The 58,330-nt window shown below is 51.2% G+C and overlaps 1 protein-coding gene across 2 annotated transcripts; it reads left to right on the forward strand.

Annotated features, from left to right (window-relative positions):
• Positions 1-9,029: 9,029 nt before the first annotated feature.
• On the forward strand, positions 9,030-53,617 carry LOC144733385 (uncharacterized). 2 transcript variants are annotated; one of them, XM_078615280.1, is made up of 19 exons: positions 9,030-9,257; positions 18,999-19,087; positions 19,699-21,483; positions 22,695-23,221; positions 27,313-27,412; positions 30,797-31,027; positions 32,217-32,407; positions 35,573-35,798; positions 36,474-36,620; positions 37,513-37,668; positions 38,391-38,615; positions 39,386-39,468; positions 40,266-40,370; positions 41,072-41,222; positions 41,501-41,581; positions 42,483-42,645; positions 43,285-43,390; positions 44,381-44,587; positions 45,387-53,617. In XM_078615280.1, exons 2-19 carry the CDS (start codon positions 19,018-19,020, stop codon positions 45,552-45,554), a joined length of 4,722 nt encoding a protein of 1,573 aa, XP_078471406.1. In that variant the 5' UTR covers positions 9,030-9,257; positions 18,999-19,017; the 3' UTR covers positions 45,555-53,617. The 2 variants fall into 2 exon arrangements, with proteins under 2 accessions (XP_078471406.1, XP_078471407.1); XM_078615281.1 differs by having other exon boundaries at positions 30,800-31,027.
• The last annotated feature ends 4,713 nt before the right edge of the window (positions 53,618-58,330 follow it).

The following is a 58,330-nucleotide window of genomic DNA, read 5'->3' on the forward strand; positions in this document are numbered from 1 at the left end:
CGCAGTTGTAGCAGCGCGGGAGCGCTGGTGACGACGACGGATGATGGTCGATGGCGCAGATCTCCTCCGCCGGGAGGGTGGCTGCGGCCACGGTACGCCCGCTCGCCGCCTTGCTGGCCTTGCGTCGTTGCGCGAGCAGGTTTGCGTGGAGGAGTCGTGCTGCTTGGAGGGAGCACATCTCCGCGTCATCCTGTGCGACGATGACGATCTCCAAGTCGTCCGCCAGCAGGAGTATCTTCTCTGTAACCATGGCGTCGACACCTTCGTTGTCCATCCGTGGAAAGGCCGCCTTTGCCAGTGCCAGGAGGCTTGTGCGGTACGCCAGAGGCGACTCTTTTGCCCCCCGCTGGCGATCGTAGAAGAGTTGGCGACAGTCTGACGGCGGACCGTAAACTGCAGCCAGCACCTGCATCTGCAGCGTAGAGCGCCTCTCCTTCGGTGCCGATGTTAAAGTGGCGAGGGCGTCGCTGTTGAGGAGTGCTGGCAGCGCGCGGAGAGCCTCGGCGTCCGTCCACTTCGCCATCTCCTGGTGAGCGAGGAAGCGCCGCTGGAAGCCGCCCCAGTCGCCTTCCTCGCCCACAAATTCTTTGAGTGGAGGCAGTCGCTGATGTAGCGCAGCGGCTGCCGCAGAAGGTCGCCCTTCCTCGTCCCCCTCACCCGGCTCTGCTTCGGCGCGCACGACCAATGGCATCGCCGGTCGCACCCGTGGTGACGTCCCGTCCGTTGGCGATGACGCGGCAGGTACTGTATGCCCGCCGTTGGACGCGATGCTCAGGCCGGCCACGCCCTCAACTGCAGCTGCGGTGATGGCGGGATTTTCAAATTGGTGTTCCGCCGAAATGGCGGGAAGGCGCTGTGGTCGTCGGCTTTCGTCGCCCCGTGGCGGTCCAGCAGCCCCCAGCTGAGTGATGTGGTCCAGCATGCTGGCAGCGGCGTGCAGCAGCTCCATCAGCTTGGCGTGCGCCTGCCTCAGCCCCTCTGCCGACACCTCTCCACCCTCCTGTTGCTGCGGCGTAGCCGTATCTGGCCCCGACTGCTCCGTGCTCTCTTCACCCGTCCCGGGCTCTCCGACTGCAGCGGTGTCCTCCGCCCCCGGTATCCTGACCCGAGCTGACCGGCGCGTGTCCATGTTCATAGATTTTTACTTCTGACACCAGATGTAATACCGTTGAGGACTCTTGGACACCCGGGGTTGAGGCACACGTATTTATTCCGCAACAGTTGTCACAACCGCGGACATACAATACTGGAGGGGGTCGGCCCCCTCACCCGGCTAGCTGGGAATACACTGCTAGCTATCTCTGACCTACCTCCTAGTCCTCCACTAACGGGCTAGGGGAGGCTGTCTGGCCCGACACTGGTAAGTCGCGCTACGGTACCCGGAGTCCCAGAGCACTAGCTCTGGTTCTCGGAACCACGCCGCTGGCTCGGTCCTGCGCGGCCCTGACAAGGGCGGCGTCCCAGGGGAGTCCAGGGCTCTAGCTAGACGATCTTCGGTCTTCACTGGTTTAGCTTTAACATTCTGCCCCGAGCCCTCTGACACATCCCCCTTTATACTCAACCCCCGCTGAGGGGTGGGGCCCCGGGCTGCCTGGTGCGGACGTCGTTGAGAGCACCCCCCCCGTGCACTCACGTAGCCCCGTCCACTGTGTTTGTTTCCCATAAGCTGCCATGCATAACGGCTCTCTCTCTAACACCCCTACAACAGCAACAACAACCACAACAACAAAAAAACAAAACAAAGAGCCCGAAGGCCTCATCCGCCGGATAGCGCCGAACGGGCGCCAGGGGCTGGGCCCGCTGAACGGCCATCAGGGCCGTCACCGGAGCCGCATCCCCCTCGAGCGGGTATGCGCTGCTGGCCCGCTCCCCCGTACGGTGTCCGCCACCCGTGCAGGTGGCCCGTCAGCGGGCAACAGGCCCACCGCCGTGGCCTCCGGTGACCGGGGGGTCGCGATGCAATTTGGCCGATGTGCCAACGGGGACCTGGGGACAATGCAGCCACGCTTTTTGACCCGCTACCCACGGGAGGCCAGCTGCCTGGTGTTTGGGCAGCCGCTCATTAGCCGCCTGCCGGCTTGCGGAATTCTCGTCAGCGGCCTGTCGCGCCTCGCGCAGCCGGTCAAGCGCGACCTTCAAAGGGGTCGGCACCGCCGACCCCTTCTTGGAGGAGCCAACGTCCATCTGGACGTGCACAGGGGGCTCCGGTTCCCTACCGTACATCAAATAAAAAGGCGAAAATCCCGTGGAGGCATGAGGGGCCAACCGATACGCCGCCAAGACCCCCGGGACGAACAGGTCCCAGTCTGACTGGGACGTGTTCACCTGGTGGCACAGCATGGACGTAAGGGTGCGGTTCAAGCGCTCTACCATCCCGTCTGACTGGGGGTGGTAGGGCGAGGTGTGGATTTTCTTGGTGCCAAGGAGGTCACACACCTCCTTGAGCAACCTAGACGAGAAATTCCGCCCCTGGTCAGTCTACAATTGTTCCGGCACGCCCTTGTCAAACACGTACCCCTGGACGAAGGCCTCGGTGATAGAAGAGGCCAACTGATCGACCAAAGGCCATGCCATGAGCCAACGTGTGAGGTACTCAACGCCCACCAAGAGGTATTTGTGGCCCCGTTGGGATGCAGGGAATGGCCCCAAAATGTCGAGCGCCACGAGCTCATTAACGCGAGAAACCCGGATGGACTGCAGCGGGGCCCAGTCCCGGACAACTGGGGCCTTCCTCCGCGCGCAGTCGTGGCAACCCTTCAAAATCAGTGCCACGTCACCCTCAACACCCGGCCAGTAATAGTCCCACTTAAGGGTTAATAAGGTCTTGTGGTAGCCAAGGTGCATAAGCTTCTCGTGAATGGCTCGGGTTAATTTACCACGCAGGCTAGTGGGCACAACCACACAATAGCGTTCCAATTGGGCATCCCAACGCATGAGTAGTCCGTCATGCACGGCGATCGCCGGGGCAGCCGACGAAGCTGAGCTCCGGGCCTTATGTCCGACACGGCGCCGTAGCTTCAGCAGAGAGGAATCCTCCATCTGCAAGCCGGACCATACCTCCCGGGGAAGTCCAAGGCCGAAATCCGCGGGCGACGCCGCACCTGGAGGGGTGTCCGTCTCGGCCGACGCGACCAACTGGGCCGCGGCGTCCCCTGGGGCCTTGCAACGGCTAGAGCCCAGGGCGCAAGCACACCCGCCGCCTGCCGGCAATCGGGATAAACCGTCCGCATTTCCATGCTGTGTCCCCTTCCTGTGGATTACATCAAAGGGGTAACCCTGGAGCACTTCGAGCCAGCGAGACAGCTGACCCGAGGGCTGACTAATCTTCAGCGAATATTCTAGAGCCGCGTGGTCGGTTCGGACCGTAAACAGCCTACCGTACAAATATGGTCTATACAACTGAACAAAATAAACTATGGCCAAAAGCTCCCTCCGGGTCACACAATATCGCTGTTCCGTCGAGGACAGAACGCGACTGCCATAGGCTACCACCCTCTCAACCCCGTCGACCACCTGGGCCAGGACAGCCCCAATTCCCGTGTCGCTGGCATCGGTATCGAGCAGGAAGGGTTTCGTAAAATCCGGGTACCCCAAGGGCGGCGCATCCGCCAAGGCCGTGCGAAGCGCCGCAAAAGCCGCCTCCTCCTCCGCGCCCCAGTGAAACCTTTGGCCTTTGGCGGAAAGGGCGTGCAGTGGCTTCGCAATTGTCGCAAAATCGCGGACAAACCGGCGATAGTACGATGCGAAGCCAACAAAGCTACGCACCTCCGCGACAGATGTGGGAGTCGGCCACGTCCGGACACAAGCCGTTTTATCCGGGTCCGTGGCGACACCTGACGTGCTAACAATGTGTCCCAAATACCTCACCGATGGTTGTAGCAAGTGGCATTTCTGGGGTTTGAATTTTAAGCCAGCAGCACGCACTTTGACGAACACCACCTCAAGGCGTTGCAAGTGCTCACCAAACGTACGGCCAAAACAATAACGTCATCCAAGTAGATTAGACAAGACTCCCACTGCAGCCCCGCCAAGACCATCTCCATGAGACGCTGGAAGGTGGCCGGGGCCGAATGGAGACCCATAGGAAGCCGATTGAACTCGAACAAACCCTGGGGCGTGCGGAACGCTGTTTTGGGTCTAGAGGCCTCATCCAGTGGCAATTGCCAGAAGCCGGAGAGCAAATCTAAAGTCGAAAAGAACTGCGCGCCCGAGAGGGCGTCCAGGGAATCATCCATGCGAGGCAATGGATATGCATCAGCCACCGAGATCTTGTTCAATCTACGAAAATCGACGCAGAACCGGAGACTCCCGTCCCGTTTCTTGACTAGCACAATGGGGGCACCCCAAGGGCTAGTAGATGAGGAGATGATGTCCGCCGCCAACATTTCCTCGACAGCCGAGCGGACATGATCTTTTTCCGCTGGGCTAAAGCGGTGGGAATTAAGTCGAATAGGGGCCGCGTCGCCCGTGTCTATGTGGTGGTCCAAAAGAGTAGTGCGACCCAGATCAAACTTACTTTGGCTGAACACATCGGTGAACCGCTCGATGAGGTCGCGGAGTTGCCAACGTTCCCCGGAGGACAACGAGGCATTCTCGTCGCACAACGTGGCGATCCATGATGCGTCGGGGTCCCCCGTGCGCATCACGCCCGCCACGACCCCTCCATCCGGGGCAGCGCTCTCGGGTGGAGGAGCCGGGGTCGCGTGTGCCAGGACGGCGCCGGCCGGGACTACGACCGGCAAGGGTCCCGAATTGAGGACCTGCAAAAAAAGGTCCTGGCCCCCCGACACGGCTGTCAAGGCGCCCACCAACCCCTTCGTCCTTGAAAAGTAGCTTGACGGGGACAGGAGGATACCCGTCTCCGTGGAGCCCATTTCGAGCGGTTTGCGCAACCTAAGGGGTATCAGGATTTGTGACGCCGGTGGTACGGTCACCGGCACTTTATTCAAGGGCCGTACACCGGCGACCAAGGGAGACAGGACGGTAGGCGATTGTAGGAATTGCAGCCGCCTCCCTGACGGCATTTCCACACAGCCCTGGTCAACGAGAATTCGGATGGGCATCCTAGACAAAAAGTCGGTCCCCAAGAGGCATGGCACTGCCAAGGTCCTGGAGACCAAAATCGGCCCGGCCAACTCAATCTCGTCAACCCGAACCGACGCTACAACGTGGCCCAAGATGCCCAAACTGCCGCCGTTCGCGGCGACACAAGCCCCGCGAACCGGCCTTAACGGACCCACGCTGCGGGGTAGCAGCCCAAAAATGGCCCCAGAAATAATGGTGGCTGACGCCCCCGTATCCACCAGGAGGCGAACGTGCACCCCTTGCACATATCCTGCCACCGCTGAGGAGCCGGCAGCTGCCGCCACCATCCTATGCGCAAGCGCATCCCAGTGGCGGGTCTGTCTGGGCCATTGAGGGGGTGATGACGATGGTGCACCCGACCCTTCGAGGACAACCCCATGACGATGGGCCCTAGCCCCGCTAGATGCATGAGGTGAAGGGAGCGGCCGCGGAGATGATGCGTCGCGACTCGCCTGGGGGCCCGGACCCGATGCCAAGGAGGGTCTGGGAGAAGGTGGAGTCCCTTTTCCAAAGGCCCCCGGGGCATTCTGTCAGCCCCGCTCAATGTGGCCCCGCTGACCACAGCGGAAGCAGGCCACCGTGTCCGCCTCCTGTGAACGGGAAGGTCTCGGCCGCCCCCGCTGCTCCAGACGGCGACCACCCGCCCCCCTTCCTCGACGATCGGGCATCGCCAGGGCCGCGAGGGTGTCCACCCCCTGAGAGGTGGCCCCCCCGTCCGGCGCCGGGACCCCCGCACACGCCGCCATCTGAGGCCGTTGGCGGAGGGAGAGGTGCGCCTGAATGTTTTCGGCGACCGCCAAGGATGTGATCTACCGATCATTGTTGATCGACAGAGCAATTCCTAGCTCCCTTGCCAGGTCAAGCAGCTTCCCCAAGGCCATAGAATCAAGTGCCCTGCCGTACAAGTCAGGGTATGCAGCCTGCGCCAGGGCCAGGAGCGAGCAGCGGAAGGCCAGCGGCAGTTCCCCCTCCTCCCGCCGCCGCAATGAAAACTTTAGCTGCGCGGTGGACGGCTGCTCAAAAACGTTGGCCATTTGGATATAGGCCGCCGGGAGTGTAGCCCGATTGGCCGGATGGATGGACTTGAAGGCCTGCAGAGCCCTTTCGTTCAAGCAGGTCGGAAGCGCCGGCAAGGCCTCCTCCATGGACCAGCCGACCGACATGTATGCCGCATCGAACCGGTCCTGGAAGGCCGACCAGTCGCCCCCTTGCGCGACAAACGGCGCAACGTCGGGTAACCGGCGCTGCCATTGGCCGCACGGCGCCGCGAGGTGTGGAAGCCAAGCGGCACCTGCGGGCCACCCGGCGGACGCGACGTGGTGCGGCGGTGGCAGCATTGCGGCTCCCGCGGGCCACGCCGAAGACGCGGAAAGGTGCGGTGGTGCTGCGGCCCCCATGGGCCACGCCGTAGGCGCAGCGAATTGTGGCTGAGTTGCGGCCCCCATGGGCCACGCCGTAGGCGCAGCGAAGTGCGGCTGAGTTGCGGCCCCCATGGGCCACGCCATAGACGCAGCGAAGTGCGGCTGAGTTGCGGCCCCCATGGGCCACGCCGTAGATGCAGCGAAGTGCGGCTGAGTTGCGGCCCCCATGGGCCACGCCGTAAATGCAGCGAGGTGTGAAGGCGCCTGCGCTTTCGCGACCCACCTGTCAGCGGCGGCGTACAAAGCCACGGCGTCGTCCCGCGATGCGGCGAGGGACCACGGCGTTGCAGCCTCAACGGGCCACGCCGAAGACGCGGCGGTATAATTCGGGCCTGCAGCGGCCCCCGCGGCCCACCCCGCCGGCGCAGCGAGGTGCGGGACAGCGGCCGTAGCCGCGGCAACCTCTCGCGACGCGGCGAGGCACCACGGCGTTGCGGCCTCCCCGGGCCACGCCGAAGACGCGGCGGTATAACATGGAGCCGCGGCGGCCCCCGCGGCCCACCCCGCCGGCGCAGCGAGGTGCGGGACAGCGGCCGCAGCCGCGGCAACCTCTCGCGACGCGGCGAGGCACCACGGCGTTGCAGCCTCCATGGGCCACACCGAAGACGCGGCGGTATAACACGGAGCCGCGGCGTCATCCATGACAAGGGACGCAGGCACGGCGAGGTGCAGAGCCGCGGCATCGCCGGTGGCCGGCCCCGTGAGCGTGGCGACAGGTTGAGCCGCGGCAGCACCCGCGGCCCATTCCGGCGGCACGGCGATGTACGGGGCAGCGGCAGCCGCCGCTGCCCACCCCGGCGGCCCGGCGAGGACGGCACGCGCATACTTACCCGGAGCCCCCCCGGCGGGCGCAGCTTGATGTAGAGCCGCGTCGTCGCCGGCGGCTGGTCCCGCAGGAGCGGCGTGCCGAGAAACCCCGGCCGCGTCGGTGGAGAGACGCGGCGTCGCGGTCGCCATGGCAGCCATGGCGCCGACTTGCGGTGTCGCAGCAACAATGTCCGCCGGCCGCCGCGTCGCAGCCGTAGCAGCGGCCGCATACGGCTCCCGAGCCAACATGGCCGCCGCGGATTGCGTCGCAGCCAACATGGCGGCCATTTCCGGTGGAGCGGTCGCTGGGAAAACGGCGGCGCTTTCAACGTTGGCAGTTGACAGTTGCTCCCGTCCCGAGTGCGAGCCGGTTGGCTGCGTCCGTGCCTCCACCTCGGCCAACCTGACGGTCAGCTGCCCCACCGCCTGCAGGAGCTGCTGCAGCAGAGCTGCGGGGACGCTCTCCGTCTCTGGCGGCGGCGGTGAGCTGGCACTCCCTGCAGCCGACTCCTCCCGCTCCGGTCCGCTCAACTCCATGGGGACCGTCACCGGGGTCCCGGGCTCCGGGGTCACTGCTGGAGCCTCCTCTCCGCCTTCGGCACCCTCCAAGTCATGTGCCGGTGGGTTCTTACGCCGTGCGCCCGCTTTATACATGTTGGCGACGGTGTAAACTTTTGACGCCAGTTGTTGAGTAGTAGACGGAGGTACTCGGAGACGGAGGTGAGTTTGGGGCTTCCGCCAGGGTTTATTAACACATATCACTATCCCTGGTTCCCTCTTTACCCCTTCTACTATCCCCGTTCCTCCAGTGACCCCGCTTACGTCATGGGGTCTCCCTTAAATACCCTAGGAGGGGTGACGTCACGTGCACTGCCCAGCGCGTGCGACCCCACGTCCCGTGATGTCACCGCACCGGACAGCGCACACGATGCCACCACTCTTCTCTACTCCTCTACACCTGCAGTTGGAACGCCTTTTGGCGTCATCTGGTCCAACACCATGTGAGACTATGCTCTAAGGAAAGCTGTCTCGGGTGTGGATCAATCAATTTCAAGGACAGTGCATATCCATGATCAGAGTTGTGTTTTTTGTTCGCCCCTGCACCGCTAAATGTTGGAGACCGTGAGCGCATCGACGTCGCTTGCCGCACCCCCTGAGCTCTTGATGCCGTGACTAAGCCGCTGATGTCGCGCTGTCTGACACGTGGACCAATATCATCCACAATACAGGTTTTTTGGGGTGTTAGATCGCGTATGTGTGCTTTTGCTGTGTCTCGCTACACCAAAAGAACGACCTGGGAAAATAATCATGCACACGCATGGATTCCTCCTACTCAGCACGTTACCTCGTGCGTTTCTCTTCGGAAGCGCTGTATTGAATTACCTGCGCTCATCCTAGGTTCGCTTGTGTATGTATACTGAACTTCTTTCGCACCGTACTTATCCCATCAACAATATTTATAAAAACCGAAGTCACCTCTCTGCGGTACCTTAGAATTTGATTTAAAGGTCCAAGGATCATATTCACAGAGAACCCTCGAGAATCGATTCCTCGTTCGCGCGACCGGAATCGACGAGGAATCGACGAGGAATCACCTTCTGCGCGATTGGATGCCGCCCAAACCTCGACAAATGAGACGCGTCGTTCTTCCGTCACGTGGGCTAGAGGGGGCGGGGCTGTGCCGCCGGCCAGCCAATGGGGAGCCTCCTATGGAGCCCGTGTGAGGAGGAGGGGCTACCTGCGTTGCCGTAGAGGCGGCCCCGAGTGGAGGCCTTCGAGAGGCGGCCCCGAGTGGAGGCTTTTGAGAAGGCGGCTCTCTCTTGCTCCCCCCCCGTTACCCCCCTATCCCGACACCGCACTCGGGGTGATTTCTCGTTCGCGAGTCGCGGGGCCTCTCCCGCACCCGTGACGCCTGCGGGGACGGCGCGCCTAGGATGAGCGCAGGTGAGCGCTCGCTGCTTGTCGCCGCACGCACCCCGCGTTGCCTGCGGGCTTTGGCGCCCGATCAACGGCAGAGCTCGCAGGCGAGGCGGGGGGGCTGCGTTCCTAAGCAAGGCCCGAGTGGAGTTTACACGGAAATTGGTGAGGTTACCACCTACCAGTGGTAACGGTGAGGTTACCACCTACCGGTGGTGACGGTGAGGTCAACGCTTAACAGGGGTAACAGTGACGTTCGTACTCATCAGTGGTAGCGGTGAGGTTATCACCGACCAGTGGTGACGGTGAGGTTAATTGTTACCAAGGGTAACTGACCAGTGGGAACAGTGAGTTTAACACGTACCAGTTATAACGGGTTATCATTTACCATGGATAAGAGGCCACCACTAACCTTAGAAACGACGAAGTTACCACTTTGGGGTTACCACTTACCAGGGATTATAGTGAGGTTACCACTTACCATGGGTAGCAGTGAGGTTACCGCTTATCAGGGGTAACGGTGAGTTTAACAGGGGTAACTTACCAACACGGTGGGGTTACACTTAACACTGATATCTGATTAACGCGGATAACACTGCTGATAGCAATGATAATACTAAGGTTAACAAATCACTCGTGCCAACATGGATAACACTGAGGTTCTTAACATGCCGAACACTGATGTTAACGCTAATACAGTATTCCTGTTGCAGTGCTCAATGTGGTCTTACTCTCATTCTCTCATCTTCCGTGTTGTGTTGCCCGTGAAGATTTAAAGCGGCTCAAGCCGCTTTGTAGAATCGCACGACGAAGTAAATGTGTATGGTGTGTACAATGCCTCATCAACATCAAAGTGACCTTTGACCTTTTACCTCCATCTGTGTATGGTTGTTTTTGTACAATTTAGTGTCTAAATTAGACAGGCTTTGCTACACATGCCAGTGTTTGCATCGCTTCCATTATCCCAGCCATACCATAAGTGCATTGAGTTGCGAGCGCTCTCACCGTGGTGAACTCTGGCGTGTTGCGTTGGGTCGTCATTGTCTATGATAGTAGAGACCTGCTTATTCTGAGCTGCACTAATCTTCTGATCCCATTGTAAGGCACGGCCGGTGTCCAAGATTTCTGCCGATAAGATATACACCATTGCATTGGTTAACGCTGTACTTAGCATGGTATATATTTACAACTCCACAGTATTGATTAACACAACACTTAGCGAATATAAGCTATATGTGTATTCTGTCAGCACCTTGAAAATACAATGTTTACGATTCAGAAGATGAAAATACAATGTTTACGATTCAGAAGACATCTGTTATATGAGGCTAAGTGTCCTTTCAGGTAACCCGCAACAAATAGAGCCTCCCGTTGTCACTTTGGGGAATGTCCCTGTAAGAGACGGAGGAGAAATCACGTAGTGCAGTTTAGTTGTACACGTGATAGGCCTCTTGTCAATACAAGCACAGCACTGTGTACAAGCCAGACCTTCTGTATACTCTGAAGTGTGTGGGTCAGTGATTGCATGCTTCTCTAAACCAATGTCCAGTTTAATAACTTCCCAGTGCTCGGACAGACGTGGATGCTGCATGTGCAAAAAACTAAATAAATGTGTCACAGACTGGGTCCGAAATGATCGTACTTAGTACGCCCAGTTACCTCGCTTAATCCGCTCACGTGGCTGGTGGTGTCTGACTCCGTGCCGTATGGCATCCTCATTTACAAAACATGCGACACCCAGCCCTTGTCCGTGTTCCCACTACATTCTTGTGGTTTATAGCGCGTAAACTTTAGACAAAGCAGCACAATTCATTCGCTTTCCCTCAGCGCTGCCGTTAATGTCCAATTCGTTCCCTGCTGCAGCGTGCTGATTTTGTTGTTATGATTTGTTTGTTAACATGATTTCGTTAATTGGTGGATTTTCTTTTTAAAGCGCAGGGAATATTTTTAGCACATTTTGCAACACTAGCTGTAGTACATTTTTTGCTTTGATTAATCTGAACAGCTTAGTGCTAAACTAAACCATTCACGCATTGCCAGATAATTATGTAATTAGTGCGTATGGCAGTCCATTGAGATCCATTATCTCATTTGCGAGGCAAGCTGTGTAACGACGGTATTGCCACGTAGGGACTGCCACTGTCATCTCGTTGGAGTAATATTAAATGTTTTCTTTGACACTGGCACGTGATGGTCCACATTTGTAAATTATTGCAAAGGGCCTTTGTTTTCTCCAGAGTACATTTCTCACATGGGTATTTTTTGTTACAAATTACCAGAATAATGTATGCCGGAACAGAACTGTCAACACAAGTGCACGTGTACTGCTTTTAGACTTACGGACATTTTAAGTAAGAAACATGAATAAGATAACAGATAGACCCGAGGAATAGCATAAGAGGAGGCGTAATATCCCCTTAATACGGACATTAGTGGCAATGAAAGGCAGGAGGAGTGGTGAGACAATGAAAAACGTTGGTGGAAGTGAGATCAGATAGGAAAGCAGGAGAAAGGTCACAAACTTTTTTGAAGGGGATAATGAAACATTGTCGAGCTGAAGCACACGCGTTGAAGGATGATATGTGGGTGTGACGCGGTTCGCTTTGTGAGCTCGTATGATGAGCCAAGTAGCATCGTGCTTGACTGTCCGTAGTCGGAATTGTTAAGGGTGGGTGAGTATACCTCTGGGTGGCTGCATGAGCATTTGAGGTGTGTGCAGTCGGCTGTAGGACACACATGGCTGTGTAAAGTTCTTCGGAATGCTAATTCGTAATCCCAACACTGGGCTGCCTGCAGCCAGTGGTATAGCGAAAGAGCTCCTCGACTTATGGTGGGTGCTTTAGATTTTTACTGCGGCTGTCAAAGTTCCGCATTCAAAGGTTGTGAACCATTAACCTAAAGTGTATAAGTAGAGTTAATGCCTGATGAAGTACTTGGCTTCAATGTATGTGCTGTAAAAATAGTTACTTCCTTAGAGTGCTTTGGTCATTTGTATAAAACACCTGAAGTGATGTTTCCTCTCACTTGTCTGTGCTTTAAATTCCGTGTCTTTTAGCCACTGGGCTCCTGATTGTAATGTCCCAAATTCAACCCCAAGTCATGGTCTACTCGGTCCAGACTCACCAATATGCCCAGGCTGGTGTATAACAATAATTACTTATTTACCTGGCCAAGCCAGACTGAGTCCAGAGACAATTTTTAAGGATGGTCCTGCAATGGGATGTTTGGCTAACAACGATACGTTGGTATAACGAACATCACTTGGTGCGGCTGGACTGCTCGTGAACGGGCAGACTTGGCTCCACAGTAGAAACACGGCGAGTGCACATTAAAGGTGAGCGTTTCGTGCATGCTGCACCACAGTGCAGTGGTGCTGCACCACAGTGCAGTGGTGCTGCACATGGTTTCAGTGTGTGAGTGGCGAGCTGCTGCTGCAAACAGGCTGTGCAGGTAAACGTGTCGGTTATAGAGCTTATGCCTTGGGGGCAATTATGCGCAACCAGTCCACCCAGGCTCACGTGCGCATGCATTTCCTAGTTTCCCGGTGTGCGAACATCACGGCCTGGTGCAGCCACACTTTCTTTATATTTTATTCCAGCACCTAAGCCCGCTCTCATTGGATCTCGGAAGCTAAGTAGGTTTGAGTCTAGATGGTGCTTTGATGAGTGACCACCACCATGCACAAACAGGTCGCCATAGTGCTTTGTAGGCCTCTGTGGTGGGAAGCAGTGCAGCAAAATGGATTGTTTTATTGTACTTTGTTCCCACGTTCTTGCTCCGCGTCTTCACCAACCCCCCACGTCGTGAAGTATGGTCAAATAACCCTTACGACCTGTTTGGCATGGGGATGCCCCAAATCCATGTGTGGCTTGACAAAGGCTGTACATTCATGTATTCTCAAAATACAGAGACAGGGCAACAACACAATGGATGAGGAAGGAAAAATGCAAGGTGCCAGGGTAAATGGAATTGTGTAATTTTCCCACGCAAACAACAGAGATGGCTGACATCTGTAGCCTGGATTAAAACAGTGGGAGTCAGAAATGCACAGACAAGTTTAGAAGCCATATCACATTGTAAGGCACAGCATGGGAGAACAAGGGACTTCCTGTATGGATTTTCTTGGAGAGAAGACAGTTATTACTCATATTTGAATATACAATAAACATCTCATGTTCTAAGATTGGTAATGTTTAGCAGGGCGGTGGTGGTAGCGGCACATGCCTATCATTTAGCACTGTAGAGGCGAGGGTTAGTGGATCACGCAGTGTGCAACACCCTTCCCGTGGGCATCGGGGTGCCATGCCCAGCATATCTGCACCCAACCTTTTAGAGTTGTACGGGATAGAGTGTTGCTCTCTCGCACATGTGGGTTTTCTCTGAGTACTCTAGTTACCTCCTGCATGTAAACAGTTATTCATTGGCCAATGACACCTTCAAGTATAGAGAGGACCACAAAGCTTTTGAGGCAATTTGGTGTCGGCTCCCCGCGTGGCTGCTTTCCCACCCGTCTGTGGTTCCTCCTCGCGCCTCTGAGTTGTCCTCTCTTTCCAAAGTGAGGAGTGAATGTTGTATATGTATGTTGAACGTGTTTCGCACCGTACGTAGCCAACCGTGCTATTTTGAGGTGCGGGGGAAAGGACAACAATCTAAGCACAAAAAGCAGTTCTAAAGAAATGAGTTTTCAATCTAGATTTAAAAATGCATAGCTCCAGTGGTTTCTTAATAGCGGCGGCAGTGCATTACAAGGTCACATTAAAATAATATTAAGACACGCGGGTATGACTGAGTTACTGCAAATTCAAATGTTAATGTTTTGTGACTTGTGAACTGGTGACGTTTGCAGTTGTTGGAGATAGCATGGTTCAACATTAAGCTCATGAAAGTTTATTTCGGTAAGTCACGGAGGTATAAAATAAAATAAATCACGACGTTTCAGGCGCAACACAAGCGTCCGTCATCAGGTGGGAAAGCATGGTCTGCTGCTGAGGCAGACTGTTTTAAAAGGTTTGAAATGGGTGTAGCCCAAGGGTCATGAAGAAGTGGCTGGGGCTAGTGATGTCAATGTGAGAAATTAGCATGTAAAAGTAAGATAGGAGAGCGGCCTCCTCGACGAGGGCACGGAAGTGGCTATGTTGATGTGAGAGATTAGCATGTTAATGTGAGAGATTAGCATGTTAACGTAAAATCGAAGAGTGGTGCAATCCAAAGGCATGATTGCAACCCAAAGGGTGCAATCCAAAGGGCATGTGAGTATGAGAGTGAAATCCAAAGGACATGTGAGCATGAGAGTGCAATCCAAAGGCATGAGAGTGCAATGCAAATGACACGTGAGCATGAGAGATCTAAGAGAGAGGCATAGAGAGAGAGACACACAGAGAGTCAGAAATAACAGCTGACATAGGCAGGTAGGATGGAAACATCACTGTCAGTTAAGACTTTACCTGGTTAATAACGTCTTTCCAATGATTACTCAGTTTGTACTCATCATCTCGGTTGAAGTTGTGTCTGTGTTTATATATCTGGATGGCTTCATGAACAAATCTCTGAAGGTAGCCGGTAGGTTTGCAGAGTACCTCCGTCTTGGAAAAATCTATTTCGTGTGAGCCCACAGTGTTAAAACAATGACCAGCAACGGCAGAGAAATTGGTCCTACTGTGTTTCAGATCCTCAGAAGGTTGTCTCCGCATGGCTGGGTAGACAGCTTTGCGGATTGTACGGCGGACATTCGGTCTACAGGAAAGCCACCAACACGGATGCCTATCTAAAAAGCCTGACTCCCACCACCATCCAGCCCAGAAGAATTCCCTCATCAAAACACTACACCATAGGGCCCGTTGCATCTCCGACCAGCACCACTTAGCCAGTGACTTGGAGTACATACACCAAGCCCTCAGGATGAAGGGATACTTGGACCATACAATCCGCAAAGCTGTCTCCCCAGCCATGCGGAGACAGCCTTCTGAGGATCCAACCAAAACTATCACTTTACCGTACATAGCAGGGCTTACCAAAAATATTTCCAAACTCTTAAACAAACACAAGATCCAGGTTCGTTTCAACACAGTACACAAAATCCGTTATTTAATCCCATCTGTAAAGGATGTGATTCCTGACATGCAATACCCTGGTATCTACAAACTGAGTTGTGGTTGTGGCAGCAGTTACATTGGGGAAACGAAACAACATGTCTCGGACCGCATTCATGAACACAAGGCGGATTTGAAACACGGTAGGACCAATACTTCTGCCGTTGCCGATCATTGTTTTAACGCTGTGGGCTCACACGAAATAGCTTTTTCTAAGACGGAGGTACTCTGAAAACCTTCAGAGATTTGTTCATGAAGGCATCCAGATATATAAAAACAGACACAACTTCAAACGAGAGGATGGGGTACCAACTGAGCAATCATTGGAAGGACATTATTAACCAGGTAAAGTCTTAACTGATGGTGATGTTTCCATCCTACCTGCCTATGTCAGCTGTTATTTCCGACTCTCCGTGTCTCTCTCTATGCCTCTCTCTTAGATCTCTCATGCTCACATGTCCTTTGCATTGCACTCTCATGCCTTTGGATTGCACTTTCATGCTCACATGTCCTTTGGATTGCACCCTTTGGGTTGCACTCATGCTTTTGGATTGCACCACTCTTAGATTTTACACTAACATGCTAATCTCTCACATTAACATAGCCACTTAATGTTTTACCTACGTGACTTTACCGAAAAAACCTAAGAATATGAATCCTTGCAGTCACGAAAGCTTCAAATCTAGAATTCTGTGACCTCGTCGAGGAGGCGGCTCTCCAATCTTCCAGTTACATGCTAATTTCCACACATTAACATCACTAGCCCCGGCCACTTCTTTATAACCCTTGGGCTACACCCATTTCAAACCTTTGAAAACAGTCTGCCTCAGCAGCAGCAGACCATGCTTTCCCACCTGATGACGGACGCTTGTGTTGTGCCCGAAACGGCGTGATTTTTTTTTCTACCTACGTGACTTTACCGACAGAACCAAAGAGTGGATTCCTGCAGTCACGAAAGCTTCAAATCAAGATTGAACTCATGAAAGTTAAACTGTGTTCTCACTTAATGGAACTGCCTTGTTGTGTTTTGCTTGTCCGTTTCTTCAGTTGGCATGTGGCCAGCTTGAAAAGACTTTGCTTAAGTAATTTGTTTGAAACATTCAAGGGCTTGAAAAAAAACGGGGTCACGTTGTTGTCGTTAGTGCTCTAGCCATCCGTAAATTTTCGACTTTTTTACTTTAACGCGGCAGTATGAGTTTGGTAAAGCGTTAGTTTTTTCCCTGAGTCAGCTGATGGTTTATGGTTTGTGATATTTGCTTTCATTATCCTCCTTTCAACACGTATCCTTGTGGATATTGAGTTGGTTGCTGAGATGGAAGTTTTCAAAGCTTTCACGGTGGCAGTCACACTTGAACATGGTAATGACGGAACAGTTTGGATCAGGGTTAACGATTGGTGTGATTTATTTGAAAATAAACCATTATTATTTCTTTACTGGGGGATGTTTATGTTTATTTTGCATTTAGTTTTTACCAGTGGCATCCAAATTGTTTGGCCAGCGTCTAGGCACAGAGCAGAGCATATTCAGGGTATATCCAGAGCAACCTGAAGAAAACCCTCCCCGTGATCACGTGGATATTTCTACGGGTCCTTTGATTTTTCCCTCTACATTTAGAAACATGCGTTTAGAGTACAGTATTTGGTTGCAATACATTTCCACGTGATAAGCCACTTTGTTGAGCTATCATTTGTGGCCAGGTCGCTTCTGAAAAAGAGCTACATAGCTCGGTGGGCCTTACATGGTAAAATAAAAATAGTTTCGTTTATAGGTTTAGTTTATACGGGAACAGTTAATTTTCAGTTTTCTCAAATCACACCCTCTCAATTTGTTACATTTGGTTTGAAAGTCAACATCTGAGTGTCGTTCTAGCCTTTTAATATTTCCAAGTGCTCACGATCCCCTCCTCTTCTCTGCATCTGTGCCTCTACACTGTGATTCTGTGTATTGACTGTAATGCATTCCTCAACTCAGTCGAGCGGCCGGTAAATATTGGGAGATCATTAAGCTAAACACATTCGGATACTTGTTGATTCCATTCGTGTGCTTTTTTAAAGCAGTTGAGTACCCAATCAGATTGTCTGTTTTTTAATTGCAAAAAAACTTCAGTCACTTTGAGGCAGCGATACATAAAAAAAAATAAAGTTACGGGTCAACTTCACGTTTGAGATTAGCTCCGAAACTAATATTGATTTACCCGCTATAGTTTGCAGAAATCATAAAAGCTTCCACTCACAACAAAATACACCTCTCACCACAGCTGATAACTTTTGGCAAACTTTCACAAGCAATATGGGAGACTTGTGCTGCGAGCACCCACGATTGTCAAGTCGAAAGTCACAGTGTGACTTCCTGCTCAAACGAGTGTGTCACCCGCTACTCGTCGTTGCACGCTCGCTTGCAACGACGAGAAGCGGGTGACACATCGCAACACGCGGGCCATGCCGTGGCCGCTTGCCGTGCCACATATTAGCTTGCATATCCACAGCGTGGAATTTACTCTTGTGCACATTGTTGTTTGTCTAAATCTTTCTGCCGCTGTCACGGTGAAATTACTCGTATGTCTCGGGTATACAGCAATAGAACCGGTACTGGAAAACCGGTCTCTTCAGGGCAAAATTGTCTTGAAGGAAACAAGTTGGGTCAGTGGCAAGGGCCGTCGGCCACTTCCAGGCTTCCCGGCCGAGTCGCGCAGCTTCTGCCACTTTGATGTTTATCGCACCGAGTGAAGGCCCAAGCCAAGTGCAGCTTCACGCGGCGGTGACAGTCTCCCAGCCTTCCGTTGCCCCCCCCCACTCGCGGCCCTCCCCTCCTTTCCCTCCTGCACCGCTGTGTTCATGTTGGGGCGTTTCTTTTACTTTCTGATTTTTTATTATTGCTGATACCGGACGGAACTGCGATGTTGTTAAAACTTACGTCTGTAACGGCTCTCTGGCACTGTACGTGCAACACGCGGCTTTTTTAGACCTTTACACTCGGGCAAACTCCTTCCCGGTGTGGCCTCACCGACTGATGGGATAAGTGCTGTTAGTAAGCACACTTTAATGTCGGCATGTAAAACAGTTGGTACGAGCAGTCGTGTGCAGGCCATGCGCAGCCACCTTTGTCCATTGACAATGCAACATACCACGCGTTTTACGCAGAATCAAGCTAAACGGGTTCACCGTCCTGATGCAGATTGATACCTGATGTCACCGGCATTGTATGCGGCCGGAAGCATATCATTGTCATCACTTATTACCACTTCTCTGCTTACTTCCCTATTACATGGACGGGTCGATGAAGACACTAGAATTGACAAGTTTCAAGCAATCTATAGATGCGGACCAACACATTACAAGCTGACAGTCTTCCCTCACTGCCTGTCTGACAGGGAGATGGATAGGGAGGCGCACTCCGAACTGTCTTTTGTCAGTGCTTCTGTTTGTCTCTTTTTATGCTGAGCATGCTAATCGGCGTCGTGTCCAGGGAAGAAGGACGTCCATTCACAACTTTTTCCAATGGCAGTGCAACACCCTGTGTTGTTATGTTCCACGGTAATACCAACTTGTGCGGTTGTGGGTAGTGCGGTGGTGCTGAGAGCACGCCAACGCGTGTTTACATTGGCACGTGTGGGCCTTGCTAACGGAGCGGTTGTTGTGTGGTGTTGCGTTGTCTGGCTGTGACTGGTGGTTGTGGCAGGCGGTCGCCACTCGTGAGGATGGAGAGTTTTTTCCAGGCGGCTGCGTGTGCTCTGGACAAAGTCCTCGACGACTTTGAGCAGACAGAGGGTGAGCGGAGCGCACGTGGCACACAGCCACCAACACAACCGCCATGAGCAACACAAACTAACAAGCAACACAAACAAACCAGCAACACAAACTAACCAGCAACAGAAACGAACCACACAAACCAACCAGCAACACAACCCCCACCAGCAACACAAACCAACCACCAACACAAACCAACCACCAACACAACCCCAACCACCAACACAAACCAAACAGCAACACAAAGCAAACAGCAACACAAACCAACCACCAACACAAACCAAACAGCAACACAAACCAACCACCAACACAACCACAACCAGCAATATCACTATATAAATAACTGGAAACACAACCATCAACACAGTACAAGGACTGACAAACCAACCAGCAACACAAACAAACCTGAAACACAACCAGACCAATAGGCAATAAAACCACCAACACAGTACAACCACCAACATAAATCAACCAGGAACACAAACCACCAACAATACAACCAGAAACGAAACCGACAAACGCACAACACGAGCATCCTCCAATGCCGTGTATACATAGCGGCAGTTACCACACGGAAAATCTGGGCGCAGGGCGGGTATGAAATTAACCGCTGTTGCGTTTGCTTGTCGCAGATGACGTGGATTATTTTGGGCTCGTGCCCGCCGCCCGCGGCTCCGAGATGTTCTCGAGCCAGGACGGCACCCGGCGTGCCGGACTCGCTGCCCCAGAGCCGCTGCCACCGCCACCACGCCCGCCGCCCGTTGGCACGGACGCGCTCTCGGAGAAGCGCTCCTCCCTGCCCGCGCTGATCTCGCCTCCGTTGGCGCCGTTGGTGGATGGGCAGGGCGGTGAGCGCGATCGCCCCTTCCTGAGCTTGCCCTCGAACTTCATTGCGGAGAAACCGGGGTCGCCGCCTTCCCAATCGTTTTCGTCGTCGGCGTCTTCGGTGGAATCGCCTCTTCCTTCGCCGTCTTTCCCCGTGCACCCGCCCGCCGCCGCCCCCGGTTCGCCGGCGTCGCCACCGGAAAATCTGCCTTCAACGTCGCCGCCATCGCGGGTGGCATCTCCGTGGGCCTCCCTACCCACCGACGATGCTCGCGGTACCGCGCCGATCGATCCATTTGCGACAACGCGTCGCTCGGACCTTGCCGACGCTCTCGACGTGGGCCTCGTCTCCCCGGCCGTGACCTCGTCGGACGAGACCGTGACGCCGTCGCCCCCGCGCTCGTCGCAACAGCCGCAGTTCACGCGACATTTTGAGGCGGCGCGGCTGCAAGATTGTTTGGCTGCCGGCGGCGGAGAAGATGAAAGTGCGGCGCGCAATGCGTGTCGGCCACCGCTGGTGACGTTCGACCTCCTGTCGGCGGGCCCTGGTGCCGAGACGCTGGCCCCGCAGCGCGGGCCGCCGCTCTGCGACCTGCTTTCGGGGACGCACGACAACGAGCAGCGGCCACGCAACGATGAGCAGCGGCCGCGCGACGCCATCGCGGCGGATACGTCTCTTGCGAGCGACGTGGACCGAACGCCGTTCAGAGGAGGCCGGGCGGAGGGCGGGGAAACGAACGGGGACGGAAGCTGCTCGACGAGCGTGGGAGGCGAGCGGCTCGCTGTGGTGTGCGTGGCGGATGAACCACGGTCACCTGACCGGGACCTCTCGGACGAGACGTGGCGGAACTCGGGCTCGGCGGCTGAAATGTCGTCGGAAAACGACGCGAGCGCGATGTTCGAGGCGGAAAGCGTGCGAGCCGACGCGTCCCGGGACGACTCTCCGGAGCCACCCCTCTCCGTAGAGGCTCTTGCTGCAACCGGAGTGGAGATGTTCGCAGAGGGCGGTGAGTTTGACGACGCTGATAGGAGTTGCGGCGAGGGCGAGAATAGCGGTGGCGGTGTTGCCATCGATCAGCCAACGGCGCTGGACGATTGCCGTCGGGGGGTGGACTCGGAGGCGAGCGAACCCCCAAGCGAGCCGCCCGCCGGGGACTCCCTGCGGCACTGGCCGCCCATCCCCGGAGACGGCGCCGATGTCGTTCGACCGCCGCTCTATCGCGGCGCCGAGCGGGAGGCGCTGCCCTCGCTCGTCAACGAAGAGGAAGTCGCCATGCCCACCCTCGGCACCGAGGAGCCGAAGAAGGCGCGGGAGGAGTTTCTGGAGGAGTTGGAGGAGCGAGAGGAGGAGCCGGGAGCAAGCGTCACGGTGAAGGAGGAGGAGGAGGGCACTGCCCCGCGAACTAATGGAGCTGCGGACGTGTCGGAGAGCGATGCCGAGCTGGAGGCCTTCCTGAGCTCGCTCGAGGCCAGCGCCGACTCCCCCCCGGCTTCCCCGGCCCCCTCCCTCAAGGAGGACCGCGTGACCGAGGAGAAGGAGGTGGAGGACAGCAAGTCAGACACGAGCGGCGACAGCGTTTCCCCGCTGCGCGGTCAGTCCTCCTCCTTTCTCTCTCTCTCTGTCGCCGCTTTGTTTTTTCATTCAAAGGCAAACAAGTCTTCACCACCGTAACCACGAACCAACGTACACGTACTACATTCCCATGTCAGGGACCAGTTGTCTCCGTAGAACAACCACCGTGAGCTCACCACAAAGTTGTATTACCAAAGAGGGATGGTGGATTTAGTCAACCCCCGATTGTTGCTTCTAACCACAGCACCACACCACGATGTAAAGGAATCGTTATAAAAAATACCTTAATCTGTGTGTCTCAAAAACCTCTACGGTACTTCCCATTGTTCCTTTATTGTTTGTGAGATATTTTAGATTCAAGCGGTTTTGAACGAAAAAATACGCATTTTATGATGTTCAAATCCGAATTATTTAACAACTGTAGAGATAGGAGCTTCCTCTCATAGAGTATTAAGTTAATACATTTTTGTTATTTCTCATAAAAAAATGATGGAATCTTTAAATTGAGCGGTGTCCGATGGGTACGTCTTAAAATATAAAAAGTAGAATGAAGTCGTTTGTGGAAAAATACAAATTTTTGGAGTAGTTAGTGTCTGATCTTAACTAAAAATTCAAATCTTAGCTAACAAAAAAGCCACAGGTGAATTATTATATATTGAAAACTTTTGCCTAGCGAAGACAGGCTTCATGAACTAGTGTTAAATAAAGGCCTGTAATTTCAGATTAACCAGTTTCGTCTTGCCATCTGTGCCGTTTGATCTGGTCACCACATTTGAGGAATGTTCTTTTGGCGTTCATAGCTGACGGAGAACAGCCTAAAGGGACCACACCACAGAAACATCGATTGGAGTCGCTCCAGTAGCCCAGCCACCACAGGCTGCACTAAACAGTGTTCTATGTATTTGGCTTACCAGCTAATTGAGTTTATCACTGAACTGAGCCATGCCCAGTGCTGGGTAGAGACGTCTATTGAATTCACTCGAGTGTAGTTCTGTGGTGTCATCATGCAGGGCCACTCCCTGAAGTGACGCGAGGTTCTGCTGACGGTGGCGGTTCTGAAAGGACGTTTCTTTACGTTGCGCGATGACTCTGATGTCGGGTGATGAAATCCACATAATACAAAGACTGAAAAGTAATAAAACTCGCAGCTCGACCGTTATTCAGATGTCGAGAGCAAGTGCTGCTTCTGTACTCTTATCCACGTCCTCGGGGTGGTCGTGTATTTTGAAGGCGGCGGAGCTGACTCCGGCTCCCCTGCCATGGCGCCTCTGCTGCCTCGTCACGCGGCGCCAGCGCACAACGGCACCGATACGCCGGGGGCTGCACGGCCCCCGCCGGGCGGTGCTCGCCCCAAGCAGCCGCTCCGCCTGCAGCTGCCGCGGCCGGCGAGCAACCTCCTGGGCAGCCGCGAGGAGGCCGACGGGCGCGAGCCACCCGAGGCCCACGCGTCGCCCTCCTCCGCCACGGAGAACCACGTGACGGCAATGGCGCCGGCCGAGGAGGGGGAGGACGATGAGGACGAGGAGACGACGCAGGAAGAGGAGGAGGAAGAGGAGCGGGCGTGGTCGCACGGCCCCGGTGGCGCCAGCAGGGCCCGGGCGGGAGGGGAGCGCCCGGCAGGGGGCACCCAGGGAAGGGAGGGCCCCGGGATGAGCGCTCCCATGTGGGTGCCCGACGCCGAGGCGCCCAACTGCATGCGGTGCACGACACGGTTCACCTTCACGCGCCGACGACACCACTGCCGCGCGTGTGGCAAGGTGAGGGGACGGACGCGTTCTTGCCTTTCTGCGCTGCCGTTTGTGAATTTTTGGTTTGCGTCGTTTTAACGGAAGGCGGGACAGAAGAGAGAACGGTTGGGTGTTATCTTTTCAATGCTTTCCAGCTGAAGATGAATGCGTTTGTGCATTAGGTCCGTCGACCTGTCCGTAACGGGTGGGCATTGCAAGCTCACTCTCATGACGACGATCCAAAATAAACCAACCTGTGGTGTAGTCTTGCTGCTGCCCTTAGAGACTTTTTCCATTTACAACCGTCCACGTTCATCACAGGGCTTCACAAAAGCTTGCAAGACATATCCCACAGAGAAGAAAGGGCGAGTTGCAAATATGCAAAAACATTTTCCGCTGACACATAGCATGCTGCCCTCGTACCCTGAGTAATCAGTTCTTTTACTGCTGTATTACATAGACCCATTCATTCAAAACATAGGATTTAGTGTTTAGTGACAGGTGTTTGAAGCAGATATTTTGTACCCTCACAAAGCAAAGAGGTGTCTGACCTCTGAGATTCGTTGCTTGCGGGAGACGAGAGACATTATTATTATTATTCTGCTCGTTTAGCGAGGAAAGCATCGTGATTCTCGTGACCCTTTTTCAGGAGGGTCCTGCCGAGCTTTTTGTTTCGCAGTTGGGGGCCATCGTTTCTGTGCGGGGATCCCAATTTGGTCATTTGCAGGTAATGTTTTGTCGTCCTCTCGGGCTGACGTACCTCCACAAGACACACGTCATCGTAACAGAATCAAAAGTAAGGGGCCATGGGGGAGGGCGTGTGGCACATTTTGGCGCTAGATATCGTAGAGTGCAGTCATGTTGCGACGGTTCTCTGCGGTGAGTACAATATCTTTAAAAACAGTGGCGCTACACCTTTCTAAATTAAATTTACGCTGTCCGCTTGTGCTGTCCAAGATTCAACGGTGAACGGGACCCACCCTATAAGTTGCAGATGTCTCGGAATCGGAAAGGATTAACAGTCGATGTGATGCCTGTACTTTGCGTTGGTGTAACTTCCAGCATGTACATCTCCCCTCCATTTTTCTTTTGTGTACTTGGCAGTTCCTCCTGCACTTTCTTTGCCGGTCATCACGTTTCTGATCTCGGTCGTAGCGGGCAATAAGCGATGTTGGAAAACGTTCTGTTGCTTACCCGTCGATGCGTCGCTAGCTACTCGGCACCGAATGTAATTTCCTGAAATCGCTCTATCCTGCTCGCACTCCTCTCTTTATTTCAACATTTGGATCCCAGTCTGCATTCAATAACAATATGTAACAAAAAAAATTGTTCCTGGGTAGTTAGTGTTATTTTCTAATTGCTTATGCCTCAAAAGTACAGAAAGTGGCTATTATTCCCCACAAACTTTGCTTTTGTGACCAGGATAGTGATATTTTGAAATGTACCTATTTTCAATGAGAAAGCGTGTGCATATGTGTCATTCCATCACATAAAGTCCCAGTCACAAAAGCAAAGTTTGTGGGGAATATCCATTTTCTTTACTTTTGAGGCATAAGCAATTAGAAAATAACACTCACTATCTAGGAACTAAAATCGTGTTACATAGTGTAATTACCCGAGGTTTATGTACTCAGGATTCACAAAAGGCTTTTTGCTAGGTTTGTGTATTCTTGGGATGTCCAGTAGCATTGCTTCAGTAATAGCTATTATTGTTGTTGTTTGTTCAGTGAACTTGCTGTCCGCAACTTAGGTTTCGGCTCGTGTATCTGTCGTCCATGTGTGCACCTTCTTTTTCTAGATCCTCAATCGTTTCCTGTCGATCATTTTCTATTGGTTGATAAGACGACCGTCGTTGGCAAATATTAAATGGTTTACACTTCACGCACATTTGCGCTGTTATGTTTCCAACCATGAATCCCAGAGATTGTCTTCTAGCATTGCTATGAGTAGCCTTGGTGAGAGAGAGTGTCTCTCAGTGTCTCTCGGTGTCTGACGTCCCCTTATTATTTGTATAGTGTTGTTTTCTCCAGGTTATCTTGTGCAACTGTTCCATCATAAATGGTTTTGATTAGTCTCTTATATTATTCTTCTTTATCAAGGTTTTGAGTTGGTGACAGCATGGCTAACTGCTTCTGTTTCTAATTAATCGGGGTAAAAGGTGCAGGGGTGATCGGGTGGGTGGTACATTTGGCTGAGGAATTAGTAACAGAAGAGGAGAGTTTTTTTGGAGTTTGCAGCCCGATGAGATTTGAGGATAAAGGGGGCATTTTTTAAATATATCTGCTACTGGGTGCCCCATTTAATTATAAACTGTGTAAGTTCCACATGTCTACCATTGTTAGCATTGTGCTTATGTGATCGGGTTATCCATTGATGCTGAGGTTTGTTTCAGATGTGTGAAGTTTATTTTAAACTTGGACAGTGGCTTGGTAACACAGCCGCGAGCAATGAGTTAACGACTTGAAGTCCTCGGCTCTCTGCCTTAAGCTACGTGAACCACATGTCAAAATGATTTGTGGCCTTTTGCATGGAGATATTAGAAAGGTCACAGACTTGATTCTCACCGACCCCCCCCACCCCAATTTTGAGAAATAATAATAATCGGTTTTACCCTTTTTGGCAATACAACAGGAGGCGTTAAGATGTTCAAACACCAAACAGATCCCTTCTTCAAGGAATCAAGTCTGCATTAACCACACACACTTGTCATGAACACACATTCTCTGATAATTATGCATATATTATACAGTATATTATATATTATAACTAGCTTTACTACCCGGCCTCGCCCGGGACTTGGATTCTTGTCTTGGATTAATACACGGCCTACGCGGAGGGTGGGGGGGGGATGCGTGATGTCAGCAGGCACACTGCGTGACGCTGCCGCATGCGGATGACATCACAGATGTGACGTCACCGCTCACTTGTCGTGCAAAATATATCCATTAGTGCGCCCCCCCCCCCCGCCAAATTCACATTGTGTACAGTATGGAAGCTAGCCACATGCCAAATTTCAAGTTTGTTGCATTTCGAGAAGTATGCTAAACATTTCAGACAGACACACATTCACAAATTTCCCTTTTATATATATAGATAATATATGCATTGTCTTTGAAGCTGATTATCGAACCCGAGAAATATCCTTCATGGCCTTGTCTCACCAGTGTCAGACAAAGAGTGCCAAGAGGCGGACAGTACAAAGACAGTGCACGTATTAGCGCATTTATCGCTCAGGGTAAGCAGCTATATCATGGGACCTTATTTGCCAGAATCAAAGTATGAGAAATAATAATAGGTATTACCCTTTCTTCCAATACAGCAAGTGTTGAGATGTTGAAACACAAAATACCTTTTGCAAGGAATCAAGTCTGCATTAGCCACACGTACTCATGGTGAACATGCACCACAATATTGTTACGTAGGTCTCCGTCTTCAGCAAATTCAACACATGAAGTTGTCACGGGCTCATGCCATGCAGGTTGCACTTAGCATAGCCAACGAGGACACCCAGTTAATAACAGGACAAAAACAATACGGTTTACTTAGAAAATGTTGTCCAGGAGGCTGGAGAATTCCGCAAACTGATTAATTTTATGTTATTGATTTAAATAATGAAGTCACTAAAATGATGCCTTAAGGGGAACTGAAAGTAGAAAGCAAGTAAAAAAACGCAGCTCTAGTTATCAAAACACGATAATGCACATGTTGAATTAAAGGAGTGGTGTAAAATATTGCGATATAATAGAAGACAAATGGATACAACTTCAGTGTATGTTAAGACCCAAAATATATATGCGTAGGTTTTAAATGTGTGTGTTAAACAGAGTCCTGTATGCAAGGGTTTAACAATGCGCCATTTATTATCATTTTAGCTCACTCAATGGTGAGGTGATGGGAAATTCTCACAGCCAAAATTAGTTTCTTAATTGCTAAATTTGGTTGTAAGAATTGGTGAGATCATCACGTGGTCTTTACCCAAACATGAATCACGAATCGTGCTGTTGGATGTGAACATGGACGTTGCTATTTTAAAAAAAATGCTGGTCGGTGTCCCTCAATACATAAATCCCTTAACAGGCCTCGGTTGTGTTTGGTGTCCGTTCCACATGCCCCGCGCGCAGGTGTTCTGTGCCCCCTGCTGCTCGCAGAAGAGCCGGCTGAGGTACATGGAGAACAAGGAGGCTCGCGTGTGCATTCGCTGCCACACTCACATCGACAAAGGTGAGGGAATGACGGACGCATGCCACACGGACCACACGCACGCGTACACCAATGCGATTGCGGCGCAATTTACGTGAACGCAGGGGCGAAACGCAATTGCCATCTCCAGGCGCTTCGCAGGAAACAAACTATTCATAGTTGGGTAAAAAAAAACCAGGCTGATGGAGACGACAAATGAAATAAAACATTTTTAAAAATAAAATCAATTTTAGCCACGTGCGCATGCAAACAGACGTGCCTCAAGTATTTGGCTCGCACAAGGTCTCAACTGCGCTTAGCGGTTCACGTAGAAGAGAATCCCAGACATCGGGAACACAAGCCGAGAAGGAGCGACCTCCCGTCAAACGAAGGCTTTGTGACAAGGATCCGGAGGTGCTGAGCTGGAGAGTAAAGCGAGACGAGAGAGGAGAGGCAGGCAGGGGCAAGACCGTGAAGAATGTTTACAAAAGTCACTGCAATTAAAAACACTAGCCGTACAGGATTTGCTCGCTCTCCGAGAGAGAACAACGCGGGGGGCATGGGGAATTCCAGGCAGCGCGGGAAGGCAGCCAGTCGGTTAGCTGGTGGCTGCAATTTCCCAAGCTCTGTGGTCCTCTTTATATAATGTGAAATGAGTGTTGACCTATGGAAGCACCCAGAGAAAACCCACGTGTGCTCGGGGAAAACACTCTTTACCATTTAAACGGAACAAGCAAGAGTCCGCGTATTGCCTTCTTCTGGCGAGCCGAAGTTACGGAACCTCCTCGACGCCCACGGGAAGGGAATTTGACAACATTTGTGCGATCCACCAACCCTCGCCTCCACAGTGCCGGATTCTCGGTGTGTGCGCAGCCACCACCACTCGGCATGGGCACCGCACAGTGGCACGTTGGGAAGTGAAAGCTGACCTAGCTGGAGAACCGCAGGTCTAGCTGGAAGGCAGGCAGGCAGGCGGTGAACCGGCGCCAACAATTGCTCAAGCTCTGCAGCCCTCTGTGTATGAAGATATTTTCAGCCAACGAATGAGTGTTTATACACGTGGGAGGAAACCGGAGCACCCGGGCAAAGCCCCCGGTTGCAAGGGAGCAACACTGTATCCAGTGCACAAGGGGCTGATGATATGAGTCTGCATTCTTCTGAACCACCTTCTGGCAAGCCAGGGTATGGCTCCTCCTCTACGCCCACAGGAAGAGAGTTTCACAACATTTGTGCATTCCACCAACCGCTTACTGCCACAGTGCCGCGTTACTGGCATGCCACCCCTGCCGTGCACGTATATTAACTTTATGAGTGCCTCTGCATGTGTGTGAGCCATTTACACAATTGTGCGCATGTACACATAAAACGTCTTGTAGCAGTGTTGTTGAAATGTTTGGGTGGTGTGCGAGGACCGCCCTGGTCTGGCTGTATCAGGTGAGAAATATTGATCTCGCACCTCCGATTAGCACGGTTGGCTACGTGCGGGTGCCACAGAAGTTCAACGTGCATGTCGCAGGAAGAGAATGTCAGGAATGTTTTCTCAGTCGAGGTGGCTTCGGGGGGGGGGCTCGTTGGTCTTTGCGGTGGCACGGAGCCAGCACTGCTGAAGTGCTGCAGTGCAACCGCACGCCAACCTCCCACTTGAGATAACATCGTGCCCTCTCAAACCCAGCGTGCTTGACGGTCACCGCTCGCTCGGTCACTGGGGATTGCACAAAGAATGAATGCCGAAAACTAAAAACAGTCCCTTGTTGTCCTTTTTGTTGCTGTAATCGACATCTGGATAAGTGCAAGGGTAAAAAAATAATTCCGAGGGTTCGTAGGTGTTCAAAATGTGGAGGAAGTAAAAACGTCAGGATAGCATCCAGGTGCTGTGTTAGAGCACTCCGAAAGTTTACAACTTAATATTCCAGTCGGGTGGTCATCGCAGCCCCTTAACCCTTGGGAAATGAGAACAACGGGCACTGCTTTGTGGGATGTTAACAGTGGTCGTACATTTGGAGAGACTGGATTGTGAACTTCTACCACGGGCTGGAGGCCACCAGGGGACATGCGAACGCCACCTGCGCTCGTACCCCCGCAGCGCAAAGCAGTGGGCTCGAGTCCTTTTCTCAAAGATCCACCCTTGAAGGATTGATAATGTCCGTGTCGTTCCACTGTACGCGGATCTGGAATGGACAAAGAGGCTACCTTGTCTGCCCAGATGCATGCGCATGGTTATGTAAAAAAAAAAATCGCAAACGAATCACCTTCAAGCTTGTTTCCTTGCCCTCCATTACCTGACTGTGCCGGTTAGCATGAGATGATGTAGTCTGGCCCCGTTGGTGGAATTCATTTGAAGAGAACAGCCCGTACCAGCAAAAGAGCAGTGCTTCTTAAGTGTGCGTGTGTGTGCGTGCACTGTGGCAGGCACACACGTGCAGACGTACGCGCACCCGCGCCTAGACTTGCGAGCTCATTGCACCAAAACGCGACGCTCGCCGATGAGTGCACGCGAGAGCGGCCTGATTATCATCATCAGTGCTATGCCCTCGTCTTATTAAAAAAAAATCTAATTCCAAGGACGTTTTCACAGCAGCGAGATCTTGTTTCATTCTGAAATATATGTTGTGCTTTGTATGCACTTTGCTGTGCAGCTTTGAGCCAAGATAAGGAACTTTTTAAGTGCACTTTGCACCGTTCATTTGGTAGCCCTACAGCAGTCCACCCTAACCAACATGGAATATTCTCGTGGCATTTTGTTTTTTTTAAATTAAATTTAAAGGGCTGTAAATTATATTTGATGCTAGATTATTACATTGCCTTGATATGTCATGGCATTGAATGATCAACATCAAGCACTGGTTGCATGAATCGACTGCTCAATTCCCATTAAAGATGTTTGTTGAATACATTCGGTGTGATTGCCAAACCTCTGAGGCGTGTGCTGTAGAGTGGAAAGACTTTGTGACTTAATTGCCAAGGTCGAGGCCAATGTGTGCTTAATGTCATAAAACAAAGATTCAAGTTGCATTCCAAGCGGCACCTTCCTAGAAAATAATTTTGGGACGAGGTAAGACTTTCCTGCATAGCGTACACGTATTGCCAATCGACAACATTGAGCTGTCGAGACGAGGCAAATCCTGTTTGTGACAAGTTTTCTGTCAGCACAGCTTAAAGCACGATGCAACACAAAGAGCTAAATGGTTGTTACTTTACTCGGTTATCAACACGATATTGATCCATGGCAGTTAAATAAAGAAAGCCGCACGTACTCCTCTCAAATCCGGTGTCCAGGCAATGAGGGCGGTCGGGGAGGCGGCGTGGCCCAGCGCTAGCACCGTCCGCCCTCCCTCCCGCCCGCCTGCCCGCTTGTTCACTCGCATTCTTCCATCAAACGTTGATGTGGTTTGCGCGATCGCCTCCGTGTCTCCTCTTCGTCTGTAGCAGCCGAGGCGGTGGACAGAATGGTTGCCCTGGCGCCATCTCCGCCGCCGGCGCCGCCGTCACCGACATCGATGTCGGCGCCGCCCAGCGGGAGCCCCAACCCCAACAACCCGGCCGAGTACTGCTCCACGCTGCCGCCCCTGCAGCAGGCCCGCGCCGCCGGCACCCTGGCCTCGCCGCCACCCACCGTCATGGTGCCCGTGTCGGCGCTCAAGCACCCGGGACAGGACGGTGGGCGCACGCACCATGCACGCCGCACACGCCGCACCGTTTGCACCGTTTGCACCGTTTCACCTTGCAGTGGTGAATGAGCGTCGTGTACGGTCGTGGTGGTGGTTGGGAGTGGTAATCACCTGATTAGCAAGCACACCACCACTACTGCCCGGTTTCGGTCTTCCAAGGCAAAATGGTTATTGTTTCACCAGATTCGTGAATGTGTGTCATGTGGTAATCGTGGGTAGTGTGGTGGTGTTGGTGGTGGCGGTTGGGAGTGGTAATCACCTGATAAGTGAGCACACCATGACCAGCACCACTGCCTAGCTTCAGTCTTCCATGGAAACAACGGTCATTGCTTCATCTTCTTGGTTCTTTCGGTAAAGTCACGTAGAAGGGAAGTAATAAAATAATAAAAATAAAACATAATAAAATAATTCTCACGACGTTTCGGCTACAACGCAAGCAGCCGTCTTTAGGTGAAGAATGAGACACTACCAAGCTAGGAGCTTATATATAAGCTGGGTTGGAGGTGGAAGAGCGCCTTAACAAAAAGAATGTGCATATGAAGAGGAATTTAGCATATTCATGGGAAATGCGTAGGAGGTGGGCGGGGGGTTTCAAAGTCATATTATGCCCATGCATTATGCAGGATCAGCAGCACCAAGGGTGGGTGCAGGGAGTAGCATTAACAAAGGAAAGGAATGTTAATAGTATGTAGCTTCATCGGATTCGCACTAACTACGGGAGATGTGGACACCTGAAAATGAGACACCTTCCTGTATGTGACTGTTTACAAATTCTAAACCATGGAGCATATAACCTCACTCTGCCCCAGCTATACGTGTGAAGGCAGTGGTTGGCTAGGTGAGTGATGGGGTGAGTTTGATCCGAATCTCTTAATAGTTACTCGTCATAGGCCTTACAAAATAAGATGATGGTGATTGATAGCGTTTAGTGGTGGAAGTAGTGCGTGTTCGATTGTTAATACTGTCTGGTGTGGTTGTGGTTGATAATGCTGAGTTTGTTTTATTTTTGTTTTTGGGTTCAGTCACTTAATGATCTGGCCAAATTTCCTACTAAAGGCCCTCCACCACCCGACATTGCCAAACGCATTGTCGCATGTACAAACGTTTAACACGCCAATTATTATCGTTCACGGAGCACGCGTAGCCATCTCAGTAGTGTGTGGCTGTGCTTGACGCAGGGTCCCAGCGGGAGCCGAGACGCGTGTGGTTTGCCGATGGAATCCTGCCCAACGGAGAGGTGGCAGACGCCGCGATCCTGTCGGGCACACCGGGGACGCCCGTGCCGGGGTCCTCACCGCCACCCACCCCTCCACCTGCTGCTGCTGCTGCAGCAGCCCAGGACCCTGGATTGCCCGTATCGCTCAGTGAGGTGCCTGCAATTAATTCCTTTTATCGTAAACTTGTAATGACGCTTAGTTGCCGCTTAGTTTAAGTTTACGTAATGCTGTTGTTGATTCTTTCCGACTCTGCTCATGATCACTTTGTGTATTGAATTGCAATTCATGTTAAATTAACCTTGAACTTATCAGTTACTTGCTAATCTCTCGCATTAACATAGCAACTTCCGTGCCCTCTAATTTCTCACATTAACATCATGCTAATCCCTCACATTAACATAGCCACTTCTGTGCCCTCGTTTAGGAGGCCACTCTTCTATCTTACAGTTACATGCTAATTTCTCACATTAACATCACTCGCCCCGGCCACTTCTCTATAACCCTTGGGCTACACCCATTTCAAACCTTTTAAAACAGTCTGCCTCAGCAGCAGACCATGCTTTCCCACCTGATGACGAATGCTTGTGTTGCGCCCGAAACGTCGTGATTTATTTTATTTTATACCTATGTGACTTTATCAAAAGAACCAAAGAGTATGGTCTGCCTTGTTCACCCCGTATTTTAGGCCAAATAAACCTTTAAACAGGAAAATTCCAAATTATGCGCAAAACCAAATTCACTCGTCACAATTAATTTGAGTAACCGACTCCACCGTTAGCCAAACGCTGCTTCAGAATAACCAACATTTGCAATTTATGCCTTTTTATAATCAACCTACAGTAGAACATCTGTTTATTTCCTGATTGTTAATAAGTTATGAAATACAATGAATGTACATACCTTCACACACCATGCTGTGTGGTTTCCAGTAGGAAGCAGGAGGGAAACAAAATGTGGCTTATTGAGTAATTTTCTAATTTCCAGAACTGAGCTGTTCTTCATTAACAACAAAAAGCTCAAGATCTTCGGTAATGATGGCCTTGAGAAAAAAACATTATAATAGGTGACATTTTGAGTAATGGCCCTTCATAGCATGTAAATTATTTATTTGACGATATTTTTTAAATAGTTGTGCTTGTGTACCACTTTCAGCGCACTGTGCGCTGTTATGCAAGAATCCCCCACTATGCATATAGGATGTGTTCTTGGGAAATGCTACTTAACTCTAAATTACTTGAAGCTAACTCTAATTTCCCACATACATCATGTTAAAATCGGGGGTTGCGTTCCAAGCCGACATTTTTGGAAGAAAAAAAAATGCGTGACGAAATGCCATGAAGTGTACAAAAATACGTATTATTATAAGGTAACATACATTTCAACTAATAATAAATAGGTACAATTAGATATACATATCACGAGAGATGTTTGAAGAGCTTGCCGATTGAGGTCTCTTGGGGTGAGCAGTGATGGGGTTATGCAGATGAAGGGCATGATCACCTGCCTCTTCATCTGACGATGAAGTTGCAGCCATGGGATTGCTCACCAGAAGAAGCTGGCTGTCTTCTTCCGGGCTCTCCTCTGGATTTTTCGGCTTGGTTGCAGAACATTAAACAAAAAATCATTCCAAAGACAGCTGGACAGCATTTCCCTTCTTCTGCGGGTACAGCTCCTCGTACTTTATCTGCATTGTCGAGTCAGCTTCCCTCCGCCACGCAGAGGAACCTCTCCACGTGGCGGAGGGGTTTTTGGTGGTACATGCCGCAGTGGCGAGAGGGGCGCCACGGTGGCGAGATGTTAACTCCCTCGTCACGTATGCAGGAGGTCGTGGGTTTGATTCTGACCCTGACGCCTGTATAATTGGGGTTTGCATATTCTCCCTGTGGTCGCGTGGATTTTTCTGCAAAGGGGAAAAATAAGCTGCATGCCGCTGTGATGTGTTGCGCTGCCCTTGATGAGCTCTCCAAAACGGTTATCATCTCCACTTATTGGACAGCAATAACAGGGTCTGACGTTTTCCGTTGGATGTGGTAAAACGGTGGTGAGCAGTTAACTACCTCACCTGGTATACAGGAGGTCGGGGGTACGATCCCGACCTTGATGCCTACTGTATATTTGGAGTTTGCACGTGGATTTTTCTCCAGGTCCTCAGATTTTTACCTCCACATTTATAAACGTGCGGTTAGAATATTTGGCTGCTATAAATTTCCACACGACAATCCACTTCGTTGAGCTATATTTGTGGCCAGGTTGCTTCTGAAAAATAACTATATAGTTCAGTGGGCCTTATCTGGTAAATAAAACAGTTTAGTTTATAGTTAAGTTTTGTGTGCTGTATGGTATTACATTGCAAAATAGTCCGTTTTCACTGTGTATGTTCCTAGTAAAATAATTGTATAATGAAATATGTTCCCGAAGTAATCGGCACTGTATAGGTAAAGCAACGCCATAATACAGCAATGTGTATAGCCAGGGAATCCTGTACTCTTTCATTTATAGTATGCTCCTGACTTAGACGGCACGGCGCCATCCTTAGATTCAAGAAATTAGTCTTTTGTTTAAACAAATCTGTCCAGGTGCCTCACTGGTAGATTGAGCGGCTCGCAGTCGGAGGCTTGAAAGTTAAAATCTTGGTTGGGTGTCAATAAAATCAGGACCACTTTATAGGGAAGTCAAAAGTGGTTGCCCAATGGATCGACTTTTATGAGTGTCATAGGAAAATGTAATTTCGACTACTGGCTCAGGGCTGTAAACAGGAAACTAAACTGTGAACTAAACAATTATTTTTATTTTAACAGTGAAGGTCCGCTGAGCTACATAGCTCATTTTCTTAAGCGACCTGGCCACAAATGATAGCTCAACGAAGTGGCTTATAATGTGTACATTTATAGCAGCCAGATAATTTAAATGCATGGTTCTAAATGTGAAGGGAAAAACCGGAGGCCCCGGAGAAAAATCCACACAACCGCAGGGTCAGACATGCAAACTCCCAATTATCCAGGTGTAATGTAGCTCTTGGAGACACCGTCTTGTCTTGAGTATATCTATTATGAATGAAGTCAACTGACAACTCAACAAGTAACCGGAGAACCATACTGTCCCGCTATTGCTCCGCACTGTCTTTACATCGGCGTCAGGGTCGGGGTCGGACCCACGACCTCCTGCATACCAGGCAAGGTAGTTAACATCTCGCCACCAATGCGCCCAAGCCTCAATGCTCATTGAGCAGCAGCAGCAGGATGTCACCGTGAGTTGTGTTTTTGACACGCATGCACGCGTCCTCACTCATCGTCACCACATGTGGGTGTTTCTCCCAGCCGGAGCCGCTCCCGCCAACGGCGGCCCCTGCGGTCCCCGTGACCGCCGTGGTCCCCATGGTCCCCGCGGCTCTTGCGGCCTCGTTGGGCCCTCCGGCAGCTCCCGGAGGAGGTCACCGTGTCCTCCCGGCACCCACCGGCAGCCCCGTGGGAAAGGGTCTGAACCTCATCCCGGACGACGACGAGGGACTGCCCCCCATCCTCATCTCATCCGGCGTCAAAGGAGGTGCGTCGTCTCCTTGGCCCAGCCCTTGGCACTGAGAGCTGCTGAGCGTGATGGCAGTGGTGGTAACGGTGGCATTGGTGGCTGTAATAGATGCTGCACATGTAAGTCTTCTTCTTTTGTATGGCAATAACTGGAGAGCAACAACTACAATTTCACATGTCGGTGGTGAAGCCAGACAAACGCGTCAGGAGCAGCGGACTGTATCGCTATGTAATCTCCGTTGTATTTGTGCATCGGGTATTGCGTCGTTATACGTTGTATGGGCTGTAGAAGTGGAAGTGGTGGTAGTTGTAATAATTGTGGCAGTTGTGTCTGTAATGGATGCTGCACATGTAATGGTGCATCGATTCATTGATTTAAAATAGAAAAAATGTATTATGGTAAATACATAAAAATTGTACATGTGGAAATCAAATTTTTTCGATGTACGTACATTGTATGTAATGGGTTCAAGTGACCTCTGCGGCCAATAGATCTGCTCGATTCACCTCATTGTTCAAAAATGAATTTATTCTTGAATAAAATCACGAAAGTCCAATCGCAATGCAAGAAGGGCCAATTGTTAGATGTCTAGAATAGTCTCACGCTGTGTTTCGTTGAGCTGTTAGCAGCAGTTGGTGAGCGAGCCGTAGCCGTGTCTGTGTGTTTGACGTGCGTGCCGTGCGGGTCCCGTAGACTACTCGGTGGAGGAGAGGCCATCGCCGGGCCTCCTCGTCGCCGTGCTGGAAGAGGCGGAGACCCGAGGAGGAGGAGGGGCGGACGTCGCTCCCGTCGTGTTTGTGCTCAACGCTAACCTGCTGGTCTCCCTGAGGATCATCAACTGTGAGTGACGTCACAGCCACCCAACCCCCGCCACCCACTCATCGCAGCTGACACTCCTTGTGGCCGCTTGCGGTTGCGGCCCGCACTACTCCACCCACAACACCTGGTCTGTCGGTGCTTCTGCACTGCTCCAACCGTAGAATTCATATCACCTGCGTCTGTCCTGTGACGTCTCTCGCTTCATATTCAAGACTTCTACCCCTTGATTGATTCATAATTGATTTCTGGGTTAGGTCACGCATTGACCTGGCCAAATGTGTGTCCTTAAGACCTTCCACCATGCGACATGGTGACACACATTCAATTGTCGTGTGTAGAAGTGTTTAAGGACAAGCCAATTATTGTTTTGGCTTGCTCATCAGGTGAGATGAAGAACAATTCTCACAAGACGATCTGGCTTTTCACTTGAAATGGCGACAGGTATCTTCAGGACAAGATCATGAAAATACTTGGCTCTTGATTGAATTTACAATGTCAATCTCTTTGTCGGAGTAGAGACATCTACTCTGGTGTTAAGAGATGGGTGTTTGAGGCAGGAATAGTTTCAGTCATAATCTAGACAAATGCGGCCGGGTGTGGTGTTGGCCACCCACCCCCTCGTGTGCCGTGCCAGCCCTCAGAGGTGCTACTCACTCACAGAGCACTGTCTATTAGACAGCTTTGTCTTCACCTGAGGCTGCTTGTGTTGTGGCCGAAACGTCGTGAGAATTTGATTTTATTATATGTTATTTTTATTTTATTATTTCCCTTCTACGTGACTTTACCGAAAGAACCAAGAAGATGAATCCCTGCAGTCACGAAAGCTTTAAATCGAAAAAATTCACTCACAGTACTTGCCCCAGCAGTCTGTTAAGGCTACACGGGGGATCTTTGTCTTTGTGCGCACTTGCAGATGTGAACCGGCGGTGCTGGGTGTTTGCGACGCGGGGCATGCACGCGGTGGGGCAGGCCGAGGTGGTGGTGCTGCTGCAGTGTCTGCCCGACGAGAAGACCGTCCCCAAGGATGTCTTCCACTCGCTGCTGCATGTCTACACGGACGCCTACAAGGGTGCGTGCGTGCGCGTGCACAAAACCCACTCTTGTGTGGCCATTTAAATAACTCCTAACGATCACGCAAATTCACCACCGACTTTTGCAGTGAGGGTTGTGCATTGCAATATTCGGATAATGTATTTTTGTCAAATACATTCTTTTATTCAGCATTAATACGCACAGCCACTCGCCAAATGCGCAAGCGGAGCTTAAGACGCAAACAAAAACAGAGGCACGTATTCACACAACCTGTGTCGTCAGTGTGAGATGGCGCAAGTACACGAGTAGGGAGTGTTCACGTGGATCGGGGAGCAGGTCATCGTAGATGGTTCAAAGAACATGGAACGAGTTGATAAGTGTCACAATACTTTTTAACAGTGTTTTGTTAATTTGGAGTAAACCAGAGGAAGCCCATGCATATGAAGGGATGACACTCAAAATGTCGATGCAGAAGAGGTCACTAACCCGCTTGCTTTATTACCATCTCGCAGTAGTTAGCACAATGAACTGGTCCTAGTCCTCCCCTAGGTCGACTCGGCCTCAGTTTAATATTTGGTGTGATGTGTAAACGTCACCACTAAGGGGAGACAAAGTCGACATGGCCACTCCACCCCCTCATGTGCTGTGCCAGCCTTCATAGGTGTTCGCTAACCGCACTTGCCCCAACAGTCTGTTAATGCGACACGGGGGATGCTTGACCTTGTACGCACGTGCGTTTCCGTGCGCGTCACCGAGCAGGCAAGCCGGTGGGACACCTGGGCCACTCATTCCTGGGCCGCGGCTTCCTGGGCAGCCGCGAGCATGGAGGCTTCTTGTTCGTGTCGCCGGCCATGCAGGCGCTGCCCGCGTGCGAGCTGCCCCCGCAGCCGCTGCTCTTCGCGCTGCTCATCCAGAAGTGGGAGGCTCCCTGGGCCAAGGTCTTCCCCATCCGTCTGATGCTACGGCTCGGGGCAGAGTTCAGATGTGAGGGAGGGAGTTGGGGGGGCGTGCTCACGCTCGCGCTATCACACATGCGTACACGTGAACACTCTCGCACGCACCCACACATGCGCTTACACTGACGCACTCGCACGTGCACACACACACACATTCTTGCACATATTTAGGCTGACGCTCTCACTCATCCAACAATAACTGCCATTCGCCACTAAGTGGCGGTAACATCACAATAGCGCATGTGCCAGGCACGGTGCACCTTGACGCCACACATGCTCGCACATGCCCACACACACCTGTTCAAACATGCAAACACACCTGTTCAAACATGCACACACACACTCACTCCCATTAATTTTCTTACCCACACACAAATGCCTACATACTCAAACACAGCCGCCATTCACCACTAAGTAGCGGTTACGTCACCACGGTACTTGTGCCAGGCCAGGTCCACACACACATTTGCACAAGGGCAAGATCATGGATGCACGCACACACGGCCAGGGTTGGTGTTGAGGGTGGGGTTCTGTAGTTGTTGAGTTTAACAAAGTAGTCACGGTGTCTCCCTGTTGAGCAGCCCTCCTCCATCTTAGCATCCCTGAGCACTGCTGCAATTCCTCATTCCCATGGCAGGGGACAACCACTGTGGACCTCCTGCAAATGGTACCAATGTATTATCTATTGAGGGATAATGCGGAGTTGAATATACTGCAGCTGTAACGGGAGAAGTAGTATATAAACAATGTGCGCTCTCCTCCATTCCACACTCCCCTCTGTCGCCCACGCCACCGCAGTCTACCCCTGCCCCTTGTTCAGCGTGCGGTTCCGGAAGCCGCTGTTCGGAGAAACCGGGCACACCATCATGAACCTACTGGCGGTGAGTCGCCCGGTCCCTGCGCACATGTGAGCGCGTCTTATTATGACACATGCTCGCTCACATCACTTGCCCCAACCAGTCTGTTCAAGGCTATATGTGGGATCATTGTATTTGTTACTATGATGAACATTATATTCCAGCGACTTCAGAATCAGAATCTTGGTTTATACTGGAAAAATCCGATGAGCTATGGAAGCTCTTTTTCACAGATGTCAAAAAGTTAGAACAAACAAATAAAACAGATCAGAGTGCAAAGTTAAAGTTAAGCAAGTAACTCAATGAAAAATAAATGAAGTGTCTATGTAGAAATGCAATGGTCATGTGCAACATCAGCAGCAAGTGTACTATCCTGGCCCTCTCCGTAGTCAACTCGGTAGCACTGAGTACCCGCTGTGGTGTGTGGACATCTGCAATGGAGAAGCATGAGGTGCAACCTGTGGAGCTTATGCCACTGTGATGTGCTGTGCTGCCCTTGATGGGCTCTCCCAAACAGTGATCATCTCCACTTACTATAAAGCAAAACTAGGGTCTGATGTTTTCTGTTGGATGTGGTAAAGCGGTGGCGAGCAGTTTACTGCTTACCTGGTAGAATAAAAAAAATTAGAAAAAAAATATTTAAGTATCGCAATGCGATACTGGCATCCAGAGTTCTGTTCATAATAATAATGAAACATTTGAAGCGTTTACTCTTAGGCGCGCTGTGGCGCCGCTGGCTGCAACGCCGCTGGCGCCGTGAAGCGAAATGCAGACGTACGTTTCTGCACGCGGAGCCTTGCCTTGTGGTTTTCGTGTGGTAGGACTTCAGAAACTATCAGTACAGCCTGCCCACCGTGCCGGGCCTCGTCGTGAGCATGGAGATGGGCCACACCTGGATCGACATCCCCAGCAACCGCTACAACCAGGTGGGGGAGCTCACATCATCGCGGCCCAATGCGAGAGACGCGAGACGCAGGTTGGGGGGGAAGGGGGATCTCTGCAGACCATGTGAACGGGGGACTTGTGACGACGGGGGGACTCTTAGTTCGTGACACGACAATGAGAGCCTGAGACGATTTGCCTCTGAAGCTGGTAATCCTGAGCTTAAGAGTCAAACGTTTGTTGAAGAATCGATGCAACGTTGGCACTTGTGTTGGTGATGCATCACCTGAGATCCCTTTCAAAGCGGGAACCTTTTTGAGAGTGGGAAGTCAGTCGATTTGTTTTGGGAAAAGATCCCACAGAGCTAAGATGTGGTAGCAAGATCGTTACATGGGAATGGAGGGTTTACAGGGGTTGGTTAGAACAAATGCAGGGATATTTGATATAATATGGCTAATAAACGACCACATATGGCACTTTAAATGCCATTTAAACACATGGCAGAAGTAAATTATGTTGGGAGGGCCCATACCTAGCTCAAGGAAACATTACACTCTCTACGCTTCTGGAAGTAGCATTGTTTTATTATTATTTTTCTATCGATGTGACTTTACTGAAAGAACCAAAGAAATAAGCATTTTAGGATTTCGGATTACATTTGAAAATTCTCGTTACCATCTTTCCACGCCCGCCCTCTGGCCTCGGTCCCCACATCGAACCCATCTACCGCCGCCGTGCGCCGCAGATGGTGAAAGTGCTGAACGGCGCCAACGAGCACGTGCTGGCGTTCGGTGCCGTCTTCAACTCCGCCGCCGACTCGCACTTGGTGTGCGTCCAGAACGACGACGGCAACTACCAGACGCAGGCCATCAACATCCACGCGACGCCGCGAAAAGGTGCTTGGCGGCGCCTCCGACTCGTCGTGCTTTACACTCCGAGCATCCCCCCCCCCCCCCCATGCTCAGTAGGGGTATGGGGGGGGCAAGGAGGGAGTATAACGCCACGGTGGCGAGGAGATGTTAACTACCTCGCCTGGTATACAGGAGGTTGCGAGTTTGATCCCGACCCCGACGCTTATTGTATCTCTCTCCCCAGTGCTCGTTTCTCTGTCTGCCTGTGTGTGTAAATCGTCTATTTAAGATGGCCGTCTGTTGGCTTTGCGTTGTGCCCACAGTGACGGGAGCCAGCTTCGTGGTGTTTAACGGTGCCCTGAAGTCTTCCTCGGGGTTCCTGGCCAAGTCGAGCATCGTGGAGGGTACTTGCCCAAGCCGGCTTATGTGAAATGACAACGCGAGGATTTGCTCTCAGGAGATGCAGTGTCCAAGCGCGTGTCACATGGCTGATAACAGCGATGATGATGAAACTTACAAAACGGTCGAAAAAAATTTAAGTTAAGTTTACATGCCGTGTCCATCCATAGGGGGGCCCCCCATTGAAGTGCCTTCCCCTCCTGCAGGGCACCCCCATTAAAGCCCCCCCAGCCCCCGCCCCCCCGGCCATGTGCCCGCTGGCGATGGTGTGCTGCATCAGTGGTAAATTGACAAAGTGAGCGTCCCCGTGTACAAAGGCAACGGAAGAGTGGGGTTAGGGTAGGGTTGGAGTGCTATTCTCTAGTTGGCGAGTTAGAGTTAGGGGTAGTGGTGGTGCTAACACCAGATTGGCTATTTGTTTAGGGTTAGGGATAGAGGCAGTCCTAGCAGCTGTTTGCTTCGAGTTAGGGGTTGAGTCAGTGCTAGTGTCCGGTCGGCTAGCTGGTTAGGGCCAGTGCTAGCAGCTGGTTGGTTGGCTAATGGGTTAGGATTAGCGGTAGAATTCAGGCAGGTGTCTGTGTGTGTGCGTACATGTATGGAGCAGTGATGTAGCGTTCAGCGTGCTGCGCTAAGAGCCTGGCGACCCGGGTTCGATTCCCGCTCGCCGCCATCACCAGTAATGATGATCTGAACCTATCCTGGGCATCCCCTAGGTCGACTCAGCCTCATTGAGTACCTGGTGCGGTGTGTAGACATCGCCACTGGGGAGACAAAGACGGCCGGGCGTGGTCCTGTCCACCCACCCCCTCGTGTGCCGTGCTGGCTTTCATAGGTGCTCAGTAACAGCACTTTCCCCAACAGCCTGTTAAAGGCTATACACGGGGGATCTTTGTCTTTGTTGTGCAGACGGGCTCATGGTGCAGATCACGGCGGAGGGGATGGAGGCGCTGCGCTCGGCGCTGCGTGAGATGCGCGACCACACGCTGGTGTGCGGCCGTGCCGACGGGGAGCCCCCTCGCGAGCACGTGCACGCACGCTGGGTCGCCGACGACGCCGCCTTCAACCGCGGGTGGGCACGCACGCACACACGCACGCACACGTGCAGATTTGCATGTACCGACACGCGTACGCATGCATGTATGGACACACGCGTACTAACACGTATGTACACACGTACTCGCGTACTGACACACACATACACGCGTAACGACACGTGTACGCATACTGACACGCCCGTAAGCACGCACGCACGCATACTGACGCACGTGCGTATGCACTCTGATGCACACACACTTGCATGCATACTGCCGCATGCGCGCGCACACATGTGCGACAGCGTCGGCGAGCAGTGACGAACGGCACTGTGAGATGAGCGCTACGAGAGGGCCCGACACAGTCAGACAGGTTCAGTAACGAGGAGCACCGACCACAGCGGTATCGGCGCGAGATGCAAGAGAGGCAACGAAGCATTGCTCGCAGAGAGAGGCCCAGGAGGCAGGGCTGGCCCATCATCTCACGTTCACTCTTGCAGCGGAGCGACGCGGGCGTGCCCTGGAACCCGCTCCTCGTGGGAGGGAGTCTCCGTCACAGGGAATGCTGTAAAACGTTTATAAAACTCGGATTTGACGCAAAATGTAAGAAACGTGCTGTGGCTGAACGCCGCCTCCAACGACTTCCGTTCCGCCACCCTCTTCCCTGTGGTTTCCAGGGTAACGAGCCCCATCGATGGGCGCTCCATGGAGGGAGTTCCCAGCGTGAAGATCTTCCAGGGGTCAGAGTTCAAAGGCAGCGGGAAGATCATCAGGTGGACGGAGGTCCGTATACACCAAGTGATGTGCACGTGTGTGTGTGTGTGCGTGCACAGTTGGGGAGCGGTGGCTTAGTGTTTAGCGCACTGCACTCCAAACCCGGCGACCCGAGTTCGATTCCTAATCATGGCCAACACCCGTAATGATTATCTGACCCTGTCCTGGGCCTTCTCTCGGTCGACTCGGCTTCAAATAAGTACCTGGTGCAGGGTTTAAACATCGCCACAAAGGAAGGCAAAGGCAGTCGGGCGTGATGCTGGCACTAACAGCACTTGCCCAAGTCTGTTCTGGCTGCACGGGGGATTTATGTCTCTGTGTGCACACGTGTACGTGTACATGTGGGGAGCAGTGGTGAAGTGGTTGCCAGCCATGCACGTGATGTCTGAGCCTGTCTCGTCCCTCTGCGTGGCTGGCCCGGCCTACAAGCCGCACCCGGTGTTGATAAGTAAACTATGTCAACAGAAATATAAACATGAGACCCATTTAAGTACTGTGACGGCCTTGACAAGCATGTGTGAATATCTAGATGTGCGTGTGCAATTTAAATTTTGTCTGTATCAGACCCTTTTTCATCGCAGTTGTGTCCATAGTTATCTTAATAGGGGTTTCTAATTCATTTATTTCAGTAAGGCCACGTAATGATCTGACCAGATTTGTGTTGAAAAACCCTCCACCACCAGACACGCCAATCATTATCGTTTACGCTCACTCAGATTTCGAACACTGGTACAAAATCGTCCAGGAATTTCGAATAAAATCCAGTGCATTAGAATGCTTGTAAATGTGACAGTTAAATTGGTTTGGTTGAGTCGAGTGGTGGAGGGTCATTGCACGCAAATCTGCCCAGATCATTACGTGGCCTAACCGAAAAAAAATCTATTCTGAACAGTTATATTGTCTTCATAAATCTACGTGTTCAGTCTTGATGGGGAGTTTACGTGAGTGTGTGTTTATTGAAGTGTGTGCGTGTGCGTTCATTGCGGTCTGCGAGCGCAGGTGTTCTTCCTTCAGAAGGAGGAGGAAGGCGTCGGTGAGGGTGGGAGTCGGGAGGGCGGCACGTCGACCTTCGACCCCGCGGACCACAGCCGCGTGGCGGAGGCGGTGGCGCGCGCGTTTTGCGTGGCGCTGGCGCCTCGCCTCAAGGAGCTGCGCGAGGATGGACTCACGCAGCTGGGGCTACGCCTCACCCTGCACTCTGAGCAGGTGCTGCACGGGAGCTACTCCTCCCGTCGCCCCCCCCCCCCGCCCTGCACTCGCGGTGACAGTTGCTGACGGCGGAATCGCGGGCGGTTTCGGCAGAGAACAGCGGGTGGATTCGCCACTGCGGCCCTCGTGTCACGGGGATTTTAAAGAGATGCATTTAATTAAAAAACAAATTTGGTCATAGATATAAAACCGCGCTGTACCTGTGTATGGTCAACTTCTTTCGCACCGTATGTAGCCAACAGTGCTCATCGGAGGCGCTCCCAAAGCTAGAAAGTTTGAACGGCGAGCAAAGCGGTGCTAACTTGTTGTGTGATGCATCTTCACGCTGCGCGGCAACATCACGTGGCAGGGCTGGTTGAGTCCTGTACTTCACAGCTAATAAGCTCGCATTATTAATCGTTATAATTATTATCAGAATTTTAAATGCATTTGATGCTTTATATTATAGAAAAGCAATATAAATAACAAACGCATGTCGTTAATGGGATAACATTGGTCTCGTGGAAATAACGGGGTTGAAGAAAACAGATTTTCCGGGGCATCCCAGCCCTGAATTAGCCCGGGACTTTGAGGACACACGTCGGACAAGGCTAGTCAAGAGAATCGGTGAGCTTCCTGCTCGAAGGAGTGGCTGGGAGTGCTCATTTCTGTTGACAGCCCCGAACCAGCATTTAGAAATTCCCCACGCTCTTGAATGCCTCTCCATAAGGCAGCCACCGCTGACGGCAGACGCCGCTAACCCTATCTCAAGCTAACTTGGGGATCGTTGCCCTCTGCGTGCGCGTTCTGTGACCAGGTCGGTTACCAGGCCGGAGGAAATGGGCAGCCGCTCCCTGTGCAGTACATGAACGAGCTGGACTGCGCACTCATACCCATAATGCACGGCGGTGGAGGAGGGGGCGGCCCGGGCGATGGCGCCGTGCGCATGGAGCTCGTCTTCTCCATCATGGAGAACGTCTCCTAGCGACGCAGCGGACCGTCGCCGGCACGAGGCTGCTGTTGCTGTGGCGACGGCGACGAAGCGGCGCTCCGCGAAAACCGAGTTGCTGCCACGGCGCCTCCGTCCATTTTGATGCTGCGAGGGTCCTTGCGAATTGAATGGATGTCATATATTTTAGAACGAGCCATGCTCGTTAGCGGCCCGCGTCTTTCTCTGTTTCGTTACTTTTCAAGCCGCTTTGATTTCTACCAAAAAAAAACGTCTCGACGTCCAGTTGCCGATTGTGCCGGGAAGAACTGTCCGAGAGTGAACTGTGCATTTTCACTTTGTACGCATGAGTGTAATTTTACGGTGGGGACTTCGGAACGTGCGCACGCACGTGGACACGCGGACGCTCGGGACGCGAGGAGAGCGCCGCTCACCAGAACTTGGGACAACGGCAGCCCCGCCCGCTTGGCATGGGCACCGCACCACTCCCGCCAGCGCCAGTCGACAGCAGACGCACCGAGACGGTCGTACAAAACATACCAGGCTTCAACTGACACATGCAACGCACCCATAGCACATCCTTTCTCCCGCGGTTCAGCCTCCTCTCACTGATGAAATGCATTAACAGCAAAACCATTTAAAAGGTCTCGGCACTGATGATACCCAGTCGGCGCTATTGGAATCGCGTTCTGATATGGAAAAAATGTCTTCACAAATGGTCCGCAGAGCTCCACCTCGTCACTCGAAGCGTCGCCGTTTCCCAACGTGGGGCGTCTCGCCTGGATACTCTTGTAAAGAGTGGTCCACACGTCGCTCACCATATTTTATTTCAGCCCTCGGAATTGAGAAGAGTCTAGTTTATTACGAGATATATTTGCGTACGCGTATTAGCGACCTGGGTTAAGACGATCAGCTCACTACACTCAAACGTTTAGTTTCATCAGGACCGGCCACCTAGATTTGCACCCGTGTTTAATCGGTGCAGGCTCATCGACCGATATGGCCATTACGAATCCCCTTAGCCACGCAGCCGCCCCTCGGCAGTGCCTTGTGCTGTCATTGAAGCCCAGTCGCTCTCCTTTATTTATCTGGGCAAGAGCCCAACGAGGCTGGCTGACAAGCTAAATTGATATTTATCTTGCAAAGGAGACCTGGAAACAATACGTCTGAAATTGTATCGGCTGTGAGCCCAGTGAAGCCAACAGCTGTCTTGACTAGTTGCGCACTACCAGCTTTTAAAAAATATTTATAATTGGCAGGTTACTCAAAAGTTTGGGGTTTATTCCGCAGTATTTAACGCCCTCTTTACTCAGAGCACTTTAATAAGAATCATGATAATTTGATGCTAAAGTTACCGGGAGATTGCCGTGGGAATAAAACCATTGTGTCCACGCAAAGTGGCTCGGTGGCGAGCGTGCTGGCCACTCGGGCTGTTCGCGGACACGGGCTCCCTGCCTTCCTCGTCGATACTTTGAGCGGTGTCCCGGCCTCAATTTGCGCAGGAATCCAGTGAAAGTGAGCATTCTGCATACCACATAAAATGCATTACGCTGACACCAACTAATTTTGTGTTATAATCAGCGGGGCTTTCTTGTTCACAATGTTAGTGTGTGGACCACGCCTGAAAAGCCACCAGTCGGAATGCTGCTGCTGCTCGTTCTCATTCGCCGACTTTATTCAACAGAACCACGACCCTCTCAATGCGGCAGCCATTGCTAGACTCGCATCATCGAACGCGACTCGCGATCGCGTGCGATGAGCGTGGCGCCGTTGTCATCCAGGTTGACGAGCAAGCGGAGGGTCCGGAGGGAGAGGCCTAAGCACTGTCGACCTGAGCGTCAAAACACTAAATCCTGTTGTATGAATTGTAAAAAAACTAAAAAGTGCACGTTAAAAACACTGGGGCTTGCTTTAAAAAGCGTTGATGTGAATTTTTAGCCAGAACGTGATTCGCTCGCACGTGACCCGCTTTTCATCGTGAGTCGCAGCATTGAGGCGGCTGCCCCATTGGCAGGTGCTTTCCAGTTGGCAGCGTCGCTCGGCAACAGAGGTTGCAGGTTGTCACCGGCGCTGTGGCAGCCGCGCGAAGTCTTGACGAGCAATGTTGGCGTGCAGCCCCTCCACCACCCGCCGCCCCCCGATGCCTTGCTACTGTCATTGATCTCTCGTTTCGTATGTTTACTCAGGAAAGTCTCGCTGAGTCGCTAGTTCTAACGGGCGTCGTAATGTTTGGCCAAATTCGTGGGAAGAAACCAGAGTGCCTGGAGAAAACCCGAGCGCAAAGAGAAGAGCGCTCAAACCCCAACGGACGTCCTTCCGGCACCTCATCTGACCTTCGTGGATGCCTCGCGCAAACTCCCATCGCTGCGGCAACCACCAACCCCACCTCCCACGTCGCGAGATGAAAGTCCCCTCCCACCGCATGTGGTTCTTCGGATGAAGCTTTTGATATGCTCGCAATATCCGGTGCTAGTGTCTCGTGCAGGTTGATGACACCGTGGAGCTATGCACTTTTAAATCTTGATTGAAAACTCATTTCTTCAGAACAGCTTTTTGTGTTCAGTTTCTTGTCCTTCCCCCGCACCTCCGATTTGCACGGTTGGCTACGTACGGCGAGAAAGAGGTTCAACATAAAGAACGTCGGGGCTCCATCTTGTGAAGTGGGAGGTGGCTCTGTATTTGCCGTAGCTCTTTATGAAGGAGGGCACTGCCATGTGCTCGGATGGATTGGTGTTAGAATTAGGGCTGCCCATTACTATAACCAGTGGCACAGATGTAAATAAATGTGTATAATGTCGACCATACAGAGATTGTTGGTAGTCTGTACCCGTAAATGAACACGCAAAACAAAATATACCTGGGTTTTTATTTAATTTCGTTATCAAAACTATCTGTTGAAAGCTGTTAAAAAAAAAAGAATTGCTTATTTACCTCAAATCGTGGCACCCATCGACGCGACAGTGAGCCGCCATGAGGCGTTTCACGTTCACCTCTGCGCTGGTGTCCCATCGAGTAACGCAGCAGCTCCCGGCATGCACCGTGCGTCGTCGTGTCAACCGGGCCTCATGGGCTCCTCGCACCTCCCGATGGGAAGCGAGACTGCCTTGGCTGTGACGGCGCCCGAGGACGCTGCCGCTGTGCGCCAGGTAGTCGTGTCGCTGTGGCTTTCGATTATCGTTCCTCGGTAACGACGCTCACAAGTCCACCGCGGATTTGCCGGTTGACCACGTACGGTGCGAAAGAAGCTCTCTCCGTACGTGCAGAGCCCAGAGAGCCCTGGGTTCGTGGTGGCTCCAAGGAAGGAGGCAATGTGGGAAATCGCTCCCCCCCCCCTCGTTGACACCCAGAGAAATTGGTATTTTATTAACATTTACCACAGGAAACACATTGGATATTTGTAGTTTACGTAGAACTCTATTTATTAAACAGCTTAACATGTTGGGACCGCTGCCTCTCCAGGGGAGTTTCTAGATCCGCCTCCTTCCTCGGTGGCCACCACCAAACAACAGCTTCAGTATTTTTGGGTTACGCCTTCAATGAGGCCGTGGTCTCTGCATTGTCATCAGCGCCTGCATCCGGGAAGACGAATTATGTGCACGTGTATTGGGCTTTACTTCAGCTCAGACTTGCGCGATTGCTTTTTTTTTTTAAAGGGACACGAACCAAATAAACAATCCACTGTTTTATAACCCTCCACTCCAGCGGCAACCCCAAATGTCAATTTCGGCTTTTGCATTCTGGAGAAATGAAAACCCAGTTGCTCTGTTGGCGCCTAGGCACGGGCATCCAAACGATCAATTCCATATTACCCCTCAAACGACATCACTTTTCATTCGGTGTTCTTTCAGGGTCGAGCTTTTACACAGTCGCTCCGTCGCTTTTGTTTTGGCTTTGTATGCAGAGCAGTTCACGTGTCCAACTTCATGCAGAAGCCCTTAAGAGGATCTGCTTACCTGAGTGTAAACACCAAAAGCCCGATGGTGGCATGCCCAGTTACTTGTGGCTTGATTGAGATGTTGGTTTTTTTGTTATCGTTGGTTGGTGGGAGTCCAGGATTCAAACCCAGGGCAAAGTGGCGCAGGGCCGCAGAGTTGTGACGCAGGGACTGTGAGGCGCAGCGCGTGATGTGACGACGACCGAAAACCATTTTATCACTGCGCAGTCTTCCATTACCGACGACGATGTGAAGGATTTGCAAGTGCCGACGAATAATGTATACAAATCAATACTGTGTTGACGATGTGGTTTTTGCACGATCTCATCTTCCTGCACCCTCTTTGGGCAGGGAATGCGTGAAATGTTTTTCATTCACTCTTTACGACTTACATCACCCTGCAGTCGTGTGGCCCATTATCCCCCGTCCGTCCCACCACCTCCCATCGGCAGCAGAAGCAGCATTATTTACAAGTAGCCTGGAGTCTGGATCACCCTGGGGCGCTCACTCATTGAGAACCTCGTTGAGACGGGCGGGATCTCTGCATGGCACGTGCCAGGCTGTGCGCTCTCTTCCCACAACTTGTAAGAGTTTCGTTCACCAGGCGAGAGCCCGATGAGATTATACGAGTGGGGAGGAGGGTGCTCGCATATCAGCCGGTTAGCTCCACATCGATGGTTAATTGATGGTAACAACTTGCTCATTTCTAAGGATGAGCTGCCAACGCATCCTGTCAACTTTTCACGCGCACATGAAAGATCGCATTAATTGGCGATACTCTGCGTTGGCAGTGATGCACGAGCACAACGGACGCGCACCACACGCTCGTTAATATCGCTGCGTTAAAAGGAGAAAAAAATGGGAAACGTTTCGGGCAATGGTCCTTCAATCGGTGTGCTGTGAATAAGGGCCATGGTCCAGAACGTCGCCTGTTTTATATTAAGCACCCTATTTGGTCACGTGCGATGCAGATGAGACCATGTGCCGCCGTTTTAGCTAGAGTCCCACATGCGAAAGTGACCCACGGCCGAACTCTGAAGCGATGTTCGCATCCCTTTACAACTCTTGTCTATGGGGCGTCTGGAATATTGACTCACATCTGGGTTCGTGGGAACACCGCGGTGAATCTCAGTGGGTGCATCCATTGCCCTGTCTAAGCTCTCGCGCGTCATTCTCATACCTGTCAACCCCTGATCAGTGCCCTACCTTATTACAGACAAATTCAGACCTTATCGGTCACCCCGTGCCCTTATAAATCTCAACGTTCATCCTACAAAGTCCCCATCACAAGGGAGAAACACAAACAAATAATAGATAAAACATTGTTTTCCCGTATTGAAACGGCCGTATAGACCTAAAAACTCAATTCTCCTGCACAACAATACGAATAACCCGTGTGGGTTGACACGGTGTCCATTCTCGAGGATCAGCTTTCGACCGTGCCAGGTATCCACGCCCGCTGAGTCGCCAGCAATGCACCCGACTTCGACAGATATTCTCGTAAAGCTAAGCGGGGATGAGCCTGGGCAGTGGCTGGGACGAGTAGCGACCCTGAACAAGCATGTTGCCAATGGAGCTGCGGGGGCTCTGCTCTGGATAGCACGGGTGGTGCAGACAACGCCAGCGTTGTACTGCACTAATATGATCCCAGTCTCTGCTACCCTCCCCTTTCCCCCCTTCAATAGGCCACACTGAAACAGGGTGGTGAAGTATGGTCAGACAACCCCCACAACCCACATGGCATAGGGAGAGCCTCATCCAGCAGGGGGTTAACTAAAGGGCCGATCAAATTATTGATCCTGATTGCAGAGGCATAGCTGGGTAAGCACGGGACATGGGACAAATCAAACTTCCACACTCACGATTTACACTGCCTATATATATAAACCATCTATATACGGCTGACATTGGCCCTAAAAGAAAAGGGCTTTGTGTAGTACCAGCCAACTCTCAAGGTTAACGTTTCGCCTTTGGCACAAGGCGCTGGTTGAGATGCGTTGTAGAGCTTTGAAGTTCCTTTAAAAACGGGTGGCTTGACTTGTTTAATCGCACTGCGGAAATCATCAGACTGGCGGCATTGTGGTGGTAATGGGTTTGCCTCGGTAGAAACCGACTCGCTGGCCAACGCGCTTTGGCTGCTCTCGTCAAAACTTACTCGTCACAGCGAATGATGACACCCCCCCCCCCCCCTTTATCCCAGGCATTGCAATGTTTATTTTATCGTTCAATAGTGTCCGATGGAGTTGTTTTGTAGCAATTGGCATCATCCACAGCGCACAGCAGCATATGACATTGACGCACGCACACACACCTAGCATCGTAGTAAAGTGTGCAGCCTGAATGCAATACAGAACTCCTCTTATCCGCGGCCTGTTACCCTCTACTCATTACCTGCGGCAGCTGTAGGCTCCATGAAAGCACCTATTTATTATCCCCCGGCCCGATATCCATCCGCGGTTATCCACGATTTTGCCCATAATGCATAGCGATGGGGCCTCCTCATACTCGTGATTTTTTGTGGGGGATTCATCCTATTGTCCACGGGTTAACCTCGAGTTATGTACCCCGCAAATGAGAGTCAAATTGCAGATAACCCTTCGGATAATTGTATCCGCGATATCAGTCCCGATATTACCGCGGATAAGAGGACTGTCATGTTTCAGCGCTGCATTGCTCCAAATGCAGCCTAATAAGGCTGTAGTTGGGAAATTGAGACACATTCAGGGTGTGTAACTTGACACTGTTGGTCATGACCAGTTTGAAAAATTGACATCAGTGTCAAGGTCAATATACGTGAACATGGTGGCTAGCTTTTTGTGGTGTATAGTTTTCATGAAAATATATGTAATGTCAGAGGGGATGATGCACACTTCTGAGCAGTTTTAACGAGTACAGTATTCATTGTTTTCACTTTGTGTTTTCATTCTGAAATTCTCAACAACAAGAAAATTCCCTCCGCTGAAATATGTCTGAGCAGGACTGCACTTTCTTACCTAGATATCCTGCCAGTGTTTAGGTTGGAGCGTCTAGGAAAGCAAGGGGGTGTGGGGTCTATAGGCCGTTGAAACTCTATGTCGCAATTCAAATGTGCTCCGTGGCAGTTTAGAATAGTCCTCTGATACTTAGCCCATGCTTCCGCAAAATACAAGACCGTAATATGAAAGGCTGCTAGGTTTAACTTCAGAATATCATGAGCAGCATTATTAGGCGGGAGCAGAACGATGTGCAGCAGACACGCACTTTTTCCGCAACCAAGACAGACGTGGGTGCTTGGAGCTATGATGGAGCAAACAGACTGCCGGCAAGAAAATCATTCTTATGTCATTGAGATTCAATTTCGAGATCTAAGGGGATGTTTTACATGTTGGAAGTATTCGTGTTATAGAGCAATTGGAAAACGTAATTTTGCTTATGGTGGGAATTATCTGTTGATCAGGATGACTGTAGCCCTCTGCCCAATGGCAGGGCTTCTCCAACTAGCTCCATCTTGTCCGAATCTTGATATTATTAACTTCACTGTGCCCACCCCCATCACCCTCATGCCCTCACCCCCGTGCCCCCTCGCCTCCCCCCCGCCTTCTCTGTTCTAACGAGACTTCTGGTCCCACTGTAGAAGAGGGTCACTGTAAGAGACAATTCGTGTTCGTTCCAAGGTAAGGTTAGGGTTAGGTAAATGGTAGAGTTAGTGATGAGATTAAAGTTACGTATAGATGGGGGTTATGGTTAATGTCAGCATTAGTAAAGTGAAATTGTTTGACCAGATGAGGGCTAGGGTTCGGAATGGATACAATTAATAGGTGTCGGATGTTCGGACATTGTTCATGTAACTGCTAGTAAGAGGGATAGAGTTAGTGTTATGAATAGGGTTTAACAAATTTGAGTTGCAAAAGCATTTTATTATAGTTTGAATCACTTGTATTTTTTGGATGGTATATTACCCCCACACACAGGCACGTACACTACACACATCCGTGTATTCCCTCAGAGGCAATTTACACACACAGATGTGCAAAGATAGGTGTACACACACGTGCGACAAAGATTAACGCAGCGCTGCGTGCCGTCAGTGTTTGTGAACACATGGCACAAAAGGAACCCCCGTTATGTATTTATCTTTATTGAATATGCAAATACAAGCAATAATAAAGATTATTCTTGCAAAGTTGATGCCACTCTTTGGGTGGGTGGGTTGGGCTGGCTTGTGTGCGTCTCCTTACTGTGATGGCACCGCGTGTACCGCTGGGATGCAGCTCGTTGTTTCATGGGCCAGAGCAGACTCTGGAACCACGAAACTTTAGTCGTTCCAATGTATTCGTACGGCTAATAAGAGTACATGTTTTGTAAACACCCCAGTGTATCAAATGGTATTCGCATGATTCAGTGTTTGGCATCATACATTGGAACTGCGAAACGTATGCCACCAGGCGGGAGCGGCAAGTGAATTGCAGGATGTGGTTTGGGCTCGAGGATTAAGAAGAAATATCGAAATGTGATGTAATGCAACACCGACTCTCTGTGTTGCATTACATCACATTTCGATATTTTGCGAGGTTATTTAATTTTAGTGTGTCTTTCTCCTAATTTTCAAGCTTGCGTGCCGTGCCACGTCGTCATCTTACTTGCGCAGCAGCAACACGTTGCCGTCCACTCATTGATATGCTAATTTTCTCTGCCCCCTCCCTCTCTCCGTCCCCGCCCCCCCTCCCTATATTTAAGGGACCGTCACAGAAACGACCCCTCTCTGTGCCGATATGTGTCCTCTCTCTGTGTGTCCTTGTGATGTCTGTCTGCTTGTATGTCTGTCTATAGTCTTCTAGTTAGATTTTTGTTGCTATTTCTCTTATGCCTGATGATGATTGCTTGTGTTGCAATCGAAACGTCGCTATTATTTTAATTCATTATTTTATCTTTAGACGTGACTTAACCGAAAGAACCAAAGAATAATTCCTGCAGTCACGAAAGCTCCAAAAATTAAGAGTGAAAGTTCCTGTCACTTCATTCGAAAAGAGAAAGGCCATTGTGTGCCGGCAGCATGGTCCAAATTTGACCCAGTGGACTCAATTGGATTACACTGCAATCATCGTCTCCACCCCCCCCCCCCTACTGGCAGACCAATGTCCGCTTGAAGGCCACGCGCTGACTTACCTTGTGCCACACAGGCAGAGCTGCCACTGGGGGTGCCCTTTAAATTGTTTGAGTTGTGATGTTATGCAAGTTGCTTATCGCAGCCTTCTGGGACGCCCTGGTGTAAATGGCGCTCTTTCAACTTGTTTTTATGATTCCACTCCTGGGAGGTTGAAACAGCGTCATCAGCTTGCCCAGTCGTCCTGTGATCAATGAAACGAGACCATATACTAGAAATGGAATCTTGTCCTTTGAGACTGGTCCCTACCATGGAATATTGTCATTGTGTCAAGCCAGCAGTAACGACCACTGTTTGAAGATGAGGGTACCAATATGTGTGTGTGCTATCCCATCTTGGAGCATGTTGTGTTGTGTACATTGGTTATTGGGGTTCGATTCCTCACCATCATTCACATATCCTGTGGCAGTTCATATACGGACCTTCTCCTGGTCGACTCCATCTAATGCAAGTGTGGTGTGGTGCGGTGCTCTGGCTTGTTTCCACCAGCAATCAAGACAAGGGCACCTTCCGACCCGTCACGTGGGACTATGGTCCCCACTGTTATAGCGACGAGCCACTGGTTTCTACTAATTTGTGGTTTTACATGGTGATCATCGCCCCCTACTGGTCGACTAATGTCCTATGTGATCACTCCAGCAAACGAGACTCATCCTGGTCTCTTTAGTTCTCACCTGGTTAATCCCCGTGGCGGCTGGGGAAGAGCTCGCTGTTGGATTGGCAGAAGAACAATGCAAGTCATGACAGGAGCTGATTGAAAACACAAACATGACGCACAATAGCAAGAAAGCATGGTCCACAATCACAGCACTGAGTAACGACCCACAGGGAGCAGCACAACACCACAACGTCACAGCAAACTAGACAGCAGTACGACAAATTCTTGAACATGGCGAATCACCAGATAAACAGCACAAAAGGAAACTTCAATAAAATGAGAGAGAAACGAACAATAACTGCGGTGGCCATTTTGAACTGGCCACCAAGTTCGTAGAGTGGCCAGTTCACAATGGCCAACATGTAACATGTAACCACGCGAGGTAGTTAACATCTCGCCACCACGGCGCCCCACAGCAGCGCCGTAGCCACTGCTGGTTTGCCCGCAGTTCAATTGTGGCATGTGCGAATTCAATAATATGAATTTACCAATGTATACAGATTCTTTCATTTATTATTTATTTCCCATGAAAAATAAAAGTTTTTTTACGTGAGACAATGGAGACCTCACAAATGTAATTGGACCTCCACAGCCTGTAGGTCATCAATCTATCTTCCTGTTTCACAAATAAAGGTAGTGTGTGTGTGTGTTTGGCCTCGTGTTGCACGGATGGTGCGGCGCAGCTGATCACTGTAATGAGCACCTGGAGTAGTCGGGGGTCTCTCCGGCACATCTCGAGTCAACCTCGAGACCGATCTACACGACTCGCATTGTTACACAGCTCGCAATTGAAGTTAGACTCATACCTGTGGTGCCAAGTTCATTTAAATTAAAACGCGTATACATATACAAAAACCGTAAGGGGCCGTCCATAAATAACGTCACGCGATTTTGGCCGATTTTTGCCGCTCCCCCCTTCGTCACACCGCGTCACAAAAAGTCAGACCCCCCTCAAATATGAAGTCACAAAGCTCTGCCCCCCCCAAAGTAAAACATGCTTCAAATCGCTTTAAACTATTGTCATATTGTGGTGTATATTTCATGTGGCGCTGCACTCTGATGTTGTAGGAGAAAACATTAAAAAGTATATTTAATTAAGTAGAACGTGTTGTCTATATTTATTTAAAGTTGCGCATTTTGATGTGACGTCACATTTCTCAACCCCCCCCCCCCCTCGTCACAAATGTCTGACCCCCCCCCCTAGGTGCGTGACGTCATTTATGGACGCCCCCTAATGCAACTTCAGTAACTAATGCATTTTTCTACTCAATTTGCCAAATGGTATACCCATGACAGCCACATTAAGAAGACGGGAGGGGAAGTCAGCTCCCGCAAAATCATCCGCAAGCTTGCAAACTCAACACGTGGAGCGCGCACAGCCACAACCAAGACCTCGGCATTCGCCCTCGGCTGCTCCAGCGCAGAGTGGTGCGCCTGCCAAGTCTGGGAACGATCGGTCCACGCAAGATAACAGACGTTCTGACCTGCCCCTTCCAGACACCTGCGAAAAAGAGCTTTATAGCGCTTCGGATTCCTCCAGTGTGAATACATATTACGATTATGATTCCCTGCCGCATCATCAAAGGGTGCCTCAAAACCCACAAACGTCAACAGCTCGTAACATCCTCGCTGGACTAGCGCCACTGGACATGCGGAGAGTCGTGGCGAGCTAAGCGGAGAGGAGGCGACACCATACCTGCCAACCACCTATCAGTGCCCCCTGCCTTATAGCAGACCAATTCAGACCGTATTGGTCACCCCGTGCCATTTTAAATATCAACGCTCTTCCCATCACAAGGAACGCAAATAGACAGAAACATGTGCCCGTATTGAAACGGCTGTACGCCGTATGGACTTGAAAACTCTATTTCCCTGCACAAGAATACGGCTAAACCGTACGGGTTGACAGGTATTCAACACAACGGAGACATCAGACACCCCCTTGCTTATAACAGCAACGTCCCCCCCTTTACTCTTGCCAATGAGACGCTGAGCCCTCTCTTGGTTAAACAATCACCGCCCCTACTGGCAGACTCGCACTTGCTCTCTCTGGTAAATTTTAGACTTTTAAATTTTAGACGAGACAAATGTTTACTTTTGAGTTCACCTGGCGTGGGCCACGTTGGCGAGATGTTAACTACCTCGCCTGGGACGCAGGAGCGCGTCGGTTCGATTCCGACCCTGACGCCTGCTGTATGTCTGGAGTTTGCGTGTCTCTCGCACCCTTTGGTCGCGCGGATTTTTTCTCCGGGTCCTCCGGTTTTCCCCTCCACATTTCGAACCAACGTGCGTTTAGAGTTTGCGTGCTGCAGCATTGTGGCTGCTGTACATTTACATTTAGAGCTGCTGTATATTTCCACGTGATAAGCCACTTCGTTGAGCTATCATTTGTGATAGCCAGGTCGCTTCTGAAAAATAGCTACATAGCTCAGTGGGCTTCAAGCGGTCAAATCAAATATAGTTGAGTTGAGTGTTTTAGCTTAGTCTTGATACTAAACACGACGTGAAGCTAGGCTGGCCTGGGAATTCCCCAGGAAGAGCTGGAGTCCATCGCCAGGGAAAGGGGGGAGGTCTGCACCGCCCGACTCAACAACGCTGCCGCCGCAACCTTCGCCAAGACACGCGCGGACTGATTTAGTGTGCTGATCTTTAAAGGTGCATTTGACATTTTTTGATACTCCTACTTATGCTTTTGCTGTTGTGGAGTGACTCATGCAGCCAGCTATGGCTACAGGGTTTGGTGGTACATGTTGTTTATGTCGTTTATTGTGAAATTTCAGTCACAGTTCCTATGATCACTGTTACATTGCTTATGGCTTTATTTTGGTAATTTCAAAAAGTTTTTTGGTTTGGCCATGTTTGTTGTAGTACGGAGTTAGACAGTTAGACTGATGGCTTTAATCTAAGTTGTCTTGAGGTTGTGGTTGTTGTTTGACTTGCATCCCACTGGGATTTTTGAACGGATAATACACTGTAACTTAATAACAAATGTATGTTAATAGCACAGCGTTGGTGGAAGGTGCTTTTTTTCTGGAAGACTTTGCGGTTTTTTTCCTGGATTTCTCTGTTTGCGCATA

The sequence above is a fragment of the Lampetra planeri genome, chromosome 46 (genome assembly GCF_965212315.1).
Source record: "Lampetra planeri chromosome 46, kcLamPlan1.2.h2, whole genome shotgun sequence".
Classification (NCBI taxonomy): Eukaryota; Metazoa; Chordata; class Hyperoartia; order Petromyzontiformes; family Petromyzontidae; genus Lampetra; species Lampetra planeri.

What these genes read in the sequence shown, in the direction of transcription:
- LOC144733385 (XM_078615280.1), top strand. Translation starts at nt 19,018, where the DNA reads ATGGAGAGTTTTTTCCAGGCGGCTGCGTGTGCTCTGGACAAAGTCCTC. An exon ending in TGCCCGTATCGCTCAGTGAG is followed by an intron (nt 32,408 to 35,572) that starts GTGCCTGCAATT and finishes TGTTTCTCCCAG; the next exon opens with CCGGAGCCGCTCCCGCCAAC. An exon ending in CTCCCTGAGGATCATCAACT is followed by an intron (nt 36,621 to 37,512) that starts GTGAGTGACGTC and finishes GCGCACTTGCAG; the next exon opens with ATGTGAACCGGCGGTGCTGG.